Genomic DNA, 72,089 nt, shown 5'->3' with positions numbered 1-72,089 from the left:
ACCGAGCCGAGGTGTTCTGCAAAGTGGTCCCCAAGACTCTGCTTGGTTTCCCCAGTGTAGAGGAAGCCACACTGGGAACAGCGGATGCAGTATGCCACATTGATGGATGTGCAGGTGAACATCTGCTTGATGTGGAAAGTCAACTTGGGGCCTGGGATGGGGGTGAGGGAGGAGGTGTGGGGGCAGGTGTAGCACTTCCGGCGGTTGCAGGGGAAAGTGCCGGTTATGGTCGGGTTGGAGGGGAGTCTGGAGTGGACAAGGGAGTCGTGGAGAGAGTGGTCTCTCCGGAAGACAGACAAGGGTGGAGTTGGAAAAATGTCTTTAGTGGTGGGATCGGATTGTAGAAGGCAGAAGTATTGGAGGATGATGCGTTGTATCCGGAGGTTGGTGGGGTGGTATGTGAGGACTAGGGGGATTCTCTTTTGGTGATTATTGCGGGGGCGGGGTGTGAGGGATGAGGTGTGGGAAATGAGGGCATTCTTGACCACTGCAGGGGGGAAGTTGTGGTCCTTGAAGAACGAAGACATCTGGGATGTACAGGAGTAGAATGCCTCATCCTGGGAGCAGATGCGGTGGAGGCGAAGGAATTGGGAATAGGGGATGGAATTTTTGCAGGAAGGTGGATGGGAGGAGGTGTATTCCAGGTAGCTGTGGGAGTCAGTGGGCTTGAAATGGACATTGGTTTGTAGGTGGTTGCCTGAGATGGAGACAGAAAGGTCAAGAAAGGTGAGGGATGTGTTGGAGATGGTCCAGGTGAACTCAAGGTTGGGGTGGAAGGTGTTGGTGAAATGGATGAACTGTTCGAGTTCCTCTTGGGAGCATGAGGCGGCGCCAATATAGTCATCAATGTAACAGAGGAAGAGGTGGGGTTTAGGGCCAGTGTAGGTACAAAACAGGGACTGTTCTACATAACCTACAAAGAGGCAGGCATACCTTGGGCCCATTCGGGTACCCATGTCCACCATGGTGGCGCAGGTAATAAACAAAGAAATAACCGATTCATGGAAAAATGGTATTGCGTGGGGCATTTTAAGCTACATATTAATTGGTCAAACCAAGTTGGTCAAGGCAGCCTTGAGGAGAAGTTCATAGAATGTATCCATGATAATTTATGGAACAGTGCGTAATGGAACCTATGACGGAGCAAGCCATCCTAGATCTGGTCCCGGTATAATGAGAGACAAATAATTAACGATTTCATAGTTAGGGGTCCCTTCAGAAGGAACGATCACAGGATGGTTGAATTCAAAAGACAGATGGTGGGTGTGAAGGTAAAATCCAACACCAGTTAGTTGTGTTACACAAAGGCAACTACAATGGGATGAGGGAGGAGTTGGCTAAAGTAGACTGGAAGCAGAGGCTTTATGGGATGACAATTGACAAACAGAGGAGGACTTTCAAAGCAACTTTTCACCATGCTGAGCTAAAGTATATGTCAGTGAAAAGGAAGAGCTGTAGGAAAAGGGATAATCAGCCGTGGATATCTAAGAAGATAAGCTTTCAAATTGAAAGCTAATGCATACAAAGTGGCAAAGAATAGTGGGAAACTAGAGGATTGGAAAATTTTTGAAGGTCAACAGAAAGCCATGAAGAAACTATAAAGAAAGTTAGGATAGATTATGATCGTAAACTAGTTTAGAATAAAAACAGATAGCAAGAGTTTCCATAAATACATAAGATTAAAAAGAGTGGCAAGGGTAAATATTGGTCCTTTAGAGGATGAGAATGGAGGTTTAATAATGGGAAATAAAAGCATGGCTGAGGCATTGAACAAGTGTTTTCTGTCATTCTTCACAGAGGAAGACACAAATAATATGCTAATAATTGCTGATAAGGAGGCTATGGCAAGTGAGGACGGAGAAACAATCATTATCACTAAAGAGAAAAAAACAAAATAACTGCAGATACTGTAAATCAGGAATAAAATCAAAGTTGCTGGAAAAGCTCAGCAGGTCTAGCAGCATCTGTGAAGGTAAAAAAACAGAGTTAACATTTTGGGTCCAGTGACCCTTCCTCAGAACTGTTCTGAGGAAGGGTCACTGGACCCAAAACGTTAACTCTGTTTTTTACCTTCACAGATGCTGCTAGACCTGCTGAGCTTTTCCAGCAGCTTTGTTTTTGTTCATTATCACTAAAGAGGTAGTGTTGGGCAAGCTAAAAGGGCTACAGGTAGACAAGTCTTCTGGCCCAGATGGAATGCATTCCAGGGCACAAAAAGGGGTGGCAGGGCAAATAGCAAATGTGTTTGTGGTTATTTATCAAAATTCACTGGACTCTTGGTTAGTTCTAACAGATTAGAAAATAGCAAATGTGATGTCACTGTTTAAAAAAAGAGGTAGATAAAATGCAGGGAACTCTGGGCCCCTTAGCTTAACTTCTGAGGTGGGGAAAATGCTCGAATCTATCATCAAGAAAGAAATGGCAAGACATATAGGGAGAAATTGGCCCATCCACAAGATGCAGCATGTGTTCGTGAAAGGCAGGCCATGTTTAACTAATTTCCTGGGATCCTTTGAAGACATTGTGAGCACAATAATGGACAACAGGGACCCAGTGGATGTGGTGAATCTGGATTTCCAGAAGGCATTTGACAAGGTGCCAAACAAAAACCTGCTGCTAAGATAAATACACACCATTTCATGTAATGTGTTAGCTTGCATAGAGGATTAGGTAACTAACAAACAGCAAAGCCTGAGGATAAATGGGTATTTTTCAAGTTGGCTATCAATGTCTAGTGATGTGCCTTAGAAATCAGTGTTGGGACAACAATTGTTTCCAATTTACATAGATGAATTAGAGTTGGTGAACAAGTGTAATTTTTCGAAGTTCACAAATGACACGAAAATGAGTGGTAGATCAAAGCGTGGGGAGGATACTGAAAGTCTGCAGAGATACATAGATATGTTAAGTGGAGGAACAAGAGTCTGGCAGATTGATTACAATGTTGGTAAATGTGATGTCATCAATTTTGTTAGGAATAACAGCAAAATGCACAATTAATTAAATGGTGAAAAACTGCAGCATGATGCTATGCAGAGTGACCTGGGTGTTCCTGTGCATGTATCACACGAAATTGGTTTGCTGATGCAGCAGGTAATTAAAAAGGCAAATGGAATATTGTCTTTTATTGCTAGAGGGATGGAGTTTAAAACAGGGAGGTTATGCTGCAGATGTATAGGGTGCTGGTAGGGTCACACCTTAAGTACTGTGCACAGTTTTGCTCTTCTTGCTTGAGAAGGGATGTGTTGGTAATGGAGAGGGTGGAGAGAATGTTCTTGATGTTGATTCCGGAGTTGAGAGGGTTGGCTCATGAGGAGAGATTGAGTACACTGGGATTATTAGAATTTTGAAGAATGAAGAGGGATGTTATAGAAACTTAAAAAATTATGAAGGGAATAGATAAAGTAGAAGCAGGGAGTTTGTTTCCACTGGCAGGTGAAACTAGAACTGGGGTTCATAGCCTCAAAATAAGGGACAGCAGATTTAGGACTGTCCTAGAGGAGGACATTCTTTACCAAAATGGTTGTGAATCTCTGGAATTCCTTGACCAGTGAAGCAGTTGAGGCTACCTTGTTGAATATTTTTAAGACAAAGATAGATTTTGGAACAGTAAAGGAGTTAAGGGCTATGTTGGTAGACAAACAGGAGGTTGAAAGAACACAGCAAGCAAATCAGCATCTGGAGGAAAGGAGCAGTCAATGCTTTGGAGCGGGTGGATTAGTGGAGCTGAGTCCACAAAAAGATCATCCATGATCTTATTGAATGGTGGAGCATGCTCGAGGGAGAAGATGGCCTATTCCTGCTCCTATTTCTTATTTTCTTTTGTAGAACAGATGTTGGTATGATCATGGAGTCTGATCACAGTTCTGTACAACTGAAGCATCATTTCTTTACTTTGGAATTACAACCCTTTTAAGATAGACCATTAACATTTTGATCACAATTTGCACTGGCTTATAATTATTTGTGCATATAAATAACCCAAAACCATTTGCAGCACAGCTCCTAGCCTCTCTCAATAAATTATTTTTAATTCTGGGATCTTAATTTGATCCAGTTGATCCAAACTCTAGTGATCCAAGCTGATAATTCCGGCATTCAAGTGATACAGTTTTGTCCACTCAGTCAGTATATCTTCATTGCTTTAAAATTCTCTTGTCTTGTTTAGAGAACTTATTGCACAACCTAATTTGGATTCCTTGTAAAACTTTGATTTACAATTCTATTCCTTCAGCCACGTTGATAATAGATATGGTTTCAAGCTGGGACCAAGACAAATGGGGAGGTGGTAGGATATTACTAATATCACTGCACTAGTTAACCTGGGGCCCAGGCTAATACCATGGGTTTTCTGAGGAAGAGATACTCGACCCAAAACATTAACTCTGATTTCTGCTGAGCTTTTCCAGCAATTTCTGTTTCTGTTTCTAATGCCATGAGACATGAATTCAAACCCTACCAAGGCAGCTGGTGGACTTTAAATTCAATTAATAATTGAAAACTAGATTCAGTGATTGTGGCAGTGAAACTATCATTGATGTCAATAGAATCCAGGTGATCACTAGTGTCCTTTCAGGAAGGAAACATGCTGTCCTCAGTTGGTTTATCTACATGAAACTCCAGACATAGATTAACGTGGGTGACTCTTAACTGCCCTCTGAAATGGCCAAGTGAGACATTTAATTCAAGAGTAATTAAGTATATTTAAAACTTCAATGAAAACAGAAGAAGAAAAAATGTTTTATAGAATCAAATGTTAATATTGCCAAAAAGTCAGAGTTTGTCCTAGCTGCAATGAATTTTAAGGCAATGCTTGCATTCAATATCAGGGACATCTACAGGTTTGTGAAATAGATTGAAACTGAAAATTCCCCTTTTTAAGAAATGTTTCCCAATTGTATTGGAAATAAAGCAGACCAATAAAAGGAACTCAGATGATTAGTAGGCAACTATTGCTTTCATGGATGAATTATTGTAATGTCATTGAAAAACCAAACCAGAAAGTACAATACCAGCAACACCTCATTTAATTTTACATCATATATTGCCTTCTTTATTACTGCCCTCTACACTGATGTATCAATACTTTGTCAATCTAATTATAACTTTACCTGCTTTACCAATTCCTGAATGCTATTCTCAAATTCAATTAAATTTATGATGTGTAATTTGCAGACTGTGTTTTTCTAATGTAAGGTATTAAAATATTAAATTCAGAAGGTATGGATGGCAATTTTCACTTTTTTTCAATTTACATGACTGTACAGGAGTTATTACTAGTTTTTAATAGACTGAAAATTTGTACAGATTAACCTGAGAATTTGAGGGACCTGGAAGCTCCAGTAGAGAATAATTATGTAGTCCAGTTAATCTCAGAAACTTCATATCATTACAGTATATGTGACCATTCTCATGTTTGTCTCTCAGTTGAAGATTTTTCATTGAATCAGAGAATTCCAAGACTGCAGAAGTCGGTCATTTGGCCAATCAAACCAGCACAAGTTCTCCGAAGAACATCTCATCCAAATTCACCCCCTCTACCCTATCCCTGTAGCCCCACATTTATCATGGTTAACACACCTAGTCTGCACATCCCTGGAAACGACAGGGAAATGTAATATGGTCAATCCAGCTAAACTGCAGATCTCTTGTCTGTGGGAGGAAATTTGAGCATCCAGCCAAAACCCACACCGATACAGGGAGAATGTGCGAACTCCATACAGACAGTTGTCCAAGGCTAGAAATAAACCCAGCTCTCTGATGCTGTGAGACAGCAACCACTACGCCATTGTACCACCCATAATAATAGTAGTTTTATTACTGTAATAATACATCCTTTGATTTCTCTTCCATTGCTTAGTTCAAAACTTACTTACATTTCTCTGACACAGAAATGAAGCTTAGTTTCTCCCTCAGTCCTTTAAAAACACCTGAAGGACTCTAAAAGCTTTTTGAACTATCCATCCTTGATATTTGTTCTGCTCAGAAGATTCTCCCATTTTTAAATGATGGTGAGGAGTGACCATGTAGAGGTTTATAAAATTATGAGGGACACAGATAAGAAGAATAGTCAAGGTCTTTTCCCCAAGGATAAGGAGTCCAAAACTGGAGAGCATGGGTTTAAGGTAAGATAGGAAAGATTTGGAAGGTACCTGAGGGACAACTTTTTCACAATGAGGATGGTGCATAAATGGAAGAGCTGCCAGAGGAAGTGGTAGACATGGGAACAATTACAACATTTAAAAGACATTTGGACTTATACATGAATAGGAGAGTTTAAAAGGGATATGGGCCAAACGCAGGCAAATGGGATTAGCTCAGTTTAGGAATCCTGGTCAACATGAATGAGTAGGGCCAGAGGGCCTGTTTCTGTGCTATATGCCTCCATGACTCTAAAACATTGTACAAATTTGTGTGTGTGTGTTTTTCATGTTATGCACTACTATTTTTCTCAGAATAAAGTTCTCTTTCTTTCTCTCAAAGAGGCCTTGTAATTGGCTCCTTAATTTTGACCAGGGCAAACATTTTATTTGAACTTGTAGATAATGGCATTCTGATGTATCTGCCAACTTTACCATTATCATCGATTATGAGGTCAACCCTGGTTGACAGAGGGTGCAGGAAGGCATTCCAGCAGCAGCACCAGACATACCGAAAAATGACATGCCAATCTGGTGAAACTACAACACAGGGTTACTTGTATTCCAACAGCATAAGCAATAAGTGATGGACTGAGCTAAGTGATTCTATGATGAATGAATAGGATCTTATCTCTGCTATCTTGCTATATCCAGTCACGAATGGTGGTGGACAATTAAACAACTCATTGGAAGAGGCTGCACAACCATCTCCATCCCCATCCTCAATAATGGAAGAGCCTAGCATATGAAAGTAAAAAATAAGGTTGACACATTTCCAACAAACTTTAAACATAAAAGCTGAGTGGATGATCAACCTTGGCCTCCTCCAGAGATGTCCAGCCAATTCGATTCACTCCAGTGAAAGTGTAGTACAAGAGAGATTTAGAAAGAGAGAGATGAGAACGAGAGAGAGAGAGAGAGAGGGAGGAGAACCAGAGAGAGAGGAAGAGAGAGGAGAAAGAGGGAGGGAGAGAGAGGAGCAAGAGGGAGGGGGAGAGAGGAGAAAGAGGGAGGGAGAGGACAGAGAGGGAGGGAAAGGAGAAAGAGAGAGGGAGTGGAGAAAGAGGGAGGGAGGGAGAGAGGAGAAAGAGGAGGGAGTGGAGAAAGAGGGAAGGAGGGAGAGGAGAAAGAGGGAGGGAGAAAGAAGGAGGGAGGGAGAATGAGCGAGAGAGAGAGAGAAGAAAGACGGTGTGAGAGAGAGGAGAAAGAGGGAGGGAGGGAGAGGAAAAAGAGGGAGGGAGGGAGAAAGAAGGAGGGAGAGGAGAAAGAGGGAGGCAGGGATGGAGAAAGAGGGAGAGAGAGGTGAAAGAGGGACGGAGGGAGAGGGGTAGGAGGTAGGGGAGGAGAAAGAGGGAGGGAGAGGAGACCGAGCAAGGGAGGGAGGGAGGGAGAGGAGAAAGAGGGAGAAACAGGGGTTGGGGGAAATATGTCAGGCCATGAGGTTGCAGATTGTATCAGAGTATTATTTTGTTACTGCTGATGGCCCACAGTGTCTTATGAACACCAAGTCTTGAATTGTTAGATACATTTGAAGCCTAACCATTTAGCATGGCGATAGCACCGCACAACGCAATGTAAGGTATATGCAATATGAAGGCCGGACTTTGTCTCCATAATGATACTGTAGTGGTCACTCTTACTGAAACTATTATGTACATGTTACGCATCTAAAGCAGGCAGATTGGTGAGGATAATAAAATGTGAGGCTGGATGAACACAGCAGGCCAAGCAGCATCTCAGGAGCACAAAAGCTGATGTTTCGGGCCGAGACCCTTGGTGAGGATGATATCCGGTATGATTTTCCCCCTTGTTGTTTCTCTCACTGCCTGCTGCAGACCTGGTCTAATAGCAACATCCTTTAGATCTTGACTCGTTCGATCAGTAGTACTGCTACTGAACCATTCTTGGTGGTAAACATTGAAATCCCCACATTATCTCCCATTGACACCCTTAGGATTTCCTCCAACTGATGTTCACCATGAAGGAGTACTGATTCATCAGCCAAGGAAGGACAGTAATCAGCAGAAGGTTTCTTTGTCCATGTTTGACCTGATGACATGAGATTTCATGGCATTCAGAGTCAACATAGAGGACGTCAGGGCAGCTCCCACCCAACTGTATACCTATATGCTGAGTCTGTCATACCAATAGAACAAACCCAGTGATAGTGATGGTGGTGTCTGGGGCATTGGCTGTGAGATATGGTTCCATGAGTATGACTATGTCAGGCTGTGGCTTGACTTCTCTATGAGACAGCCCTCCTATTTTGCATTTCTGCAACAGTTTGGATGTTAGTAAGGAGGACTTTGCAGGGTCGTCAGAGCTATGTTTGCCAGTGACAAGGTGCATCTGGTTTCAAATCTTCTTTGAAACTTTCTAGCATTGGATACAACTGAGTGGTTTGCTCAGCCATTTCAGAGGGTAGCTAAAGTCACATACAGGCCAGGTCAGGTAAGATAAAAATTTCCTACTCCAAACAGATGTCAAAGTTTTCCTGACAATTAACAATAGCTTCACAGTTATCATTAGTTTTTAATTTCAGATTTTTATTGAATTCAAATTCCACCATCTTCTGTGGTGGTATTTAATAATGGGTCCCCAGAACAATATCTGGCTTTCTGGATTATTAGTCCACTGGTCATGTCATCTCTTCCCCAGGAATTAATCGATACAGTGTGGAACTGGAGGAGCAGAGCAGGTCAGGCAGCACCAGAGGAGCAGGAAAGTCAATAGATGAAGGGTCCCAACCCTGTTGTATTCCTCCAGCTCCACACTGTATTGACTCTGACTTCCAGCATCTGCAGTTCTTGCTATCTCCACCTCCTCAGGTATACCTTTTAATGAGGTGGGAAACCTAGTGTAGCTACAAGACAATATTATCTGTATGGCATACAGTGGATGTGGAGGTGCTGGTGTTGGACTTTGGTGGACAAGATCAGAAATCACATGACACCAGATTATAGTCTAACAGGCTTATTTGAACTCTCTCAAGCTTTCCGAGTGCAGGGGCTGCACTCTGAAAGGTTGTGAGTTCAAAAAATTCTGTCGGACTATAACCTGGTATCATGTGACTTGTGGCCATACAGTGGAAGGTGCACGTCATAGACAGGGCTAAGTGATGTCACAACTAAGGGAACAATTCTAAGCTCTGCAAACATGTCACATCCAGCCATGATTCTTTGTATCTTCTTTGGCTACAGGTAAGGTCCCAGAGGACTGCAGAATAGCCAATGTTGTCCCACTGTTTAAGAAGAGTAACAGGGATAATACTGGAAATTACAGGCCTGTGAGTCTCACATTGGTGGTGGGTAAATTATTGGAAATGATTCTTAGGATCAAGATCTATGTGCTTTGAGAAACATATGGACTTATTAGCGATAGTGAGCATGGTTTTGTGCAGGGGTGGTCATGCCTCACTGATAGATTGAGTTTTTTGGGGAGGTGATGCGGATGATTGATGGGGGCGGAAATCAGTCAATGTTGTCTACAGTAAAGCGTTTGTCAAGGTCCCTCATGGCAGACTAATACACAAGGTGTCATGTGACTTCTGATCTTGTCCACCAAAGTCCAACACCAGCACCAAGTTACATGGTATCAGGGTGAGTTGGCAAGATGGATACAGAACTGGCTTAGTTCTAGGAGATAGAGGGAAACAATGGAAGGATGCTTTTCAGAATGGATGTCTGTGACTAGTTGTGTTCTACAGGGATCAGTGCTATTCACAATCTACATAAATGATTTGGAGGAAAACGTAGGTGGTCTAACTGGTGACTTTGCAGATGATAGAAAGACTGGTGGAGTTGTGGACAGTGAGGAGGATTGTCAGGATATAGATCAGTCATAAGCAAAATGGCAAATGGAGTTTAATCCGGACAAATATGAGGTGATGCATTTTGGAAGGTGAAGCACAGGTAGAAATTATACGGCAAATGGCAGAACCCTTAGAAGTATTGATATGCAGAGGGATCTGGGTGTGCAGGTCCAGGAATCACTGAAGGTAGCAGCATAGGTAGTAAAAAAGGCTTATGGCATGCTTGCCTTCATTGGAAGGAGCATTGAGTAAAAGAATAGATATGTTATGCTGTAGTTCTATAGAACTTTAGTTGGTCCACACTTGGAGTATTGCATACAGTTCCAGTCACCACACTACCAGAACGATGTAAATAATTTGAGGGTACAGAAAAGGTTTACTAGGATATTGCCAGCCATGTAGAAAGGTTAAATAGACTGGATTTGTTTTCACTGCAATGCAGGAGGTTGAGCGGCAATCTAATAGAAGTTTATAAGATTGTAAATGGTATGGATAGAGTGGAAAGTATGAGGCATTTTCCTGGGATGGATGGGTCAGTTACTAGGGGATACATGTTCTAGGTGTAAAGAGGGAAGTTTAAGAGATGTGTGAGGCACATTTTTACAAAAAAGGTGGAGTGCCTGGAACATGCTGCCAGAGGAAATGGTGGAAGCAGGCACAATAGCAGCAAGAAGTACCTGGATGAATACATGAATAGGAAGGGAATAAAGGGATATAAATCCTTTAAGACAGTTTCAGTGTGAAAGGGCAAAATATGGTGATACAGGATTGGAGGGCTGAAGGGCTTGTTCCTGGCCCGTATTGTTCTTTGTTCTTTGAATCGTGGTTGACAATTAAACATCAACAGTAGGAGAGGCTGGACAAATATCCTATCCTCGAGTACAAGGAAGTATAGTTCATCAGTGCAAAAGAAACAGTTGAAGGCATGGAATACTGCAAAATCTATGCACGCCTTCAACATTATTGGAATAGTATGGAAGACTTTTGTTCCAGTCCTAGACATTCCCCTAGCCAAGCTGTTCCCATATAGCCACATGGCAATGTAGAAAACTGTTCAGGTAAGCCCTGACCACAGAAGGCGAGACAAATTTAACCTGGCCAGTTACTGCTTAATCCTCCACTCATGGACCTCAGCAAAGTGATTGAAGGAGTCATCATCATATTCAAGGAGGTACTTGCAAAGGAATAACCTGATGTTCAGATCACGTTCCACCAGGGCCAGTCAAATCGTGACCTCATTACAGCCTTGAGCAAAAATGAACAAAAGAGCTGAACTCCAGAGGTGAGATAAAAGTGAATGCCCTTGACATCATTTGAGAAAGAATGGCATCAAAAAGCCATAACAAAACTGGAGTCATTGAGAATCCTGGGGAATCTCTTAGGTGATTCGAGTAATCGCTAGCATAAAGAAAGATACTTGTGATTAATGGAGACCAATCATGTCAGAGCTCCTAAGAGTCATGTTTGAGGCCCTAACCATCAGCCGATACTTCAGCAACCATCCCTCCATCATTAGATTAAAAATGGGGATGTTCATTGGTGAATTGACAATGCTCAGCACTTATTGCAACTCGTCAGATACTGAAGCAATCAATCTGCACTGAGCACAATCTTCACCTGAGAAAACAGAATAGACTGGTTTTCACAGGGAATAGCTCAGTAAAAGCCTTAAAAACACAGGTCAAGTTACATACAGCTGTTCTGAGGAAGGGTCACCGGACAAGAAATATTAACTCTGTTTTTTTCCTTCACAGATGCTGCCAGACCTGCTGAGCTTTTCCAGCAACTTTGTTTTTGTTCCTGATATACAGCATTTGCAGTTCTTTTGGTTTTTACATACAGCTCAAATTTTGTATTATAACTGTAGCCCAAAACAAATGTTAATAATTACAGGAATGGACATGAGTGTGCGATCTCCTTTTAAAAATGTAAATTCCTCTACATATGCATTTGGAGTCTGTTCATTTATGCTCAGAATTTTTGATGAAAATGCTGGAAGCTTGAAGAGAGGGATGGACAGTCGGAGAGATAGAGGGAAGTGCAGTTTGAAGAGATGGAATTTGAAGAAAGGGATGGATGAAGCATGGGATAGAGGGAAGTAGCGCTTGAAGAGATGTATGGACAGATAGAACGATGGAGAAAAGTACACTTTGAAGAGAAGAATAGACAGGGAAATAGACGGAGGGAAGTGAAGTTTGAAGAAATGAAAGGACAGAGAGATATGGAGGGATATGAAGTTGGAAGAGACTGATGGACAGATAGAAGAATGGAATGATAGATGTGAAGTTTGAAGAAAAGGATAGACAGTGAGAGGGATAGAGGGAAATGCTGTTTGTAGAGGGATGGGCAGAGAGATGGATGGACAAATATAGGCGCAGAGGGAAGTACGGTTTGATGAGAGCAATGGACAGCGACAGTGTTGGAGGGAAGTAAAGTTTTAAGTAAGGGATGGATAGAGACAGATGGAGGAAAGTACAGTTTGAAGAGAGAGAGAGAGAGAGAGACAGATGGAGAGAAGTGTAGTTGGAAGAGAGGGACGGACCGAGCGAGGGATGGAACAAGCACGCAGTATGGGGAGAGAGGGGGATGGACAGGAGTGAAGTTTTAAGGGAGATAAGGACAGACAGAGTGAGATGGGAAAGTGGAGTTTGAAGAGAAGAATGGAAGTAGAGAGAGAGATAGAGGAGAGTGCAGTCAGAGGAAAAGAGTGGACAGAAGGAAAGGATTAGGGAGGGATGTGCAATTTTGAAGAAAGCATTGGAACGAGAGATAGATGCAGAGAAGTGATGGTAGGAGCTGCTGATGGTAGAGTATGAGTTAACAAGGTGTAGAGCTGGATGAAGACAGCAGGCCAGGCAGCATCAGAGGAGCAGGAGAAGGAAATTTTAAAATAAAAAGAGATGGACAGAGAGAAGTATGGAGGGCAGTGCAGCTTTAGGAGAGGAACGGACAGACAGAGGTACAGAGGTGTGCAGTCTGCAGAAAAAGATGGATAGAAGGACGGATGGAGGGAAGTGCAGTTTGAAGAGTGGGATGGACAGAGAGTGAAGAATGGAGGAAAGTAGTCTGTAGTGAAGGGTGGATAGAGGGAGGAATGGATGGGAATGCAGTTTGAACAGAGGGAGGGATAGAGAGAAGTGCAGTTTGAACAGAGGGATGGAGAAAGAGAGCGATGGAGGGAAGTGCAGTTTGAACAGAAGGATGGATAGAGAGAGGGCTGGAGGAAAGCGCAGTTTGAACAGAGGGAGGGATAGATAGAGAGAAGCGCAGTTTGAACGGATGGGGGGATGGGGGGGATGGGGGGATGGGGGGATGGGGGGATGGGGGGAGTGCAGTTTGAACAGGGGGGGGATGGGGGGGAGTGCAGTTTGAACGGGGGGGGGATGGAGGGGAGTGCAGTTTGAACGGGGGGGATGGGGGGGGAGTGCAGTTTGAACGGGGGGGATGGGGGGGGAGTGCAGTTTGAACGGGGGGGGATGGGGGGGAGTGCAGTTTGAACGGGGGGGGATGGGGGGGAGTGCAGTTTGAACGGGGGGGGATGGGGGGGAGTGCAGTTTGAACGGGGGGGGGATGGAGGGGAGTGCAGTTTGAACGGGGGGGGGATGGAGGGGAGTGCAGTTTGAACGGGGGGGGGATGGAGGGGAGTGCAGTTTGAACGGGGGGGGATGGAGGGGAGTGCAGTTTGAACGGGGGGGGGATGGAGGGGAGTGCAGTTTGAACGGGGGGGATGGAGGGGAGTGCAGTTTGAACGGGGGGGATGGAGGGGAGTGCAGTTTGAACAGGGGGGGGATGGAGGGGAGTGCAGTTTGAACGGGGGGGGATGGAGGGGAGTGCAGTTTGAACAGAGGCGGGGGGGATGGAGGGGAGTGCAGTTTGAACGGGGGGGTGGATGGAGGGGAGTGCAGTTTGAACAGGGGGGGTGGATGGAGGGGAGTGCAGTTTGAACAGGGGGGGTGGAGGGGAGTGCAGTTTGAACGGGGGGGGGATGGAGGGGAGTGCAGTTTGAACGGGGGGGGGGATGGAGGGGAGTGCAGTTTGAACAGAGGGGAGGATAGAAGTGCAGTTTGAACAGAGGGAGGGATGGAAATGCAGTTCGAGCAGTGATGGACAGAGACGGTGGGAGAGCGCCTGCGCCTGACGTCAGGGGAGCCTGTGTACGGCTGCCGACGGAATCGGGAGCGGAGGCGGCTTCAGAGTGACCGCCGGCCGCAGTATCGCAGCGAGAGATAGCGACAGCGATCCCTCTCTCCGCCAGGTGAGTGAGAACACGGCGATGCGGTAGCGGCCGATGGCGGAAAAGCCCGGTTTAAGAGTCCGGGGCCTGTGATGAGGTGGGACGGGGAATGATTGAGGTGACCGAGGGTGGGTGGGTAGGTTGGTTGTGAGAGACTGAGGTCGGGGATGGGCCCTGGCCGGGCGGAGCGGGGCAGGGCGTCGGCCCGGAGTTTGCGGACGAGGATAGACGGTCCAGGAGACGAGCTGCGGCCGCTGCCTATAAGATGGCGGAGCGCTTTCTGCTCGAGGCGGCGGCGACGGCTCCTCTCCCGGTGCTTGTGCCGCCGGACATCCCTTTTGCTGGGCCCCGATCTGCGGAGGATGGAGAGAGAGGACTGAGATCGACCGGCGTCCATCAACCCTGTGACCGTCCCTCCTGGGGCCACGACCACCGTCTACCCCCGGGGCCGGGGCCACGACCACTGCCCCCCTCTCGGGGCCAAGGCCGAGACCCACCCCCACCCCCGGGACTGTATTGAAGTTCGATAGCGGAAATGAAAACTTGTGGTTCATTAATTCATTGAGATGTTCCGGACTCTTCGGAGAAACCGGCTTTTTATTCAAAATTAATGTTTCCCTTCTACTATTCGGTTCCATTCCCCCTCCGGATATTGTTTATTAGATACTGTTGTTGACTCTAATTGATAGTGTATATTGTTGAAGTTAAAGTAAAACAGGAGCCCCACCTTAGTGGGAAAGTATCCCCTGAGGCAGGCAGGGCGGATGCTGCTGGTTCACAGGCGTTCTGCACTGTTTCATGCAAGTATTCACCGAAATGTTCAGTCGCGTCCCAACTCGAATGCTGAAATATTAATTATTTAGCACTATTTTAGCTCCTCGGTCCTTTTGAAATAGGCTGCACTCGTAATCGGATACTTCTGCAACAAACTTGAACCCCCCCCAAAAAAGGAAGTTCTTTGCCGAAAGCTTGTTATTTTTAAGCGTGCCTATATTTGCGTGCGTGTGTTGGGGTGGAACTGAGTGTTTAGTGTTGAGGTTTTTTTTTGTTGTACACGAATACTCAAATGTATTGGAAAGGTTTGGAAAACTTTGCATAGGTGTCCTTTTATTTTGTTAGAGCTTACCGAGTTAGTTAATCAAAATGTAGCGCTCTTCTTCTGACCGGAGAACGAAAGGAAGTTTTGCCAAACTTACTATGTATGTTGAAAATGGCAGGAAGCGATCTCTCAAATATTTAAGTCAGGAGATGAAAGCATGACAAGTTGTATACTTCCTGTGTGAATAATATGACAGCCAAGAGGGATCAACAGTTTTAAGTTTAGACTTTATTTACGCTGACCACCTTGGAAAGCGCTGGAACACGTACTTAGATAACAAGGTATAGAACTGGATGGACACAGCAGGCCAAGCAGCATCAGAAGAGCAGGAAAGCTGACGTTTCGGGTCTGGACCTTCTTCCAGCATCAGCAGTACCTACAATCTCTGAAACACTGCTTAGTTTCTTTGAGGACTGTAACATCTCAACATTGGGGTAATAGCAAACAAAAATTCTTGAATTTGTGGGGAGTTTGTGAATTTGGTAGCTGACGTAACTATCAGTAATGGTCTAATTAAAATTGAAAATGCTGGGATTTAGAAACATTGGAGCAGATTGTACGGTTTTCACATTAGAAAAGCAGCGGGTTATGAACACGCTCGGATTTGAAAACAAGCTGAGAATTTTAAAATTGAGGCATTGCTTGACCAGGAGCTAATGTAAGTAACTGAGGGGAAAAAAAATTCAGAATAGGCAATACATGTTAATTTTTCCCATAACAAGCATCACATCCTGTAAGAGTTTTAAGAAGATAAATATAAATTTATGTAAATTAGGACAGTAATGAATAGTCTCGATTATGGAAGATAGGCTAAGCTGGGTGATGTCTTGGAGGTGGAAATAGGCTTTTGGGATGGTGGCAATCTATAGTTGGGACTTATCTCTGTCAAATGTGACATAAAAATGGAGAACAATCTGCTCAGCCTCAGTAACTAGGGTGAGCGACAGAATTTGGCTGCGTATTTTTTTATTCATTCATGGGAAGTGGCATTGCTGGCTGAACAGTATTTATTGCCCATCTTTAGTTGCCCATAAGAATGTAGTGGTGAGCCTGATAGGTCTACAATACCATTAGGGAAGGAATTCCAGGATTTTGACCCACTTTTGGTGTCTGTCTCCTCACACTTAATAGAACAAAATTCATAGTAATGTGAGATAAGGTGTAGAGCTGGATGAACGCAGCAGGCCAGGCAGCATCAGAGAAGCAGGAAGGCTGATGTTTCAGGTCAGGACCCGTGCCAATTATTGTACATTTGCAAAAGTTGGCTCTAAGATTATTCTTAAATGGAACAATAAGAAGCAAGGTGTGAAGGATTACTCCATTGGAAAAATCGGAAGTTGAGAAATATGCAAAGACTCAACAAAGGGATATAGATTAAGCAAGTGTGCAAAAAATTTAGTTGATGAAGTATAATGTGGAAAATGTGAGCTTGTCCATTTTGGCAGGAAGGATGGGGGGTGAAATAAAGACTGTTCAAACGGAAGAATGCTCTGGTACAGAAAAAATTGTATGGCTCAATGGATGAATCACCAAAAAAAATTGCAGATACAGAAATTAGGAAGCAAAATTGAATGTTGGCCTTTGATTGCAAGATGGATTGAGTTTAAAAAATAGGGAAATCTTGCTACAGTTGCACTGGGCGTTGGTGAGAGTACATCTAGACTTTCAACAGTTTCATTCTCCTTTATAGAGTAGCATTGGAAGTAGGTCAGAGAAGTTTTAATTCTTAGAATGAAGGGATTGTTTTATGAGGCAAGATTGAGCAAGTTTGGTCTTACTCATTGGAATTTCAAGGTATGAGAAATGATCTTTTTGAAACATTGATTTGTGTGGTGTGGAAGAGTGGGAAAGATTGACAGGGTGGATGCTGAGAATGTTTCTGTTGTTGGGAGAATCTAGCACCAGGGATTACAATTTAAAATAAGGGTCTCCCTTTTAATAGAGACAAAAAAATTGTTTCTTCAGAAGTCTCTTTCCTCGAATGCCTATTGAATGTATGCAACTGTGTTAGATTTCTGATGACAAGGGAATCTTGGGAAATCAGCAATGTGGGTTGAGGCCTCTGCAGTCAGATCAGACATGATTTTATCGAATGTCCGAACAGAGTTAAGGGACCAAGTAGCCTACTTTCCTGTGTCTTATTATTTTATAATCTTCAAGATGTCAGATTTAGAATGATTGTAGCAAATGCATGAATCATTTGTATTAAGGCAAAGTGTTGATATTCTGGGTGAATAGTAATTTGTGCAATCGTAGTTAATGTTCTGCCTTTTTGCAAAGTATGATATGCTGAAATAAATTTGTGTGCAAATTCGAATAGTGCGAATGCCAAAAATGTCAAATTATACATTTGGCTTATGCTTGCCCTTAATTACGATCAGATTTCACCCACTTTCAGGATATAAACTTTTGAATAAAGCACTGTGAACGTTTTTGAAATGTGTTGTTTACCTTTAAGTTGGTTCAGTTCAATTTTCTACAATATTTGTTTATTGGAAATATGATTCCTTGGCGATTCTTAACCTCAAATCTTAAAATAATAGACTGTAAGATATTTTTAGATCAGCAATTTTGATTTTTGTTTGTGGTTCTGTTCAAAATTTCCCAGTAGGTAAGAGTGTTTAACAGATTGTTTAAAATCATGGCATTCACTTTTGGAATGTATGAAGACCGTGGAGTTCAAGTGGGCTAGAACAATACCATTTAACCCATAGGTCCTTGATTTTAATACATCTCAAAATAATATAGTGGATAGAAATCACTTAGGCATAGGGGATGCTAGTTAACTAAATTAGTTCAACACTTTTAGCTCATTTCCTAAGGGCAATGAGTGCACGGCACATAAGTGTCTCTAATTTAAATCTAACTCGGCCTCACTTGAGAGAATTCAAAATAACACGGTTTAAAAAATGCAAGTTTTGCAATTGGCTATACCTTCTTGAAGTTGTAATAAAAGCACATTGTGTTTTGACATGTTAATGAAGCACTACCTTACTTTCAGCTTTAGCAATTTTATCAAAGGCAGTTTTCAAACAAAAGCATGTTCTAAGCAGCAAGTAAATCATTGTTTTTAGCTGTGCCAAACTGGTTTTAATAGATCTAAATCCGTAAAATTAAGTTCCAACATGAATGCTATATTAATGAATTGGCAGGATCCTGTTTGATCACTGTACTGCTAGACAATATACTTGAATTGTTTGAGTCAAACTTCTACAACATTACCTCCTTTGTTCATTTTTGCCAATTTTATGTATTCTGCCCATTAATATTTACTTCAGCTATAGTTCTATATCATCCTCCCTCAGCTTAATGGTAAGGTCTTGGGGAGTGTTGCTGAACAAGGAGACCTTGGAGTGTAAGTTCATGGTTTCTTGAAATTGGGGTCACAGGTAAAAGTGAAGAGTAGGCATTTGGTATACTTGGTCAGTGCATTGAGTATAGGAGTTGGGAGGTTATGTTGCAACTGTACAGGATGTTGATTAGGTCACTTTTGGAATTCTGCATGCAGTTTTGTTCTCCCTGCCATAGGAACAACATTGTGAAACTTGAAGTGGATAGAAAAGATTTACAAGGATGTTGCCAGGGTTGGAGGGTTCAGCTATAGGAAGAACCTGAATAGGCTGGGACTATTTTCCCTAGAGCATGAGAGGCTGAGGAGTGACCTTACAGAGGTGTATAAAATCATGAGAGGCATGGAGAGGGTGAATAGCCAAGATGTTTCCCTAGAGGTGGAGAGTCCAAAACTGGAGGGCATAGGTTTAAGATGAGAGGGGAAAGATTCAAAAGAGACCTAAGAGGTAACTTATTCCTGCAGAGGGTGGTGCATGTACAAAATGAGTTGCTAGAGATGGTGGTGGAGACCGGTTCAATTACAGCATTTAAAAGGCTTCTAGAGGGAATGGGAACTGTAGATGCTGGAGAATTCAAGGTAACAAAGTGTGGAGCTGGATGAAGACAGCAGGCCAAGCAGCATCTTAGGAGCACAAAAGCTATGTTTCGGGCCTAGACCCTTCATCTTTTTTCTGATGAAGGGTCTAGGCCCAAACTGTCAGCTTTTGTGATCCTAAGATGCTGCTTGGCCTGCTGTCTTCATCCAGCTCCACACTTTGTAATCTTTAAAAGGCTCCTAGATGGATTTATGAATAAGAAGTGTTCAAAGGGACATGGGCCAAATGCTGGCAAATGGACTAGATCAATTTAGGATATCTTGTTGGCATAGACAGGTTGGACTGAAGGGTCTCTGGCGATCCTGTACGGCTCTGTGACTTGATGAATGTGATTTAAAAGTGGCACTAATCGGGTATTATGGGCACTCCTTGGCAACTAGCTCATTTGCAGCTGCAACATCTTCATTTGCTGACTGGACTTTGTCCAATCCTTGCAGGCCATAGTATCCAAAGAGAGACGGGAGATATAGTATGGCATGATGGAAAATTGTAATCTGCTATTTTGTTTCCTTTGCTTCTACATTAAAGCCAAAAACTATAGGATTGTGTTGTTAATTGTAAACTTTTTCAAACAGTTCACTTTGTCGCACTACATTTGAGAATGTGACTCGTCCTTCACACATTCAAATATATTAGATTCATATTATGTAAATGTCACAGCTTCATATTAGCATAAAAATTTCTATTTTCTTTTCAGCAAACTTTCATCTCTATCTGGAGAATTTAGTGGTATAAAGTTTCTTCTGGGGCGCAGTTTGTTGGATAGAGTGCTGGTCGTGTAAATGTGAAGTTTGCAGGCAAGCTCATTTTCATAAACCCAAACAGAGAATTATCCATCACTGATTTGCAATGTGAGATTAGCACGGGGCAGTCTCAACCATCTGAGAGTTGGGATCACTGGATATTTATCTTCATCAACTGGCTTTAGTATTCTTAATTGTTAATTGGCATCAGTTGATTGATCAGATCTGCCCTTGATGAGACCTATGAGATGATTTCTAATCAACTTGTTCGGAGATGTTATCTCACACTTGTGGAGCAAGTGGGCCTTGAACTCAGGCCCTCTAGTACAGAGGTAGAAACATTACCACTGTGCCACAAGAACCCAGAGACCTGGGACTTTTTGTTTTGTCTCATGAGCCTGTTCAGAGATAATATTGCACAGCTCTGGAGCAGTTGGGATTTGAACCCAGGCCTCCTGGTCAGGGGTAGGGATGATGTGACTAATAGTTCATTAAACCAACACCAGTGTGTTTTGCTCTGCTGTAATTGACTGAATTCAGACTAATGTAAAACAGAATTTGAAGCAATTGTGACATTCAGGATAAACACAACAGAATTGAGCTTCAGAGATAATGGGAACTGCAGATGCTGGAGAATTCCAAGATAATAAAATGAGAGGCTGGATGAACACAGCAGGCGAAGCAGCATCTCAGGAGCACAAAAGCTGACGTTTCGGGCCTAGACCCTTCATCAGAGAGGGGGATGGGGAGAGGGAACTGGAATAAATAGGGAGAGAGGGGGAGGCGGACCAAAGATGGAGAGTAAAGAAGATAGGTAGGGAGGGGATAGGTCAGTCCAGGGAAGACGGACAGGTCAAGGAGGTGAGATGAGGTTAGTAGGTAGATAGGGGTGCGGCTTGGGGTGGGAGGAAGGGATGGGTGAGAGGAAGAACAGGTTAGGGAGGCAGAGACAGGTTGGACTGGTTTTGGGATGCAGTGGGTGGGGGGGGGGAAGAGCTGGGCTGGTTGTGTGGTGCAGTGGGGGGAGGGGACGAACTGGGCTGGTTTAGGGATGCAGTGGGGGAAGGGGAGATTTTGAAACTGGTGAAGTCCACATTGATACCATTAGGCTGCAGGGTTCCCAGGCGGAATATGAGTTGCTGTTCCTGCAACCTTCGGGTGGCATCATTGTGGCAGTGCAGGAGGCCCATGATGGACATGTCATCTAGAGAATGGGAGGGGGAGTGGAAATGGTTTGCAACTGGGAGGTGCAGTTGTTTGTTGCGAACTGAGCGGAGGTGTTCTGCAAAGCGGTCTCCAAGCCTCCGCTTGGTTTCCCCAATGTAGAGGAATCCTCACCGGGTACAGTGGATGCAGTATACCACATTGGCAGATGTGCAGGTGAACATCTGCTTCATGTGGAATGTCATCTTGGGGCCTGGGATAGGGGTGAGGGAGGAGGTGTGGGGCCAAGTGTAGCATTTCCTGTGGTTGCATTGCACCACACAACCAGCCCAGCTCCCCCCCCCCCCCCCCCCCCCCTCCCCCCCACTGCATCCCAAAACCAGTCCAGCCTGTCTCTGCCTCCCTAACCGGTTCTTCCTCTCACCCATCCCTTCCTCCCACCCCAAGCCGCACCCCCATCTACCTACTAACCTCATCCCACCTCCTTGACCTGTCCGTCTTCCCTGGACTGACCTATCCCCTCCCTACCTCCCCACCTACACTCTCTCCACCTATCTTCTTTACTCTCCATCTTCGGTCCGCCTCCCCCTCTCTCCCTATTTATTCCAGAACCCTCACCCCATCCCCCTCTCTGATGAAGGGTCTAGGCCCGAAACGTCAGCTTTTGTGCTCCTGAGATGCTGCTTCGCCTGCTGTGTTCATCCAGCCTCACATTTTAGAATTGGGCTTCAGTTGACCAGTCACTGCAAGTACAGGCAATTAACACTGCAGTCATGTGTTTATGCATCCTAGTATGTGGCACAATATGATGAACACCTACACTCCCACCAAAAAAGGCGATGCCTGTACCCATCAGACTCCACTTACCAACCATGGCGAGGAATCACTGAAACAACTACATAGCAATTTATCAACAAGTTTCATTCCACCATTAGACTTACTCTGGACTTACTCTTCAGAATCGGTCTCATTCTAGGCAACATGCATCTCCATCAAGCCCCTGGACTACTTCACAATGCTGCACTTCTCTAGCTTCCACCCTAAATATATTAAACAGGCCATCCCCTACAGACAAGTTCTCCACATGCACAGGATCTGCTCAGACGAGGAGGACCACGATGGATACCTGAAGGTTTTGAAAAATGCCGTCATAAGAACAGGATATGATGCTCAACTCTGCCAGTTCTAACATGCCACAGCAAAAAACCAGAATGACCTCCTCAGAAGACAGGCACAGGATATGTCTGATAGAATATCCTTCGTTGTCCAATACTTACCTGGAACAGAGAACTTACACCATGTTCTTCACAGCCTTCAATGCGTCATCAATGTCAATGAACGCCTCAACCAAGATCTTCCCTGTGCCTTCCTTTCTCACCTTTAACCAACTGCCAAACCTTAAACAGATCATTGTTTTCAGCAAGCTACCCACCTTCAGGATAACATCAACCACAACACCACACAACCCTGCCATGGCAACCTCAGCAAGACACACCAGATAATTGAAATGGATACTACCATCACACCTGGGAACATCACCCACCGTGTACATGGCTGATACTCCTGTGATTCGGCCAATGTTGTCTATCCCATATGCTGCAGGCACAGATGCCCTGAAGCATGGTATTTTGGCAAAATCATGCAGACGCTCTGACAATGGATGAATAAACACTGCACAACAATCACCAGACAGGAATGTTCCCTCCCAGTGGGAGGGCACTTCAGTGGTCAAGGGCATTTGGCCTCTGATCTTTGGGTAAGTGTCCTCCAAGGTAGTCTCCGAGATTCACAACAAAGCAGAATTGCCGAGCACAGACTGATAGCCAAGTTCAGTACCCATAATGATAGCTTCAGCCGTGGTCTTGGGTTCATATCGCACAATGGGTGACCCCATTTCACTGCCATGTAACTGTAAAATCTTCCTATTTTGACAGCATCACTTTAGGTTACGTTTGCTCCACTCATACAGTTTTGAATTACTGCTTATCCTTTCTTGCTTATGCTCACACGTCCACGGGCTCACTCAAGAATGAGTGTGCACATGTATAAATCTATGGGGTGAATCATTTCATCCAAGATGTTTGTTTATTTGCAAATACATTCTGTTTTGTTCAAAATGCACAACCTGACATTCACTGTGGCATCTTATAAATTCCCGCTTTTTGGAATAAAACCAGCTTTATTCAGAGTTAAAACTCTCAGACATATTCTGAATAAGGCCTCACACCTAAAATTCCGTATCTGACCTGAAATATTACCTTTTGTATATTCTTTATTGCTCTGCCTGATTGTAATGACAGCACAGCACAGCGCTGATGTTAACTTTACAAACACTTTACACACCGTTTCACACTCATGGTCACTGCAGTGTCTTATTATCTGACTGTCCACTCTCACCAATTGTATGATCTTTTGATCTCTCCCCCTATAAACCCTGTATTTGTGTGCTGTCATCTCTCATTGCACCTGATGAAGGAGCTGTGCTCTAAAAGCTTGTGTGATTTCAGATGAACTTGTTGGGCGATAACCAGGTGTTGCCTGACTTCTGACTTTGTTTTTTCACCAAAGTTCCAGTTGAAAATGGCTTTCCAGAATGCAAACAATTTTTTTTTCCTGACCTTTTCAACATAATACTAAAGACTTGCATTTACATAGCCTAAGATCATAAGAGAAAGGAGCAGAATTAGGTTATTTAGCCGAGCAAGCCGCTGTCATTTAAATCATAGCTGATATGTTTCTCAACCTCATTCTCCTATCTTCTCCCTGTAATCTTTGACCCCCTTACTGATAAGAAACCATCTATCTCTGTCACAAATACACTGTGACGTGGCCTCCACAGCTGTAGCTCCACAACTTTTCACATTGCATTCCATCTGCCACTTTGCTTACTCTTCTAGACTGCCTTTTCCTTCTACAGCCTCCTGCCTCCTCATCTTTAAACCTATCTTTGTGTCATCTGTAAACTTTGCAACAATTCCCTCGATTCCTTTGTTCTGATTCTTAATGTATAACATGAATAGTAACGGCCCCAACACTGACTCCTATGAAATGTCACTTGTCACTTGTCACTGGCTACCATCCTGAAAAAGGCCCCTTTATCCCCTGTCTGCCTTCTGACACTTAGCCAATCCTGTATCCATGCTTGTAACCTGCTCCCAGGACCATGGGCTCTTATCTTATTTAGCAAACTCTAGTATGCCACCTTATCAAAGGCTTTCTGGGAATACAGATACTGTAGTTCATATCTGTTGGCACTCCTTTGTTTAACTTGCTCATTACCTCCTCAGAGAACTATAACGGATTTGTCAGGGATGTTCAGCTTGATGAAGCTATGCTGCCTTAGGCCTATTCTACCACACACTACCAAGTACTCATGAATGCTTCAGAGATAGTAGGAACTGCAGATGCTGGAGAATCTGAGATAACAAGGTGTAGAGCTGGATGAACACAGCAGGCCAAGCAGCATCAGAGGAGCAAGGAGGCTGATGTTTCGGGCCTATACCCTCCTCCTTAAGAAATGGGGGAGGGGAAGGGGGTTCTGAAATAAATAGGGGGAGAGGTGGAGGCAGATAGAAGATGGATAGAGGAGAACATAGGTGGCGAGGAGACAGACAGACCGAAGAGGCGGGGATAGAGCCAGTAAAGGTGAGTGTAGGTGGGGAGATAGGTCAGTCCAGAGAGGACAGACAGGTCAAGGGGGCAGGATGAGGTTAGTAGGTAGGAGGTGGGGGTGGGGCTTGAGGTGGGAGGACGGGATAGATGGGAGGAAGGACAGGTTGGGGAGGTGGGTGAGCTCGGCTGGTTTTGGGATGCGCTTGGGGGAGGGGAGATTTTGAAGCTTGTGAATTCCACAGTGATACCATTGCGCTGCAGGGTTCCCAAGTAGAATATGAGTTGCTGTTCCTGCACCCTTTGGTTAGCATCATTGTGGCACTGCAGGAGGCTCAGGATAGACATGTCATCAGGAATGGGAGGGAGAGTTGAAATGGTTCGTGACTGGGAGGTGCAGTAATTTAGTGTGAACCGAGCATAGGTGTTCAGCCTTCCTGCTGCTTCGCCTGCTGTGTTCATCCAGCTCTACATCTTGTTAACTAATGAATTCAACCTCTCCCTTTGCCTGAGGCATGGAGACCCTCAGGTTAGATAACCACTAGTCACTGTGCACCCTCTGTCATTCACCCTACCAAGAGAACAACCCTATGGCCTGGTAAGATGATGGTGACTAACCTTTAGTTGTTAAAACTAATCCCCTTACAACCAGCTGGTACGCACACATACAAACAGATACTGACAAAATAATGTGTGGAGGGGAAAATGAGGAAGGTAGTTCCTGTCCACCGTGTTCTTTGAAATGATCCTTTCAGCTTGCTAGGACTTGCTGCTCCCTGATCTCTTCTCTAGGTACTCACTCCTGTTTGCAGGAGGCAATGAACATTTGATTCACAACTTATGAAGTTTTGTATTTATTAAAAGCAAAAGCTGATATCAACTAAATATAGAAACGCAGCAGCTAAAATCAAGTGATGAGGTAATAAAACTGATTTTTCTTCAGTTTTTTTTGCTGCAGACAATGACACAGCTTTACTATGGATGTGGCAAGTGCTACCTCACAAGTCTTCAGGACAATTGCTTTTATCTACCAGGGTGCATAGCCATTCCAGTATCCAATGCCTCCGTTATTTCTTGATAGCACATGGAGTGAATCACATTGGCTGAAAATTGGTATTATTGAGATTCCCGGATAAGACTGATGTGAATCAACTAGGAAATAGCATCATGGGGCTTTTTTTTCAACCTAGTGAAGAATTCGAGGCTTAGTTTTTGTCCTCAGAACCAGGAGTAAGACTTGAACTGAGAACCTTGAGGCTCAAAGGCAAAATTTCACCAGCTTAGCCATAGCTGGCACATATCCAGAAAGGAAGTTAGACAAGTTAGTGAGAAAAAGTGAAGGAAAGATATCTATTTTGATCAATCTGCTTGGACATGTTGGCCCACACCTTGGGCAGATGAAACCCTAATCTAGACCTCTACTTCAGAGGTGGGTATGCCACTACTGTGCCACAAGACCCTTGGGATAGATATGTTTGAAAGGTTGAAATAAGCCTCTTTTGGTGCATAATTTGGTGTATACAATAGTTAAGCGAAATGATCTGTTTCATGCTGTATATTCTGTGTTTTCCTACTATATCTACATTGATGCCACTAACTACTCAAACTGTCCACTAGTCATGCTTAAAAGACTTTTATACTGGTAAACATTCTTCATGGTGTGGGTTTCCCCAAAGTACTTTGTAAGGAATGTAAATTTGAAGTGTGGTCGCTAATGTACCTAATCAACTATACTACCATTTGCATAACATCTACTGTCCAAATTTGTTTTCGGTCTTGAACCCTCCCAACATGTTAAACTAAATTTTAACCAGTTTTCCTTAAGGTTTATGGGCATGTTTTAGCTGCTGCTTGCTTTTTAGGATCACACATGCTGCATGTCGTGTAGCATTCAATTTAATGGACTTCCTGTTCTGCTAACTGTGGCTTCCTATCTAGCTCCACAGGTGTTGCCTGGCTTCTGGTTTAGTTTAATGTCATCAGGGACAGTCAGGTGAAGTAATGTCTTCACCACACCGACTTCTATTTAAACCCCTATGCTGGAAATTCCTTACGTCCAAGGGGACAGCAATGATGATAGCAAAGTTCCTGTTAACATCCGATATAAGTAATTAAAACAAGATGGGTTCCTGTATTTTGGAATGCAAGAGAAGTTGACTATACTAGCTTTATCAGCATGTAGACCATTTCATACTCAATTAAATGCATAAATAAGAACCAAGAAAATTACAGCACAGGAACAGGCCCTTCAGCCCTTCAAGGCTGCGCCAATTGAGATCCTCTGTCTAAACCTGTCATCTATTTACTAAGGGTCTGTATCCCTTTGCTCCCTGTCCAGATACATCTTAAAAGACACCATCGTGTCTGCGTCTACCACATGCACTGGCAACGTGTTCCAGGCACCCACCACCCTCTGCGTAAAGAACTTTCTACGCATCTCTCCTATAAACTTTCCTCCTCTCACTTTGACCTCATGACCCCTAGTAATTGAGTCCCCCACTCTGGGGAAAAGCTTCTTGCTATCCACCTTGTCTATACCCCTTATGATTTTGTAGACATCAATCAGGTCCCCTCTCAATCTCCGTCTTTCTAATGGAAATAATCTTAATATACTCAACCTTTCTTGGTAGCTAGTACCCTCCATACCAGGGAGTATCCTGGAGAACCTCCTCTGCACCCTCTCCGAAGCATCCGCATCCTTTTGGTAACGTGGCGACCAGAACTCTACGCAGTGCTCTAAATGTGGCCAAACCAAAGTCTTATACAGCTGTAACATGACCTGCCAACTCTTATACGCAATACCCTGTCCTGCCATATGCCTCCTTGACCACACTGACCTGTATTGCCACCTACAGGGAACAATGGACCTGAACACCCAGAGCTCTCTGTACATCAGTTTTCCCCAGGATTTTTCCACTTACTGCATAGTTTGCTCGTGAATTAGATCTTCCAAAATGCATTACCTTGCATTTTCCCAGATTGAACTCCATCTGCCATTTATCTGCCCAACTCTCCAATCCGTCTATATTCTACTGTATTCTCTGACAGTCCCTTTCACTATCTGCTACTCCACCAATCTTTGTGTCATCTGCAAACTTGCTAATCAGACCACCTATACCTTCCTCCAGATCACTTATATATATCACAAACAACAGTGGTCCCAGCACAGATCCCTGTGGAACACCACTGGTCACAGGTCTCCAATTTGAGAAACCTCCTTCCACTACTACTGTCTGTCTCCTGTTGCCTAGCCGGTTTTTTTATCCATCTAGCTAGCACACCCTGGACCCCATGCGACTTCACTTTCTCCGTCAGCCTGCCATGGGGAACCTTATCAAACACCTTACTGAAGTCCATGAATGTGACATCTAAAGCCTTTCTGTCATCAATCAACTTTGTCACGTCCTCAAAGAATTCTATTATGTCCGTAAGACATGACCTTCCCTGCACAAAACCACGTTGTCTATTATTGATAAGCCTATTTTCTTCCAAATGGGAATAGATCCTATCCCTCAGTATCTTCTCCAGCAACTTCCCTGCCACTGACGTCAGGCTCACCGGTTGATAATTACCTGGATTATCCCTGCTACCCTTCTTAAACAAGGGGACAACCTTAGCAATTCTCCAGGACCTCACCCGTATTTAAGGATGCTGCAAAGATATCTGTTAAGGCCCCAGCTGTTTCTTCTCTCGCTTCCCTCAATAACCTGGGATAGATCCCATCTGGACCTGGGGACTTGTCCGCCTTAATGCCTTTTAGGATACCCAATACTTCCTCCCTCCATATGCCGACTTAACCTAGAGTAATCAAACATCTATCCCTAACCTCAATATCCATCATGTCCGTCTCCTTGGTGAATACCGATGCAATGTACATGTTAAGAATGTCACCCATTTTCTCTGACTCAATGCATAACTTGCCTTCTTTGTCCTTAAGTGGGCCGTCCTTTCTTTAGTTATCCTCTTGCTCTTTATATATGAATAAAAGGCTTTGGGATTTTCCTTAATCATTTTTGCTAAAGTTATCTCATGTCCCTTTTTAGCCCTCTTAAGTCCTAGTTTCATATTCGCCCAACATTCCATATATTGATCCAAAGGTTCGTCTGTCTTCAGTCGCCTAGACCTTATATATGCTTCCATTTTCCTCTAAGCTAATCTCACAATTTCACCTGTCATCCATAGTTCCCTAATCTTGCCATTTCTATCCCTCATTTTCACGAGAACATATCTCTCCTGCATACAATCAACCCCTCTTTGAAAACCTCCCACATATCAAATGTGGATTTACCTTCAAACAGATTCTCCCTATTTACGTTCCCCAGATCCTGCCAAAGTTTGGCATAGTTGGCCTTCCCCCAGTTTAGAACTCTTCCTTTAGGACCACTCTCATCTTTGTCCTTGAGTATTGTAAAACTTACAGAATTGTGGTCAATATTTCCAGAGTAGTCCCCTACTGTAATTTCAACCACCTGGCCGGGCTCATTCCCAACATCAGGCCCAAGAAGAGCGGAGGGGTTATCCCCTGTGTCTGGCACAATTTTTAGCGCTCAAAGTTACAGAAACAGCTTACCTGCTAATTTTCACTTGTTAACAGCTTGGCAAAAAAATTTGTTTGACATATTACAACAATCACTGTACTTCAGAATTATTTCATCAGCTGCAAAGTGCTTTGAGATGTTGAGTGTTTCTGAAAGGTATTATATGAATGCATATCTTATGTACCTGATGGGATACAAGCTAGGATATTAAAGGAAGTACCTACAGAGATAGTAGATGCCCTGGTAATGAAGTCCCAGAGAATTGGAAAACTGCCAATGTAACATAGTTAGTCAAAAAGGGAAGGCGACAAAAACTAAGTAATAATAAAACAGTTGCCGTAATGTCTGTTCTTAGGAAAATGTTAGAGGCTGCAGGCAGTCCCTGTGTTGCAAATGAGTTCTGTTCTGGAGTCCATTCACGAGTCGATTTATGCGCAAATTGGAATACATCGCAGCATAATATAAACGAGCTGTTTATAAATGCAGGAATTGTCAGTAAGTCATATCTTTAAAATTACACCCCTGCATGAGATCACATAGCAATCAGATGTGCATAAATCAAGGACCCTCTATTATATAGGATATAATAGAGGAGTGTTTAGAAATACATAATATGATCAAGCAGAGTCAGCATGGCTTCACGAAGGAGAAACCATGCCTGACAAATTTACTGAATTCTTTGAGAAAGTACAATCAGTAACTTGATTGAGTTTTTTGAGGATGTGGCAAAGAAGACTGATGAAGGCAGAGAGGTAGATATTGTTGATATGCACTTCAAGGCAGTCAACAAGATTCCACATGGTCGACTGGTTAGCGAGGTTATATCACATAGAATCTGGAGGAAGATAGTCAATTGAATGCAAAGGTAGGAGACACGGTTGTGGAGGTTAATTTTTTGGATTGGAGATCTGTAACCTGTGATGTGGCACAAGGATCAGTGCTGGGTCCACTGCTTTTTGTCATTTGTACAAATAATTTGGATGTGAATATAAGAGGTATGGTTTGTAAGTTTGCAGATGACAACAAAATTGGTGGTGTAGTTGACAGAGAAGATTATCTCAGAGTACATGAGGATCTTGATCAGATGGGCCGGTGAGCCGAGGAGTGGCAGTGGAGTTTAATTTAGATAAATGTGAGGTGTTGCATTTTGGTAAGGCAAATCAGGACAGGATTATACAATTAATGATAGGGCTCTGGAGAGTGTTGCCAGTCAAAGGGACCTAGGGGTTCCGATACACGGCTCCTTGAAAGTGGAGTCAAAGTAGACAGGTGGTGAGGAAGGCTTTTGGCATACTTGTACTCTTTGGTCAGTGAAATGAATGCAGCAGTTAAGGTGTCATGTTGCGGCTGCACAGGATATTAGTTAGGCTGCTTTCAAAATTCCCGTTTGATTCTGGTTTCCCTTATTTAGGAAAGATGATGTTAAATTTGAAAGGGTTCAGAAAAGATTTACAAGGATGTTTACAGGATTGGAGGGTTTGAGCTATAGTAAGAAATTGAATAGTCTGAGACTTGTTTCCCTGGAGCATCAGAGGGTGAGGGTTGACCTTTATAGAGTTTTGTAAAATCATGAGGGGCATGGATACGATGAATAGCCTAGGTTATTTCTGCAGTGTAGAGAAGTCCAAAACTGGAGGACTAAAGTTTAAGGTGGGAGGGGAAAGATTTAAAAGGGGCTTGAGGGACAATGTTTAAATGCAGAGGATGGTGTGTGTATTAAATAAGCTTCCAGAGGAAGTTGTGGAGGCAGGTACAATTACAACATTTAAAAGGCATATGGACGAGTACATGAATAGGAAGAATTTAGAAGGATATGGGCCAAATGCTGGCAAATGTGACAAGATTAATTTAGGATATCCGGTCAGCACCGATGAGTTGAGATGAAGTGTCTATTTCAGTGTTGTGTAATTATGATTAAGTACAAGTGGGATTAAAAAAAGGGGAGACAGTGGATGTAATATGTTTGAATATTCAAAAGACACCTCACAATAGGCTTTTTAATAAAATACAAGCCCTTGGTGTTGGAGGCATTATATTATATGATTAGAGGATTGAATAACTGATAGATGGGATAAGGGCAGCATTTTCAGGCTCATAACCTGTAACTAGTGATGTGCCGCAGGGCTCTTTGGACTCGTTAATTATTTACAATATGTATTAATAACTTGGATGAGGAAAGTGAATGTACTGTCATCAAGTTTGTGATTGACACGAAAATAGGTGGAAAGGCAAGTGGTGAGGATGTCAGTCTTAAAGGGATGGAGACAAAGTAAGTAGGCATTATGTGGCAGGTGGAAAATAGTGCAAGGGGGAAACAGTGTTTCAGCTTCTGTTTTTCCAGGTGCAGTGAAGGTGATTCAGCTTGTTTTTTTTTGGCGCATACTGTGTTGTGTGATGTTATGTAACGTTGACCCTTTCTAACCTGAAAGAAATTGCTTGCCTAAAGTTTTTTTGTAAAATAGTTTGATTTCTGCAGGGATTTTGAAGGGTGTTGTGGTTGCTGTCTTCCATGCTAAATTGTAAGCTACTGTTGCTGCAAAGTATTTTAATTATAGGTTTTTCCCATTCGTTTCCATGTTTTTGACACCCATCCTAACAGTTTTTAAGGCACATCTTCCTTTTGGGTGGTTTTTTGTAGAACCACAACTGGCACAACACAAGCTTTGTTTCCTGAATTTCTGTTGGCGTCAAGAGCATTACAAATTTGCTAAAATGAGTGTTTCAAGTTTGCTGTCAGATCAAAATGATTATTCCTGCAAGGTTAACGCAGAGCTAAGCAAGGCATGTATCTTAATTAACAAGTGGCATAGCGCATACGCTGAAACGAATATGAACTTTGGACTTTGTGAGTGATGGTGACATGCAGGCACTTCTAAATCAAAGACAAAAAGGCTGTTGTAAAAGGGAAAGAAAATGTAAGAAAAATTAGGTGCCGCAAATTGATTTCATACATCCTTATACAAAAAGTTTTTTTTATTTTATTTGCTGCCCTCATTCTTTGTTTCACCATCTTTGCATCAGATTGGGGAAAGAAATCCGATTAGAAATAGAAAGGCACGAGTGTCTGTAATTGCTGCTGGTGTATCCTAAACACATCTTCCTCCTTTTAGAATGTCAGAGCAGTAATGTTAGGTCTGAATTTCTCATAAATGTTATAATTTGGGCAAATTTAGGATAACCTCATAGAGAAGATGTGCACTGTTGTCTCCTGTAAGATCTTAATGCAGCTCATGTTTAAAATTCTGATTTCTAAAATGTAAGTTTGACTAGTTAGAACTACTTTGACTGCATAATTACCAGTTGCTTTTACCCTTCATTTCTAAATTAAACAAAAGGTGAATATTTTATCTTAAAACTGACTTTCAGTTATAATTGTTGCAACTTTGAAATTCAAAGCAGCAGTCCAAAATAATGGATTAACATCTTTTTTGGAAAACTTTCCCTAAAAGGTTTGATTCTTGCAGCTGTATTGATACTGCTTGGAAACATGACTCTGAGTTATTTGATTTACTGCATTATGTATATAAAATCTCTGTCTGCCATCTGACCATAAACGTTGCAAGTCTTGGTACTTCATCTGTAGGAGCGTATGTATTAGTCTAAGAGAATTACTGTTACCACAGGAACCTGTTCTGGAATTTTGCAGTTGCACTTCCTCACAAATGCTGTGTCTTTCTATTTCATGTTCTTAAATCTGTTTATACTGGGTATTAAGAAAGAAGCTGTCACCAGTCTTGTGGGAAAGCGCATTCTTTGACAAGGCTGGTTTGCTGTTGCGAAAATGTCAGCGTTGTTTTATTATTCTAACTGGTGAATAAATTTTCAAGCTTTGACATTATGCATCTCATTACTCCCATGTTAAATCTATAATTTTGTAGGTGGAAGGGCTAGAAGTCCGAGTCCAGATTGTGCATCGTTAAATCTACTGCATTGAAGAACAGGGCCTGAGACTTGTAAGTTGCCAAACCATGTGATAAAATAAGTGACTATCTTCTAAATATGAACTGCTGTATCTCCATACGCAAAATCAAATTATACTTATGAACATCTGCATTAAACCATGCTAATTCACACTTTGTTTATAGAGATATATTGAACTGTTGTCTGGATAAAGTTTTTAGAAGACCATTTGAACCACCTCCCAGGCAAAATAAGTTATTGGTACTGAGGAATGTAAATGAAAATATTGTTATCATGCAGGTCTTTGCTCTAAAACAAAATTTTCCTGACAAACCCAGACTCACTGGCCATTGAGACATCTATGAAAGGCAACGTAGACAATGATTTTGGAAGCTGATCAACTGCAGTTTGAAATATTGAGCTGTCATAGAAGGTGTCAAAATTTTACTTTTGGAATTTAAAATTTAGGCGCGATTGTCTTTCTGGGACCATTCGTTGCTAATAGAACAGTAGTGTTTAGCCCATGTTGTCTTGCATTTCAAGGGGCTCATGGGTAAATTCATTGGTTTTTCAGATAGAATGTTAGCTGAACAGCTTTCTTTTTGGTCAGTACGATATATTGTAATATGCCAGAACTGTGTTTGATTTTGCAGATGCCAGTTACTGACTTGAGCTGCAGGGATAGCTAGATATCAAATTAAATGGGCAGCAATAGCACAGTGGTAAGGTTGCAAGACAAATGATCCAGAACCCCAAGCTAATGTTTTTGAATCCCAGCATGGCAAACGATATTTGAATTCACTAAAAATTGAGAATAAAAAATGTTAGCCTCATGACAGCCTTGTAACCACTGTTGACTGTTGTAAAAAATAAATGCACACCGGGTTCACTAATCTCCTTTTGGACAAGGAAATCTGCCATTGTTGCCTGGTCTGCCCCACATGGGACTCCAGACATAAAGCAAGGTGGTTTACTCTTGACTGACTTCTCTGTAGTTAGGGATGGGCAGTAGGTGCTAGCTTGAACAGTGACACCTACATCCCATGAACAAATGAAACAAAAACTGATATCAGTATCTGAAAAGGGAGTTTGATTTACAGCCTGAAATGTTTCACCAGAGGTACTTGACCTTTCTTTTCCCCCCTCCTCCAATCCTGCTATGCGTTTTCAAAATCTGTTCCTACTTATTCAAGATTTGCATTTATGGTACAGCTAGAATAGCGTTGTCTGCCTCCTTTTGTATTGTCCAGTCAGAATAGTACTACTTCTCATGCAACATAGCAATTTAATATTCATTTGTGGGGTGTGGATGTCACTGGCAAGGCCAGTATTTATTTGCCATCTCTAATTATTTTGTGAATGTGGTGTAAGTTACCTTCTTGAACTACTGCAGTTCAGGATGAAAATGTTTCCACAGTGCTGTACGTGTGGGCGTTCCAAGATTTTGATCCAGCAACAGTGACAGGAGTGATACCACAAAACATAATTATTGTAACCTTAAAGGGCATGAATTCTAATTTCCTCTTTTGGTTGGTCGAGGTTTGAGATTGTGAACTACTGTTGAAGAATCCTAGATGAAATGCTTTTGTGAAGCATTTTGACACCAGTAGTGAAGGGAGTGAATGATTTAAAATGATGGATTCACTGTCACTTCTGCAGGCTGTTTTGTTCTGGGTTTTCTTTTAAACTTCTGTACTGTGTTTGGAGCTGTAGTCAAGCGCTAAATATTCCATCACTGTGGCTTATTCCTTGTAGATGATGGAAAGCTTTAGGGAGGCAGATGATGAGTCACTTGCTGCAGATTTTAGTCTGCCAAATGTTTCTGTAGAAGTCAATAAAACTGAGTTTCAGGTGGAGTGAACAACAGGTCACTGATATGATACCGCCTCCATCTATTGCCTCCCATTTCCGTTTCACCGTTGTAGACTTTAGTACATCTGATATTGTAATTTGATAGTGATGATTCAAAACCCAGTTTCTGTATGTTTCTTTCACCCATGTACTAGATTAAACAAATCTGACCCCTCAAGCTCAATTTCCACACGGCTGACTACTGTAATGGAACACTGCCACCGGTGAATTTGAACTGTTTCTAGACTTTTGTATGTGTAAAGTGCCAGTGGTAAATTATTGAGAACATTTTCCCTTCTACCATATTTTACTAAAACATCCTTCACTCTTCCCAAAGTGGAGTGGAAGGGTGTATGGGTGAGGGTTAGGCAGAGGAAAAGTTTTCTGTCTCTCCTTTTTACAATCAGCCAACACCACCCTCCCCACCAAAACAAAATAAATTAGAGGATCTTTCCACATGGGAGTTGAGGAGCACTTTGTTTGCCCACTGATGATATATGCTAAGAATTACTGTTGAGTACTTAGAAGTTTAAACTCTGTATGTTGCATGTAATGAAGTACAAAATGTACCGAGATAGTAGGAACTGCCGATGCTGGAGAATGTGAGATAACAAGGTGTAGAGCTGGATGAACACAGCAGGCTAAGCAGCGTTAGAGGAGCAAGAAACCTGACGTTTCGGGTCGAGACCCTTTAGATTTTCTGAAGAAGGGTCTCGACCTGAAATGTCAGCTTTCCTGCTCCTCTGACGTTGCTTGGCCTACAAAATGTACAGTTTGGTTTTTAGCGTCCAATAGAGCAAATTAGGAATTGAATTAGGAGAAATTTTTTCGTACCTTTGGACTGGTAGATCAATTTTGTTTCACTATGATCTTTACCACTTATTTTTGATCCTACATAACTCATGAGGGGAAAGGAAGTTGCTGCATTTGAAATGTAGCAATATGTAAGAACAGAGATAGTGGGAACTGCAGATGCTGGAGAATCCAAGATAATAAAATGTGAGGCTGGATGAACACAGCAGGCCAAGCAGCATCTCAGGAGCACAAAAGCTGACGTTTTGGGCCTAGACCCTTCATCAGAACAACTTGGGAGGCAGTAAGGACTGCAGATTCTGGAAGCCAGAGTCAATAAACATGGCGCTGGAGAAACACAGCGGCTCACACAGTAAAAGAGGAGCAGGAAAGTCAATGTTGCAGGCTGAAACAGGAGGGGGAGAAGAGCCCAGAAATAAATAGAGGGAGGGGTGTGGGACTGGGGAAAGGGGAAGTGGGATGGTGATAGGTGGCTGCAGGTAAGGGGTTATAATGATTGGTCAGTGGGAAGTGTGAAGCGGATAGGTGAGTAGAAAGATGGACAGGTTTGGGAGGTGGGACGTAGGATGAGGCTGGGGTGGAGTGATTTTAAAAGCTGGTGAAGTCAATGTTCAGGCGTTTGGGCTGTAAGCTCCCAAAGCGAAATATCAGGTGTTGTTCGGCCTCTGTCTGACAGTGGAGGAGGACAAGGATAGACGTGTCGCTGTGGAAGTGGAGGGGTCGGGGGGAGTTAAAATAGATGGCAGCCAGAAGGTTGGGTTGGTTGGTGCGTGCAGAGCACAGACATTCTATGAATCAGTGTCCTAATCAGTGTTTGGTCTCCCCACTCTAGAGGAGACTACATCAGGTGCAACGGATGCAATAAATTGGGTTGGATGAGTTGCAGGTGAATCCCTGCTGGATCTGGATGGATTGTTTGAGTCCTTGGATGGAGGTGTGGGGGCAGGTGTTGCACCTCTTATGGTTGCAAGGAAAGGTGGTGGAGAGGTGGGGACTGTAGAGCTGATGAGAGCATTGCAGAGTGAATAATCCCTTTCACACCTCATCCTGACAGAGTTTTGGCCTGAAACATTGACTTGCCTGCTCCTTTGCTCTCTGACCTGCTGTGTTTGTCCACCTCCATGTTTCTTGACTGTGAGAACTACTTGGATACTTACCAACAAAAGTTTTTTAATGCAGTAAAATGCTGGAGCATATTCCAGTACCCTTCTATCGATTGTGAAGGCACTTTTCTGTTGTGCATAGCACGGCTTTCAAAAGTCATAGAATCCCTACAGTGCCGACAGAGGCCATTTGGCATTGAGTCTGTACTAATCCCCCAAAGAACATCCCGGCCTATCCCCATAATCCCGCATTTACCATTGTTAACTCACCCACCTTGCACACCATGGGGTAATTTAGCATGGCCAATCCACCTAACCCGCACAGCTTTGGACTCTGGGTGGAAACCAGACGAAACCCACACAGTCACAGGGAGAACTTGCAAACCCCACACAGTTGCCCAAGGCTGGAATCAAACCAAGTCCTTGGTGCTGAGGCAGCAGTGCTAACCAAAATGCCATTATACTGCCCCTATTTTTGGACCCAAAACGTTTATAACACAAGCATTGTAACAGTGCAGAACTTTGCTTAGAATCTTAAAAGACAAGGAGTAAAGTATAAAGATCCAAAATTTGACGACTTCTATTAGATTTATTTTAAGGCCAATTATTTTGGATGACTTTCTCATTGAAGTTAATGTTAATTGCTGCTTCAGCTATTTGCAAATTGATCAGGGTTTTAAAGCCAAACTCAAATCATTAGATGAACATTGTACATTTTCAGCAACTTAAGGCACGTTGTTAGATTTGGATGCTCAGAAGCCAAGTTGCCCTGTTTAAAATTCTGTGTATCTTAATTTTTATTGTTGGCAACTTGGATGGCTAAAAGTTTCAAAGGGTGTTTGGGCAAACGTAGTCATCATCAGCTTTTCAGACTCTGGAACATAAGGGATACGTCTTAGTTGAAATTCCTCAAGTGTCCAACAATTTTATATCTGCTTCAATTTCTTCAAATTTTACTAAATTCCCCTGTTGTTTAGCAGCCATATGGCAATAGCCGTTTGAGTCGTAACTCCCCCCGCCCCTTGCCCCAAGCTTGCAGTGATACACTTGCAGCAATGCATGGGAACACCACCTGCAAGTTTGTCTGTAAGCCATTCCTCCTTACTTGGAAACATATCACCCATTCCGTCAGAGTCAATGGGTCAAAATCCTGGAATTGCGCCCCTAAAGGTATCGAGAGTCTACTTATGGCACATGGACTGCAGTGGTTCAAGAAGGCAGCTGGATACCTTCATAAGAGCAGCTAGGGACAGGCAATAAATGCTGCCCAACCAGTGATGCATGCCTCACAAGTGAATTTTTAAAATTCATTGCACCCAAGAAACTTAAACTTGATATAGAATTCCATCCTGACTTCTTAGAGTGAATCCTTTTGAAACTAAGCGCACTTACTAGTGACCTTGAAAAGCTTGATAACTCCACTGATAGCTGAACTTAGCATTGCTATTCTTTAGAAGATGGACAAGATCCACTTTCGTTAAAGCAGAAGTTTACAAGGTAGCTATCCATGATTATTAACTCGATATTGTGTCTGAGCTAAATGTATTTGACTGTGACAATTTTCTTGAGTTATGGCATGATCGTTTTTTTGATACATCTGGGGCTAACTTTATAGAAGTTGGGTTTTTTATACAGTTATGATAAAATTTCATACAATCATAGAATCACTACTGTGTGGATAGAGGTCATTTGTCCATCGAGTACCTATTGATTGTCCAAAAAGAGTATCCAATCCAGACTTATCCTGCACACCCTTGAACACTACAGGACAATTTAGCATGGCTGATTCACCTAACCGGTCTATCTTTTGCACTGAATTGTTCTGAGTTTTATTTTAAATTGCCTTTGTTTTAAGGCTTTCAAAGTGTTCTGTTGTCACAATATAAAAATGCTTAACTGTTTCATGTTAAGATTCTATAATTCTGATTTTTTGAGATAAAATCCTGTTTCTACCAGATATTATTGATGGCTTCCTAAGTGACGCTGTAGGCTCATGCTAATTCATCTGATCAAAGCATATTTTTACACTTGGGGCTAAAATACAGATGCATATGTTTTTGCACGAGCTGATGTCATCGCTAGCCTATCCTACTCTGACATTGTCAAATGTGCACACCACGATGAACTTAATTTTTATAAGCGGTTGGAACAATCTTGCTTAAACAATTTGGTCACGTCCATCTATGGTTACAGTTTGTTCTCCTAATGAAAATCGGAGAACTGAAATGTGAGAAATTATTCATTTGTTCACAATTGGGACCATAAGATGGTGCAGCATTTTAAAAATTTATAACTGTAATAACGTAACACGAGTTTTGTGAGCAAAACGTAGCTTTCAAAAGCAGGCCTAATTACCAGTATAACATTCTGCACATAGTGACTTAACGTGCACATTTGACTGGGGAAATGGTGATAATGTTACAGGACCAATGATCCACAGGTTCTGTCCAGATCTTACCATGGCAGCTGTTGGAATTTAAATTCAGTTTATAATTTTAACATTGCAAACTAATTTTAGTACTGATGACAGAATGCTATTATTGAATGCCACTGTTGATAAACTGTCAGCTGCATCTATGTCCTATAAGGAAGGAAATCACTGGTTCTTAGTCTTTCTGCCCTACATTTGACTTCAGGCCCACTGCAATGTGGTTGACACTCAAAAGCTCTCTGAAACGGTCTGGCAAGCCATTCAGTTCAACAGTGATTACTGGTGAACAAGAAATGCTGTCCTTTCCAGAGACATCCACACCTACTGAAATAATTAAGTTTTTTTTAAAAATGAACATGATCAGTTGATATTTCCACAAAGTTTATTTTTCACTATTAGTGTTGAGTAAAATTGCTGCAGAGATGTGCAGATCTGTTAATATCCAATAGGACGGAAAATGGTTCTTAGTGGGTTTTTTGTGTGATGTGAGATCAGATGGATAGAGCAATTTAAATCTATACTGCTGTCTGTATTATTCCTGTCTGGGTCCAAATATCCTCCAGCCATTGATCTCACTTGATGATGTAGTCTCTGTTGTCTAAGTACAGTGCCAGTTCAATCAATTAGTATGGTCTGTGTATTTAATATCATTTCTACAAGGTGAATTTGAAAACAATTAATGTAGCTTTACTGTAATATATTGTACAGTCCAGTCAGTGCAAGGTAAAAACATTAAATTCCCTGGAAATGTCATCAATCTTCTATACAGCATTGTGTTGTATGATTTAGTTCAATAAGCATGCTGTTGGGTGCAATAAGTGCATTAGATGACTGCTGCTAATACTACTAAAAGCAAAATAATTCTGCTTGAGCAGTGATTTGTATGTTTGTCTACAATGAAAAGTGCCAACTACAGCAAAGCTACATGGATTCACGCTGTGATGCATGATAGCTTAGGTGATCTTGGATTTGGTCAAGCTCAGCACTCAGCTACACGGCAGTGCTTGTTCCCCAGCTGATGATTCTTACTGAGGTTTGCTAACATGAGAAATTTAATATCGGACTACTGAAGTTGTTAAAAAAAATCACTTTACATTGATGTGCCTATATATTTGCATTGTGTCTGTGCGCCTGCACGATCGCCTGCTTCTCTTACTGATACTGCACCCTTTCGTCTGGTGTCCCTCAAGCTTCTTCCCTTGACTCACTTCGGCTTTTCAACCATGTGCCCATCTTGACAGCAATTAGAAATATCATTAATTTTCACAACTTACATTGATGTCATCAAGTTCTATCTTATTGTTTCCTCTTTGCACTCGATCATTAAACTGTTGGACTGCTGATCCAGACTTGAGTAGGCATCTTTTGAAGTGTCATCCAATGCACAGTGCATACCTTAAACTCTCAAGTATTTTGTCTACAAAACCAGTATTGATCCCTTTCGCACAGTTATAAGTTACTGATGAGTAAAGCACATATTAATGGGTGAAAACTCGGGCTGTCAGCTAATTTGAGTGTAGCGTGCAATACAGTGGTTGAATGAAACACTAGATGTCTGCGATAACTTGATTCTTCGGACCAGAAAAATAGGGTGGAAACATAGTCTTGTGCTGAGTTGACTAGCACAGTGCAGCTTATGGAAGTTTAATTTGTTCATTTAACATACTTAGTGTGCAGTATGTTAGCTCACCCTAGGTTTGGGAAAACAAAAACCACAGAGCAAAAGGTATTATCTGGCTTGACTGCTAATTATCTACCTTTGAGAATAAAGTTTAGACATTCTATTTTAAGCATTATGCTCTATTAAATTTAACTATCTTCAACATTAAAGGAATCTAATTTATAATTTTTCACATTAGGTTTGTATTTTTAAACTACGTGTCTTAAGTCAAAATATTCACCCATGTCTGCAAATTTTCTAACTGAGCAATAAAATAAACTTCATTCTTGAAGGGTTACCAGATGAATAACTCTATTTTGGCGTCTGTTGTTTTTTAGTGGTCAAAAATAAGTCTGTATCTAAATTGTTTTTTGTCCCATATTAATTTCAGAAACTTTTAACAGTTTGCTGTTATACATTAAGTCACTTGAATTCTATAAATATTTCATTTCTAGAAATGAAACTGTGCTAGATACTGCTTCTGTTAATTTATTTAGAAGATTCTTTGATAAGTTGTAATTAGTTTCATTTTAACAATGGAAAACATACTCAGTAGTTAAAGTATAAGGATATTAATGCATTAACAGTGGGCTTTCTTAACAGTGCAGTTAATCTTTACATTTTAATACATTTTTTACAGCATGCACTACTTGTTTAATATAAGTCTCAAATTAGATAAATAAAAATTCATTCTATGGATGCAGCTAACATTTCTCAAAAGGAGTTTTTTGGTGGAATGAAATTTGCTTAAATTTGCTCTTCAAAGCAAGAACTTGTGCTATTTTATCCATATTTGTTCATCCAAGAAACATGAAATGTTTCTACGATGATCTCTCTTTTTTTTCCCCCTGCTTTTAACCTATTTCCAAATCTCAACCACTTCCTCGTTTTTCTTTCCACTCGAATTTATTTTTCCTTGACCCACTGCAAGTGTAGTATGAGTAATTTTACAATTTTGAGCTCACTATCAAAATGCAAATTGTGGTTGCCATAAGAGTTGAAAGCTGTTGGAACATGAGGTTATATATTGGAGGTGTATTGCTATTTGCAGACTGGAAAAGTCTCAAAAGAACAGTAAGATAAGCTTGTTCCACTGCCAACCACAAATAGTATTGTAAGGGATGACTCCAGAGCATTTGTCATATGGAATCTAAATGTGTTCCTTTATTAAAAAGAAAAATGGCAGTTTTTAATTTATACGACCAAAGTCCAAATGTATTCTGCCACCACCAGTTTTGATTTAAGAAAATTTGAGGAAAATTAGAAAAACTTCAGTTTGCTTGGGAGAGGCAACATGTCACTAGAGAGACCTGTATGAAATGATGGCCCCTTCCTGGGGCTGAGGTTTTGCAACATCAGTTCTTATGTTACATTGACATCAAGACAGCATTTGACTTAGAATAGTATTAAGGAATCCTAGCAGAACTGAGGTAAGTCAGAATTACCTGTCCAAGCTCTGCACTAATTGGAATTATACCTAGCAAAAAGGAAGTTGGCTGTGGCCATTGGTGATGAATCACCTGAGTGCCAGAACATGACTGAAGGAGTTACTCGGGGTCGTGTCATCTGGTCAACCATAATTCACCTACTACATCACAGAACTTGCTTCCATCGTTAAGGTCTCAGGTCAAATTTTTAATAATTGCACAGCAAGACCTAGGTAACATTCGGGCTTGGAATGGTCTGTGGCACAAATGTTATTTCCCATTTAAGTGCCAGGCTACGACCATCTCCAGCAAAAAGAATCTAGCCATTTCTCTACTATAGTCAATAACATTTATTGATACTGAACCGCCACTGCTGACATTTTGCAGATTACCATTAACCAGAAACTGAGCCATAAATACTGTCGTCATAACAGCAAGTCGGAGGCTGGGAGTTCTGCAGTAAATAACTTGCTTTCTAACTCCCCAAAGCCTGTCCATCAACTACAGGGTATCAGTCAGGAGTGTCGTGGAGTACTCTCCATTTTCCTGGTGAGTGTAGCTCCAACAATACTTGAAGCTTGACACCACCCAGAACAAATCCTGCTTGATTGATTTCCTCTCCACCAGCAATGCAGATAGCAGCATTCAGTATCATCTACAAGATGCATTGCAGCAACTCACTAAATCACCTTCCAAACCTGTGACCTCTACCATCTCACAGGAGAGGGCAGCATATGCATTGGAACACAACTACTTACAAATCCCCCTCCAAGCCACACCATCCTGAATTGTTGATGTATCACCATTCCTTCACTATCACTGACTTTTTTATTTGACCTCCCTTCTTGAAAGCATTGTGGTTTTACCTAAACCCCATGGACTGAAAACATTCTTGAAGGCAGTTTAGAACCATCTTCTCTAGGGTATTGGGAATGGGGAATAAATGCTGGTCTAGCCAGCAAAATGCACATTCACTGCATGGATGAGAATAAACTTAATAAAAGCTTAGACCCATCATCCTTTGTGGTTACTGAATGAATTTCTTCATTAAAAACACCCTAAGGGATTGCTGCAAGATAAAAGATTCTGGTGAAGTACTGCTTAGACACAGGAGGGAAGCCCTGTTTAGAACTGACAAAGGAAGAGCCCAATGTGATAAAGAAGATAAAATTTTCAGACTTACTGGGGTGTGTTATTTCTTAACTGCCAAACAGCCTTTTGATGTACACGACGAAAATAGAAGTTGCCAGGATCACCTGTGAAGAAAAAAAGTCAGAGTTAAGGTTTTGGGTCCGGTGACCCTTCCTCAGAACAGGCCTTTGAAATGGTCAACCATTGTCTAATATAATTCCAGTTCTCCAGCTCAGTGAAAATACCTTTATTTGCTCCCACTCTTAGTCCAATCGGTTGTAGCCAGTCATGGCTTCTCTTCCTGCCTATCACCTCTGGAACCTAGCAAGGATCTCTCCTTGATCTCCACAATGACGATCATTGTCAAAAGCATCTGTACACACTGGATCAGGTGCAACACATATACTAATGTCTGGATTTCTTGACCCCTCTTCTGCCTTTGTCATTGAATTGCTAGAGCAGTTATCTGATAGTGGATGAGGTGCTATTTCCTCTAGTTCAATATCGGGACAAATGAAACTTTTCCTTCACTCCACCAGAAGACATGTATACCATCACCAAGTTCATCTCTCTCAAGCTATTGTCAATTTTAATCAGGCATTGGGACCTTGACGTGATATTTGATCTGAAGTTGAGCCTCTGGTCCTGTATGCCCTCTATCACTATAGAACATCTAATCTTCCTCTGTATCATTAGCTACCTTAAACCATCTTAAATTAAATTGAGCTGCTACTCAAAGTGAATTTATCAAGATTGCTCAAAAAAGTGTAAGCTGAGCTGGTTTAATGGCAATTGCAATGGATTGAATAAAGACTCATGACATCTGAACAAAGTCCAAACAGACGCCAGTTACAGGAAAATAGTCGTGAATGATCATTAGAAATATTCTGTATAAACACGTTAACGGGCAATTTTAAAGGTTTACAAAGTGATTTCTTGAAGATGATGTCTGATTTTTTTTTGTTTGAGGTGCTCTGTAGGTTGTTGTATAAAGGTAGTTGACCAACATTTGTATATTTGGATTGTCAAAAACTTTTCTTAAAAGGTAATAAATCCTATAAGACATTCAGATGAAAGTTCTTTCTTGGAATGATTACAATGTGAAACTTTCAACCACAGAGTTGAAATGATAGTATTATGTATGGAGGAAAAAAATAGATTAATTAAATTCAAAATACTGTGGATGTGAAAATCTGAAACAAAATGCAAAACATATAACAATATGTTTCATTATATAAGATATTGTTTGTATTCTGGCAAGTAAGTGTTGTCTAATAGAAACTAGCTAATAGCCAGAGTTTTAACTATGACAACTTAATTTTGGCAATCATATGTTAAATATTAGCCTTTTCTTAAGTATAACCTGCATATCGTGTCTATACATGTAGCATTCTACACTTGTAATTTGAATATGTTTGCCTTTTTCTGCCTCAAAATTTACCACAGCATACGGTTTAGAGATTCATAGAAACCAAAATGTGATTTAGTCAGTGCAGGTGTAATTGCACATAAAGGGTTCTGGAGGATACAGACAGGCAAATCACTAAAAATGGTAAAGGTTAAAAATGCCATAAACCAAAATATTGTACTCCTACTCAAAATTAATAGAAGGGATAAGCAAAACTAAATTTTTATAAAAACTTGGATATACCATGCTGTGTAATATTGAGTAGTTTTGGTCACCATGTTATGTGACAAAGAAATAGAAGCACAAGCAAAAATGTGAACAACATGTAAAAGGATGATATAAGGAATGAAACATTCGTAATTAGGAAAGACTGAACTTTCAAATTGAATTCTAAAGGAAAGACTGTTTGTTTGTGATCTGATCAAAACCTTGAAGATTATGAAAGCATTCAATGCAGCAACCTTGGAGAAGCAGCTTCATTTGTGGAAGAGGCCAAAATTGCAAGCTTTTTTTTAAATAGTAGTAAATCCTGTAAGTCATTCAGGTGAAGCTTCTTTCTTGGAATGATTACAATGTGAAACTTTCAACCACAGAGTTGAAATGATAATATTATGCATGGAGGAAAAAAATAGATTAATTAAAATCAAAATACTGTGGATGTAAAAATCTGAAACAGAAACAGTGCTGGAGAAAATCAGGTCTGGCAGCTTCTGTGAAAAGAGAAACAGAATTAACATTCCAGTTCAATATGAATCTTCACTGTATTCCACGTGTTAATACTGTTTCTCTCTCCACATATGCTGCCATCCAGCTTGAGTCTCTGGCACTTTCTGTAGAAATAGATTATACTGCTCTGGATGGGTGTTTTTGTGAAGGTTTGTGTAGCACTTGTACAGATCCCTTAGCCTGATTGGTATGTTTCTCTGCTGCAGTTCAATGCAATCCTTTGTAATGTACTGTAGCAAGTTTTACTTTATTCTGAAATTAGCATGTAATCTATCTTGACCAGTAACATTTTAGCTAACAATTATGAATCTTGTTTTAATGCAGCTGATAACTGTATTTACAGGAAACGCTACACAATGCGTGAGTACAAGTTGGTGGTCCTCGGGTCAGGAGGAGTTGGGAAGTCAGCTTTGGTGAGTCCTAAAATATTGAAGTGAAGCAATAATTCCTACCTCCAATTAGCTTTTAGCCATTGTTATATGGGTCCACGGTGACTGGCAGTCCTTTGTATTTAACTGCAGAGGCTATCTGTAAATCAAACACTAATTGGGTAATTCTGACATTTTTTTCTTCAGAAAAAGATAGTGATAATTATAGTTATATTGATAATTTTCAGGAGAATATAGACATGCTTGAGAAATGGGCATATGGATGTCAGATGAAAATTGAAGCCAAGGATCAGCAGCAATTTACTTTGGTAGGAAAAATGAGGAGAGGATACAGTTCACTTGGGGTATATATATGTGTATACAAAAATTTGAAGGTGACAGGGCAGATTGAGGAAAGGGTTACAAGGCATCATGGGTCAAACACTTTTACAAGTTGATATAACATAGAGTACTAAAACAGGACACTATGGTGAATTTTGGTTTGGCCTCAGTTGGATTATTGTGTGCAATTTTGGTCCTTATGCTGTAGAAATGAACTAAAGTTTTAGATGGTACGGAAACGCTTTGAGAATAAAATTCCAAGTGTAAAACACGTTATGTGGAAAGATTGCTGAAGATGAGATTCTTCTCTTTGATGAAGAGAGAGTTGAGAGTAAATTTGATTAGTGTGTGAATTGTAAGGATCTTGACGGTAAACAAGAGAACTGTTCCTCTTGGCAGAAAGCTTGAGAACCAGAATAAGCCTTTTTTTTCCCTGATTAGCTTAAGAATAAGAGGCAACTGTAAAACTAATTGTATTTCAATTGACTAGGGTCAGGAATGCACTACCTATGAGGTAGTGCAGCCATATCCAATTGTGAGTTTCAAAAGGGAATGAGATGATTATTTGAAGAGTAAACTGCAGAGAAAAGATGGGAAGGTGAGAGTAGCTAAGTTGCTGTCACAGCGAGCCAACATGATCTTCAGAGGCTGCACGGTCTCTGACTAAATTTTTCATGATTACGTAACTTGACATAGCGTAAAGCTTGAACCCACTGCTATGTTTGGTCTGTAGCTCAGAGCAGCAGCATACTGTATGTTCTTCAGAAAACACTCTTCACATTTTGTTTCTCAAGTGCTGGAATTAAAGCAATAATCAAAGGTCTTCATTGTCTATTATAACTTGATATTAATCTGTGAGATGTAACTTCTGTATATTCATCTGTTTTTATAGTAATGTTGCGTCAATTGTACTGTTTTGCAGACTGTACAATTTGTTCAAGGAATATTTGTTGAAAAGTATGATCCAACAATAGAGGACTCCTATAGAAAGGTGAGTTTGTTATAAAGCCAAAATCTCCAAGCTAGAGCTGGGATAAATTACTTCCTTTGCTTAGATTGGGACAATTTTCTGAAGATTTTCTATACACGTGATAGTCTTCTGAGCTGCATGGAATAGCTATGTCACAAATAAAACTTCATTAGTGATAAATGGTATTTGTGTCAAGCTTAAGAGAATAGTTAACTATTTAACTGGACATAGTTAATACAAATAGGTCTGCTACTAATACTTATTTTTGTGGATCAGAGTTCAACAAATCATATCGTGCAGAATCCTTTATACCATAGCAAGTTTCAAACTTTAAATTTTATAAGGTTCAGTAAAATAGAAAATATAATACAGATTTGATCTTTAAGATAACAATGATTTGTTTGACAATTAATTCAACATTTTTTTCAGTCCAATTTAATCTAGAAAAAAATTCTGCTAACCAGGTACATGTCAGAAACAATTCAACTAATCCCTTTTAGTTTCAATAACTGTCTTCTTTTGGCAGCAAGTTGAAGTTGATGGACAACAATGCATGCTTGAAATCCTGGATACAGCTGGAACGGTGAGATCTAGTTACATATAATGTATGGAAAAGGGTGTTCCGTTTGGCCCAACTAGTCTGTGCTGATTTTGAAATCAGTCTCCTCCCATTCCATCTTTGACCATTTTGCTTTCCTTTTTCATGCTCTCATCTGGTTTCCTTTTGAAAGCCACTTCATTATTACTTTCAACCACTTCAAGTCATAGCAAATTTCACATTTTAACAACTCTAAATGAAGAAGTAGCCCCTTGTTTTGCTAATGGATTTATTAATAATTACTTCGTAATAATGGCTTCTGGAAGTTGGCTTTCTGCAACATATGGAAGCATTCTCACCAAAGTTCAGCTTGAAGTAACATATGCAATATCTTGTATATCATTGACCCTAAATAACTTGCATGGCTCAACATTCCAACAATTTTTATGATAGCTCAGGATTGGTTTTGTCAACTGCGCTTCATCCTAGACAAATTGAAATGCCACCTTTGCCACACTCCATGTTATATGTAGGCTCTACATTGGGTATAATGCTTTCGAAGATTTGTCAGTGTTTGTATTGATTTCTCTTATTTATTCATGGACTGTGGGCATCGCTGGCAAAGTCAGTATTTATTGCCTGATCTTAATTGACCTTGAAGGTGGTTGGGAGATTTTTTTGCTACAGAATTCTGCTGGGGTGGGTGGGGTGTTGTGAGCCATGAGCATCACCAGACCCCATGATTTCTGTCCCTGTCCCTGTCCCTGTCCCTGATGATTGTACTTTATCATTAAAATCAGACCTCTGGCCATCAGTTTTTTTTTCTTTGTTCTGGAGCTACAATACTTTTGGCCTCCTTTTTCTTTCAGGCTTCTGTTTCTTTTTGTTTTTCAGTCAGTTTCCTTCTTGCTGCCATCATTTTGGAACTTATTTATATTGTATTCTTTAAAGCATTTACAAGGACATTTGTCTTGAAATTTATTTCCCTGTTGACTTTAAATTTATTGCTTGATTATCCTTCAGTTAGATTATCTATCTGTTTAAGTTCATATATTTTAATGCCAAAGATTGTCTTCTGAACTAAATAAAGTTGTCATTTGGTAATGTTACTATGCTGCCCTGGTGTTTTTAATCTGTTCAATAATATTACGTTGACACAGGACATCATTTTTCAATTCTGAGCCCATTCGCTATTCTTATTGTGTTTTTTTTTCTGATGCTTTGTCTTGCTGATATTCAGGATAACTAACGTTTAATTTTTGACAAAATTGCTTCCAAAATCAAGTAATTTAAACCTCACCCTATCATTACAGGCTAAGAATATTTGCAAAGCTTGGAAAATATCACAGTTCAAATAGGCCACCATTGAAACTAGTAAAATGTCCTCATTTAAAGCATGCAAATACAATGATAGCATTCATTTCAAGAGGGCTAGAATGCAGCAGCAGAGTGGTACCGCTCAGGTTGTATAAGGCTCTGGTCAGCAGCATTTGGAATATTCTGAGCAGTTTTGGGCTCTGTATCTAAGGAAGGATGTGCTGACATTGGAGGGAGTCCAGAGAAGGTTTACATAATTGATTCCAGGGTTTAAGGGCTTGCCATGTGAGGAGCAGGTGAGGACTCTGGGTGTGTACACAATGAAGTTTAGAATGATATGGGGAGATCTCATTGTAACTTGCAGAATACTGAGCAACTTGGATAGAGTGGATGTGGAGATGATGTTCTCTCCTAGTCGGAGACACTAGAGTGCAAGGACACAGCCTCCGAGAAGGAATGACTTGCTAAACTGAGATGAGGAATTTCTTCAGCCAGAGGGTAGTGAATATGTGGAACTGATTGCTGGAGAAGGCCGTGGAGGCCAAGTCATTGAGTGTATTTAAGACAGAGGTAGATGGTTCTTGATTAGTAAGGGGATCAAGGATTACAAGGAGAAAGCAAGAGAATGGGGTTGAGAAACAGCAGCCTAATTCTGCTCCTATATCTCATAGTTGTTATTTAGGCTCTGGAGGTATGTAAGCACTAAAATTTGCAGCATTTTAAATTGATAAATCTGAATTATTCAAGTTAAATTTTAAAAAATTAAAACTGTAAATGTAACTGGGTATACTTTATTTACAGGAACAATTTACAGCAATGAGAGATTTATACATGAAGAATGGTCAAGGTTTTGCATTAGTGTACTCTATAACAGCACAGTCGACATTTAACGACTTGCAGGATCTAAGAGAGCAGATTCTTCGAGTCAAAGACACTGATGATGTAAGTATATGCAATTAACTCTTTCCTGGAAAACCTGATACAAAGTTTTCTGGGTTGACTTTTGTTTCAATACAGTCAGTAATGAAATTGCTCAATATGAAAAAGCAGAAAATTAGAAAGATCCAAAATTCACTCCCAGTTTGTATTTCAAGTTAATTTAAAACCGAAAACCTTTGAGTTCATGCAGTACATATAAAATTGTTGCACGATGCCACATGGGGCATTGTTCATGCTTAGATCTCCAAACTTGCTCTGGAGTTGCCAAAGTGGAAACAAGGTTTTATCCCACTCAGAGAGGGGATGAGATTGGTAAGGGAGTGTAACCAGGTCACTTCATATGTTATTAGTACCATTTTAGAAGTGAGATTATGATGTGGGAGAAGCCACCAACAGCTCCTCCAAGCAAATCCTCATTGGAGCTGGTCATTGTATGGTTTGAAGAGTGCGTGTAAGGGAAAATAAATGTTTTGCCAACACCAACACCTAACCCCTTCCCCCACCCCCATACCTGCGCACGTGCGGTTGTATGTCATAATATTAATGCACTGGATTTTGTCAGACAGTCGTTTTCCTGTTCAAGACCTAGCAAGTCAATGATATCAATACCTCGGCTGTTTTGGGGAGCCCCTGCTGGATTTTATGCCCATCTTGAAGCTAAAGAGCAGAATTTGGGTCTTCAATCTCTTTGGAGTACTTACTGTTGTGATGACATGTCACCACAATGCTTCCCTGCCAGTTTCCTGTTCCTGCAGGAACAGGTAAAATTCAGCCCATTGTTTTACCACCCACACTCCAAAACTAACACAGTAAAAGCGTCAAGTTCCAAATCTATACAGTTTGAATAAGAGGCTCATAGTCTTGTGTATAAGCGTTCAGATAGTCTCTCTTGATTGTCTAGCTTTCAGAATGGATCTTGATTGTGACATTCTACCGTAATGTTGGAGGAAATTCTTTTGTCTTTATACATAAGGAACACGATGTTAAGTACCTCCATTTTAAATTGTTTCAGCACCCAGTGCTCTCAGTACTTATATTGTACAAATATCTTGATTCAGTTGAGTACTGTTACCTAAAAAAACAATTTCCTGAATGTTGTTTTCATTAAAAATAAAGTACAGAAAGCTTTTCATGGGATTATCTTCAAATTATTTTGGAATGAACTTTGTTCTATATAAAGGATGCTGTTTGTACCAACAATTTTTGAAGCTGGGGCGGTATAAGCCTTGACTTATTGTTAATGGACCTCAGCAGAACAGAGTCTGTTATTTTAGTGAAAGCAAAGTTTTGCAGGAAATCCAAAATAAAGGCAGAAGTTCTGGAGAGTCTCTTTGGGTCTGCAGTGTTAACTCCACTTGTTTCTCCACAGATGTTGCTGGACCAGCTGACTACTTCAAGCACTTTGTTTCCATTTGTTTTGAACCTGTTTACTATGGCTTTGAGAGTGTGGGATATATAAATCCTCTGGCTGAACTTTGTACCTTTTATAGATGTGAGCATATAACCAAGGCCTCCATTTTTCACATTGCACACCTGGAAGGAATTTTTTTTCAATGCCTTAAGTTGCAGCCAGTTCTATCCAACCAAACTACAAAGGTGTCATATTTGTTTTATTTCCCGTGACTGCCTGTTTATGGAAGATGTTGCTGACTTCTTATTCTTTGAGCCTGATGTATAGTTGCATATTTGTCTTCCTGCATCATCAAAATAATGGTAGCCTGATTTTGTTGCCGTCCATATTAGTCTCTCTGTATCTGTCGCTGTCCCTCCCCACATTCCTGTCTTTCTCTCCCCCACCATCAACCCTTCCAGATTGAAAATGTCATTGACAAATTAGTTTAGATACGTAATGATTGTAAAGGAAAACAAAAGTGGACAAAAATTTTTTTGACGTGCCCTCCCAGGGATTGTTGCTGAACAAAGTGAACTTAGAGTGCAGTTTCATAGTTCCTTGAAAGTGGAGTCACGGGTAGATAGGATAGTGAAGGCAGTGTTTGATATGCTTACCTTTATTGGTCAGTGCATTGAGTATAGGAGTTGGGAGGCCATGTTGTGGCTGTACCAGACATTAGTTAGGCCGAGTTTGGAATACTGCATGCAATTCTCGTCTCCCTGCTATGGGAAGGATGTTGTGAAACTTGCAAGAGTTCAGAAAAGATTTACAAGTATGTTGCCAGGGTTGGAGGGTTTAGCTATAGGAAGAGGCTGAATGGTATTTTCCCTCAAGCATCAGAAGCTGGGGGGTGACCTTTATAGAGGCTTAAAAAATGATGAGGGACATGGACAGGCAGAATAACCAAGGTTTTTCCCTAGGGTGAGCGAGTCCAAAAGTAAGGTCATAAGTTTAAGGTGAGGGTGGAAAGACTTGTAAGGAACCTAAGGGGAAACTTTTTTCTTGCAGAGGGTGGTGTTTTTTGTGTGTGTGCGTGCTGCCAGAGGATGGTGGCGGGTTCAATTATAACAGTGAAAGGCGTCTAGATGGGTATATGAATAGGAAGGGATTAGAGGAATATGTGCCAAATGCTGACAAATGGGACTAGATTCATCTAGGATAACTGGTCGGCTTGGGTATGAGTTGGACCAAAGGGTCTGTTTCGAAGTTGCACATCTCTATGACTCTATGGCATGTTTAAGTGTAACTTTGAAACAAAGACTTAATAGGAAAAGAATTTTGCTCTGAGGGACACATTATGATTTATTATGTTTATTATGTAACCTTTTCTTCCCTACCTTCGTCTCAACTTGTGACGTTAAGTAGGTTTCCCATGCCTTTACTTTAAACACCGCCCTACCCTGTCTATTTTGGGTTTCAGAGGGGAGTTTTCTTTACTGCAGTCTATTCATTAGCTAATGAATAGTTTTATGTTTGTCAAAATCTGCAGATTAACAGTACCAAGTCAACCTTAAAAGAACTGCTTCTTCTCGGGTATTATGATTAACCCTAAAGCATAGTCAGCAGCTGCCCCACAGTGTAGTGGCAGCTGGATCAGTGGCCTGTACTCATCTCCGTGCACAAGAAAGGGTTCTAAGTTCCACAGTGGACCAAAAATGTTAACTCTGATTTCTCTCCACAAATGCTGCCAGACCTGCTGAGTTTTACCAGCAATTTCTAGTTTTGCTTGAGAAAGGCTTTCTTGTCTCACTTTGAATGAAGCTGCCCACTATCTTCCAGAATCCTCTCCCCCATCCCCAACTCAAGCAATCATCAAAATTATAGTGATAGCAATGTATTTAAGTGTAATAAATGTGAGAAATTAGTTGACAGCTGTAATAATCAGTGACTGTTTTATGGCAGCCAAAATGCCTGACAGAAAATGGAATTTGTGCGAGGAAATTAAATCTAATTATGGTTTACTGCATTTGCTTAAATCTTTAAAAACTAAACAGAAGTGAGGCTTTTCGAAACATGTTAAATGACAGGTACATCTGCCAATTTGGCTGAACAAGAGAAAATTGACAAAATAATGATATATGCCACTTAATATAAATGAATGTGAGATATTCCGAAGGGGAGATGATAATGAAATTTAAACAAGGATGTCCTGGGGGTCTTTGTAAATGAAGGGATTTAGGATTCTAGTTAAAAGGATGCAATGGTGAGAAGCTGCTACACTTTGATCACGAGAAAAAGAAGATGTAAGTGCAAGGAATTACTGTGTTTATACAGAATGCAAGTCACATCTCACTGAATAACCTGAGAGCCAAAGTGCATCTGGGGAAAAACAGTTTGTGAGAAGGATGTTGAAAATTTGAACTGAACTGCTCAAAATACAAATGTTCAATCAACTGATTTTTTTTTTTCTCTTTTGTGAACGAAATGAATGCTGACTTGGGAATTCTGAAGTGTTTGTGGATTTGGAAAATGGCAAAGCAATGAACTCACGAACCATCACAACAAACCTAACCAGTTGGTAAAGCAAAATCTGTATATTAAACTTAAAAACAAATGTGCTGGAGAAACTCAGTAGGATCTGGCAGCATCAGTGGAGAGACAAGTAGAATAAATCTGTCAAGTCTGATATGACTTCAAAATTGCCGAATGGCTTGCTGCTATTCTTATGAGCTTGTAATGTGTATAGAACTTAGCTGTAGCTTTTAAATCCCAAGTAGCTTGTTTAAATTTATTTTCCAAGCGAGTTGTAAAAATATTGCTCAATTTTCTTTGTTTAGGCAGGTATATTTTGAAGAATTATTTCTCATAAATATGCTATGCCTCATGTCCACTCATGCATTTAAAATTACTTAAATGTGGTGGATGAAAGAAATACAGACTAAGTAACATTTGAAGTATTGCATACAGATTTCAGAACACACAAATTTTGGAATGAAATAGGCCACCTGACCCATCACAATTAATCTGTACACCCAGGAAAAAAAAACCTTATACTTTTAAATACTATACGTTGCTCTTGCTGGTTCTGAAGTAACTCAAGGTTTCATTTTCTTACTGCTATGAAGTCAGTTCCAAGTGTTGATTTATCTGTACGCTGAGAAGATCGATCTTATCCATTGTAAAGTTATGTTTTGAATCCATAGCCACTTGTACTATTTCACAGTTTTATTTGGCATATATCAGGTTAACCTTTTTCTCCTTCACTTTAAATACCCTAAAATGACCTCTCAACTGTCTATTTTACAGGCTGTAGAGTCCAATTTTGAATTTGCGTCCTTACACTCATTGCTTGACTGTTTCCTTTATTTCCTGGTGACCAGAATTGATCGTTACTCATTCAGATTACAGTCTAACCAGAATATAGTATAGATGGATTATAACTTCCCCAGAGTGATTTTCTACTACTCTGGCTTTCCCAACACTTGAGCATCCCATAATCAGTATTAACCTGTCCTGCCCTGATTTGCCTTCGCGAAATGCAACACCTCACAATTGCTCTAAATTGAACTCCCATCTTCCACTCCTCTGTCCATTGGACTAACTGATCCAGGTTTCATTGTGCTGTGAGATAATGTTCTTCACTGTCCATTACACTAATTTTGGTGTCATCTGCAAACCTACTAACCGTACTTACTGTATTCACATCCAAATTATTTACATAAGTGACGAAAAGAATGGACCCAGCTCCAATCTTTGCAGCATGCCACTGGTCATAGGTCAGTAGTCCAAAAAGCAACTGTCAACCACCACCCTTTGTCTCCTACCTTCAAGCAAATTCTGTATCCATTTGACTAGCTCCCCTGGATCCCATGTGATCTAACTTTGCTAACCAACCTACCGTGCAGAATCTCATTGAATGCCTTGCTGAAGTTTGTATAGACAACATCTACTGCTCTGCCTTCATTGATCATCTTTGTCACTTCTTCAAAAAGCTCAATCAAGTTAGTGAGATATGATACAGAGGGAGAGGGTAGAAGAGAGGGAAAAAAAATCGAAGGATCCATTTTCTGATATTGTTAAAGGGCTTCAACTTGGAATACTCACATCCAGGACTTCTTGTAGCCAGATCAAGCCTTGTACTGGCAGCAGCACCCACCACAAAGTTGAGGCTGCTGCTGTATTTTTGATCTTTACTGCAGCAGTGTCAAGGCTCAGAATAAATACATACATTTAAAGACTGTAGTATCTCAATTTTATTTCTCTTCCTGCATGTCACTCATTGTTAACTTATCCCTTGCTTATTAGATATCAGTCTAACCTACTGCCTTGGGTGGAAAAAGACAGCTTTGCTCTTTTTTCCTCTTCTTGGAGAAGGAGATAACTTTGTGCTCATATCACTCTTCTGCTCTATTTTCTTTGTGTTATCATTAGAATCCATAGTGAGATTATTGTGGCTTTTTTTTTTCAAGAGTACTTGAACTCCTGTCTCAACATATTCTTTGGATAGTGCACATAACTGATGATTCAATTGTAAAAACTGAGTTGAATAGATAACTTTTTGTCTCTGATGAATAGTTTCAATTGGCATAAGAACCGAAAATGCTGACATTTTTCAGATCAGGCAGCATCTGTAAAGAGAGAAATGATTCAGCAAATGTCTGACCAACTTGTTATTTCCAGGAATTTCTGTTTTTATTTCTGATTTTTAGCATCTTCAGTATTTTTCTTTGCTATGTTTCCTACTTCTAGCTCAGAACTTTTCAGAATTTGATTTTGGTCCGTGTGCATATGCAGCAAGATCTGGACAATATCCAGGCTTGGGCTGACAAGTAGCGAGTAACATTCACGCCACACAATTGCCAGCCTATGACCATCACCCACAGGAGACAACCTAGCTACTGCCCCTGGACATTCAATGGTGTTACCATCACTGAATGCCCCACTATCAAGATTCAGGGATGAGGTCAGAAATCACGTGATAGCAAGTTACAGTCCAACACGTTTATTTCAAAACACAAGCTTTCAGAGCCTCAGTCCTCCTTCAGGTGTTAGTGAGGGAGGTAGTATCAGACACAGATTTTAGAAGTAAAAGATCAAAGGGTCACAGCATAGATAAGGATGTACTAAACAAACATAAGGTGCTGTTAAATCTTTAATCAGTTATATTGATTATTATGCACATGTAAAACATTCTCATCAATGGTGTGAACCTTTTGATCTTTTCTGTATCTGATACTATTTCTCTCATTAACACCTGAAGATGGGGTGAGGCTCCGAAAGCTTGTGTTTTCAAATAAATCTGTTGGACTATATCCTGGTGTCATGTGATTTCTGACCTTGTCCACTCCAAACCAACACCAGCACCTCCGCAACATCCTGGGAGTTATCATTGATCAGAAGCTCAAGTAGACTCGCCACAAACGCAGTGGTCACAAGGGCAGGTCAGAGGCTAAGAATACTGTGGTGAGTAACTCACCACCTGACTCCTCAAAACTTGTCATCCATCTATAAGGCACAAGTCAGGAGTGTTTTGGAATACTCCCCACTTGTTAGGGCTACACTCAAGCTTGACACCATCCAGACAAAGCAGCCCACTTGATTGGCACTGTTTCTACAGGCATTCATTCACTCAACCACCGATGCTCAGTAGCAGCAGTGTGTGCAATCTACAAGGTGCACTGCAGAAATTCACAAAATATCCTTAAACAGCACCTTCCAAACCCATGACCACTTCCATCTGGAAGGACAAGGGTAGCAGACACATGGGAACATCACCACCTTTAAGTTCCCCTCCAAGCCATTCACCATATATCCCCTTTCCTTCATTTGTCACTGCATCCAAATCTTGGAATTCCCTCCCTAATGGCATTGAGAGTTAACCCACAGCAGATGGACTGCAGCAGTTCAAGGCAGGACCTCACCTCCACCTTCTGAAGGGCAGCTAGCAATGTGCAAAAAGTGCTGGCCAGCCAGTGATGCCCACATCCCACAAAAATGAATATAAGAAAAGAAATTCAAGTAGTAAATTATTACTTGTTCCATTTGGTCTTGGCAATCCCTGCCAGACCCTGCTAGAGGATAATTAATAATATATGCTCAATAACAGTGAAGAACAAAAAAAAATGACAACATACAATACTTTGTCTTCAGTGCACATCAGAGTTCCAAAAGACAAAAGATACCCCATAGAAAGCATCCTATTTGGATGCGCTACAAGAAACTATTGAGGCTCGGAACACAGTTCACTCAATCATGTAAACCAGCATTTTGATTCAGTCTGTACTTGCTGCTGCCTTGGGAAAGCAATCAACATAATCAAAGACAAGACCCCTCCTGCCCTAGTTATATTCTATTCCATTCTCTTCCATCAGGCTGAAAATAAAAGTTTGAATATACTTATGAACAGCTTCTTTCCCACTGTTATCAGATCTTCGAAGGGACCTTTCAAATGTTAATGCAGCCCTCTGTCTGCCTGTCTGTCCCTCCCCCTCCCCTCCCCCTCCACACTGTATTCTACACATTGTTCTGCTGCCCTGATACATGTTGTGTGGTACGATCTGCTTGTATAGCGCAACAACATTCCACTGTATGTGACAAAAATAAATCAAACAAACAACGTGGTTCACTAATGTCCTTTTAGAGAAGGGACTGTCCTTACCTGGTTTGGCCTACATGTGCCTCCAGATCCAGAACAATGTGGCTGACACTTAACTGTCCTCTGGACAATTAGGGATGGGCAATAAATGCTGGTCTAGCCAGTGATGCCCACATACCATGAATGAATAAAGACAAGTTCATGGTGGTGATGGTACTTTGATTTAAACATGGATTCATCACACTCTCTGCATTTCAGAGGTTCATTTTTTCATCTTGAGTCCCAATTTCCCTTACCCCTCAATTGTTGAAAGCGTGTCAGTTCTTGGTGCTCTTAGTTAAAATACTTCTTTCTTGCAGTTGCTTGCAATAAGTATCTAAATAGTCTGTCCAGACCATTACTGTTGTATCTTTCATTTTCTGTTGTGTGGCCACTTGCCTGATTTTTGCTATGATGGTTCCCAGAAAGGAATAGTATCCAAGCATTTTTTAATGCTTCTGATATTTGTCTATCAGTGTGTATTTGCAAGTTTACCTTGTGTCAAAACTAGATGTATGTCTAAATTCTGTATTTTATTAGAAATAATAACTTAAATGTCAGCACATTTGGAGAATTTCCAAATACAATTTCTGAAATCTTACATGCAGTGTATTGAATTTCATTACGTATTCTTCTCTGAAACTACCCCTGCCCTCCCTTAATTAAAATCTGATCACTTTTCAAAACAGTAAATCATCTTTTTGATAAATGTTATCCATGAAAGTTGATGCTTTGTTTAATTCATTCATTTTCACTTCTGAAAGGAAATTTCCTTCCTATCCATTTTTTTTAAGTGGCAGAAGTGCTAAAGCCAGACCTTGTTTGCTCTTTAATAAAGAAGAAATGCTGGCCCATGTGGTTACTTTGTACTTACACTGTTCATAAGCTTTGCATTGAGAAAATAAATAGGTAGGCATACTTGATGCTCAGAAAAAGTAAGAACTGCAGGTGCTGGAGTCAGAGATAACACAGTGGGGAGCTGGAGGAATTCAGCAGGCCAGGCAGCATCAAAAGACCAGGAAAGTTGACATTTTGGGTCCGGATGCTTCTTCAGAAATGGTTTGACAGGGAGCTCAGAAATAGCGAGAGGAGGGGTGGGGCTGGGAAAGATTGGTGAGATGGTGATAGACAAGTGCACATAGGAAATTGTGGGGATTGGTCAGTGAGGTGGAAGGAGTGGATAGGTGGGAGAGAAGATGGGCAGGTTGTCAGGTCAAGGAGGTGGGATGAGAGGGAGGGCTAGTCATGGGATGAGGTGGAGAAATTGTGAAGCTGGTAAAATCCACATTTAGGCCATTGGGTTGTTGGTCCTGAGGCAGAATATGACTTGCTGTTCCTCCAGTTTCCAGGTGGTGTCATTGTGACACCGGAGGCAGCCTAGGATTGATATGTCACCCAGTGAGTGGGAGGGGATGTTGAAATAGTTCATGACCAGAAGGTGTTGTCATTTGTTGCGAACACCATCTCCCCACCACCTGGCCTCACCCCATGACCAGGCCTCCTCCTCATCCCTAGCTCCTTGACCTGACACAACCTGTCCATCATCTGTGCCACCTAACCGTTCCTCCCACCTCACTGACCAATCCCCACCACTGCCTTCCTGCGCTCACCTATCACCAACCCACCTACCTTCCCTAGCCCCACCCTTGCTCTCTCTATTTATTTCTGAGCTCCCCTCCCCACCGCCCATTTCTGAAGAAGGGTCCCAATCTGAAATGGCAACTTTCCTGCTCTGCTGCCTGGCCATAGTTGGGCACTTGAGCTTTTGGTTCAAACACCTCCTGAGGTGTACTCCAGATGACACTTTGGGTAGAATAATACTTAGCTTTAATTTTTGATTTACCAACAGCTAACTACCCGCTACTACTACTGTTCATCACAAAAGTTGATCAGACAATGTCAGACAAACGTTTCCAGTCAGATTTCTATTTCAACTTTCACATCAGAATAATCTCTCTATTTCTGAGTTCCCTTGTGCCTCCCCCCCCCCCCCCACCCCGCCAACCCTGCTCCATCTCCCATTAGAGAATTAGTTTATACATCCAATTCACACCCAGTTATCCCTTAATTACTTTCTAACCCTCAACTGTTCCTTTATTCAATTAGGTCTTAGGTACCTGTGCCAAATCTTAATTGATAATACAGGGGGCCAAGAGTGGAGAAACATGGGAGTTACAGATACCCAGTCAATGACTAGACTCAAAACTGAGATTAATATATTTTTGAGCATCAAGAGCAACAAAAGGATATAGGAATGGGAAAGAAAGTGGAGTTGATGCGGAGGTCCCCCGGCCAGGTGGGAAGTGGCGTCATTTTAAATAACTTCTGTGGAGTTACCCACTGTTGCATACCATACCATATTTATCTTTCTTAAGTCAGTCTTTGCCATGAGTATACTTTTATGGTATTAATATACTCTTAGTGAAGAAGGCAACAGTTTATGCGAAAGATTTTTCAAGCAGCATTATGTATCTCTTTGGAACTCCTCAGATGTGCCAAACTCTTTGCAACTAAATGATTAGTTTTTTGACCTCTACGGCACCATCTAGCAATTGGAAAACCAATCATCACAACAATTATTTTGCCATGTGTACAAGAAATCTCATGGCAGTGGTCACCATTGATTCTGTGTGAGTGAAAGGTGTTGGTATATATCCGTAAATTGATCTCCAGTTGCTTACTGCAAGCAGTTTTCAGGTGACAAAATCATTCTTTTTGTTGCAAATATGAAGGTCATCCTTAAAGTCATAGGTCAGTGAGCTGCAGAATGATTCATATGGCCTGCAGTAGTATTGCTCTTATACTTGTTCCGTATGGTTTTGACTTTTTTTAGTCTATTTTTGTACATCTCAACTTCATTAGTTCAGAGGCAACTTGATAAAAGCTTATAAAATAATGAGAGGTAATGATAAAGTTATTAGTGGTAGTAATTACACTAAATATGCCTAGTTACAAAACATTTTTCCTTGTTTCATTCTGTTGTCACAGCTGTAAATGTAATTAATTTGTCAATTATTTTATTAATATAGGCGAATACTAAAAGTGATTTTTTTTAACAAATAGTTTTGTATTTGCACAAACGTTTTCCACTTCAAACAGTATTTCACCTTCTAACTTTTAATACAGGTGCCAATGATTTTGGTTGGTAATAAGTGTGATTTAGAGGAAGAACGTGTGGTTGGAAAAGAACAAGGACAGAATCTAGCAAGACAGTGGTGTAACTGTGCCTTTCTAGAATCATCTGCAAAGTCAAAGATTAATGTTAACGAGGTGAGACTAAAGTGCAGAAACATTGATTATTAATGCTCTTTGTACTCTAATCATTTCTTAATGAGGAAACCTTACTACTTAATGTTTGTGATAACGAGGTGTAGAGCTGGATGGAGGCCAAGCAGCATCAGAGGAGCAGGAACGCTGATGCCTCAACCCTAGAGCCTTCTTCAGAAATGGCAGGGTGGGGAAGGGGGTTCAGAAATAAATAGGGAGAGAAGGGGAGGCGGATAGAAGATGGATAGGGGAGAATATAGGTGGAGAGGAGACAGACATGTCAAAGAGGCAGGGGTGGAGCCAGTAAAGGTGAGTGTAGGTGGGGAGGTAGGGAGGAGATAGATCAGTCCACGGAGGATGGACAGGTCAAGAGGGTGGGATGAGGCTAGGAGTTAGGAGGTGGGAGGAAGGACAGGTTAGGGACGTGGGGACAAGCTGGGCTGGTTTTGGGATATGGTAGAGGGAGGGGAGATTTTGAAGCTTGTAAAGTCCACATTGATACCATTGAGCTGCAGGGTTCCCAAGCGGAATAGGAGTTGCTGTTACTGCAACATTCAGGTAGCATCGTTGTGGCACTGCAGGAGGCCCAAGATGGGCATGTCGTCTGAGCAATGGGAGGGGGAGTTGAAATGGTTTGCGACTAGGAGGTGTGAACCAATCGTAGGTGTTCTGCAAAGCGGTCCCAAGCCTCCACTTGGTTTTCCTGATGTAGAGGAGGTCGCAGCAGATGCAGTATACCACATTAGCAGATGTGCAGCTTGATGTGGAAAGTCAATGAGTACATTCTCGACAGTGTCTCCCACATTTCCTGCAACTCATCGGTCACACCCCCTCCCCGCAATAACAACCAAAACAGACCCCCCTCGTCCTCACATACCACCCCACCAACCTCCAGATCCAATGCATCATCCTCCGACACTTCCGCCATCTGCAATCCAACCCCATCACCAAAGACTTTTTTCTCGACCCTACCCTTATCTGCTTCCAGGAGGGACCACACTCTCTGGGACTCCCTTGTCTGCTCCACACTCCCCTCCACACTCCCCTCCAGCCCCACCACACCTGGCACTTTTCCCTTCAACCGCAGGAAGTGCTATATCTGCCTCTACACCACCCCCCTCACCCCCATCCTAGGCCCCAAGAAGACTTTCCACATCAAGCAGGTGTTCACCTGCACATCTGCTAATGTAGTATACTGCATCCGCTGTTCCCGATGTGGCCTCCTCTACATTGTGGAAACCAAGCAGAGGCTTGGGGATCATCCTGGGCCTCCTGCCAGTGCCACAACAATGCTACCCGAAGGTAGGCTCCTCCGATGCTGCTTGGCCTGCTGTTTTCATCCAGCTCTATACCTTGTTATCTCAGATTATTCAGCATCTACAGTTCGTACTATCTGACCTTAATATTTGTATTATTTTTATATACAGGTACTGAAAAATCCACATTTTTGTCTGTTACATTTTTGGAAACATCCATTCTGGATCTCTCATTATTTTAGTTTTCCAATCTTTTATCCATCTTTTTGCTGGTTCTCAGTTCTTCAAGCATTGTCAAAATATTTTGCTGATCTCTGTGGAATGAATTCTTTTTGACATTGCCAGTATTTGTTTCTTGTCCCAGCTGGCCCTGAGAAGGAGATAGTGAGTTGCTGCCTTGAACATGCTGCAGTCCATCTGGCATACAATACAGTTAGGAAAGGATTTTGAGGCTTTCTTAAAATAATTCATTCATGGGATGAGGGCCTTGCTAGCTAGGCAGCACTTATTGTTGATCCCTAATTGCCCAGAGGGCAGTTAAGAGTCAACCACATTGCTGTGAGTCTGGAGTCACATTTAGTCCAGACCAGGTAAGGTTTCCTCCTCAAAGGACATTAGTGAACCAGATGTGCTTTTCCTGACAGTCAGCACTGGATACATGATCATCATTAGACTCTTAATTCCAGATATTTATTGAATTCAAATTCCATCATCTGCCGTGATGGGATTCACCCCCAGGTCTCCAGGGAGCCTCTGGGTTGACAGTCCAGTGACAATGCCAGTAGGCTATTGCCTCCCCAAATACAATGCCAGTGAAGCAGTGGTAATTTACTCCCAGCTACACACTGTGCTGAATTGGGAGTAAATTTATAAATAGTCCTGCAAACTGTACTTGGGTGTTGTGTTCTAAATTAAGTGTGCATGCTTCATGCAAAGTATGATCCCTGTACAGAATACATGCCAGAAAGGTAGTTGAGGTGAAAGCCCTGGAACCTTTTCGGATGCAGTTGGAAATTGGGTAGTAAAATATTGAGTATCCAGGCTGAATTAAGGAATGCTGATTAGCCTCTCATTTCTGGTTATCTTGTGAGATATTTTTAATGTCTGAGAATTGTGATGTGGCATCAATTTAATTTAGAAGGACTTGTTCGTTCACTTGATTTGGGACATTTATTGCTTTTTGAACTTGATCTTCATCTTTCAGTCTAACATGTCTCTTCAAGCAACCCAATTAGTCCCACAGCCACTTCTCCCCCTAGTAAAGTTCCGTAACAAGTATTGTTTTCTTTGAAATTTATTGAACCTGGTTCCTCCATCCTCCTTCAGTCTGTTTTATATTGAAAAACCTATATGTTTGTGTGCGTGAAAGAGAGCTAGAAATTGATTTTCACTATGCCTTGGCATATTTTTAAAATTAATTATCCCATGATTTCTGGTTACTGATTCTATGCTAATGGAAGATTTCTTTCCAACTGCACTCAAAATGCTAATAATTTTGAATGCTTTTAATATTAAAGACCCCCTTAATCTTCTGTGCACCAGGGATTACAACACCATCGATTTTAGTGTGTCCAGAATCAGAGAGCCATTATTCAAGTATTTTTGTGGTAAATCTCTCCTACACACTCACTAAGGCTTTGACAACATCCCCATAAAGTGTGATCACCAGAATTGAGCACACTACTTTAGTTGAGACCTAACTAGTGACTCATTGTATCTTTTTGGAAGTTGTTCACCTCAACTCAACTTAATATAAGTAATTTATTAATGTTGCACATGAATATGAAGTTAACTAAGTCATAGATTATGTAAGGTTTGGATTGATTGTCCTTTGAAGTATCCCATTATTAAAGTGGCCATTATGCAGTACTAGGACATTGTGGAAGATTTTAGTTTATTTAAAGTAGAAAATAAGATTATTACAACCCAATATTAAAGTTCTGCACTACTTCCATGACTTCTGGGTTTGAATGGCATTGGATGTACTATCCATCAGGTGTCATAATTCGGTCATTGTGAGCATAATTCGGTAATTGTGAACATAATTTGGTAATTATGTGGCCAAATTAAGATTAAAAACATCAACTGGATGAGTACAGTAAATACAATAAATATATAGCCAAACTATCATGTAATTGGCAGAAAGTTTTATTTACAGAAATTTTGCTGAGTATAAGTTATTTTTCATAACTTGAATACTTGAAAATGAAGCATTTGTGTTTTACAGGGACATTAAGAAAGTTATGGATCTTGTTTAAAAGCCTGTTGAAATTGTTGTATATTGCAGATTTTCTATGATCTGGTCCGACAAATCAACAGAAAATCTCCAGTTTATGGAAGGCCTCAAAAAACCTCAAAATGCCAGCTGCTTTAATACTGATCTATTCTAACTTCGCACCAGGTGATTCAAAAAGGATTGCATGCAACTATTATACTTGTTTTGGTGAAGGAGGAGAGGGAAAAAGACAGGGTACATTGTTGACTATGGTACTAGCTGCACATATTTAAAGATGAATTTCTCCTTGTGTAATAAATGTAAACTATTTTTTTGAAAATTGTGTACATACGTTTTGCCACAAGACGAAGAACTCAGTCCACTACTACGCTGAAGAATGCTCCTTAATTTTGATTAAATTTGATGTGTTTTATAGGTTGAACTGAATTAGAAAGCTAGGAACCTTCATTAGTATTAAATAGAAGATTTTCGAAAGTTACAAAAGAATATAACTAGGAGCAAGAGTAGGCAGTTCAGCCCCTTCTGTATGCTTTGTCATTTGATAGTTGTAACTGATGTCACCCCAACTTCAACTCCCCTTTTCTGCCTGCTTTCCATAACCCTTCAGCCCATTACTCATTAAAAATCTGTTTCCTCCATAAATTTATTCAGTGTCCCAGCATCAACCACACTCTGGAGTAGTGAATTCGACAGATTCACAAGACCACAAGACACAAACCCTTTCAGAAAAATAATTTCTTCTGATCTCTGTCTTAAATCTGCTACTCCTTATCCAAAAACGATGATCTCTTGTTCTAGACTTTGCCATATGAGGAAACACCCTCTCCGTATGTCTGCTTTATCAACCCTCTTTGGCGTTTGATATTCTCAATTAGATCTCATCTTATTATTCTAAATTCCAGAGAGAATAAAGCCTAAACTGCTCAATCGCTTTTATAAGACAAGCCCCTCATCTCTGGACTCAATCTAGTGAACTTCCTTTGAACTGCCTCTAATGCAAATACATCCCTCCTCATGTAAGATGACCCAATTTGTATGCAGTACCCCAGGTGCAGACTCACCAATGCCTTGTACAGTTGCAGCAACAGATAGCAACAGTATTCTATCCAAGCAGATATAAAATTTTATACTCTATCCTTTTGTAATAAATTCCAACATTCCATTTGCCTTTCTATATTATCTGCATACTAACCTTCTACAATTCATGCACACGGACACCCAGATCTCTCTGCAACGAAACACTTTGAAGTTTTTCTGCATTAGATAATCTGCTTTTCTATACCTCTGACCAAAATGGATAGCCTCACACTCAGTCATGCTACACTTCATCTGCTGAATTTTGGCCCATTTCATTTGAGTCTATATCCATTTGTAAATTTATTTCTTCATTTCAACTTACTTTCCCACCTCTTTCAGTGACTTCTGCAAATTTGCTGTAGTATTTCCTATCTCTGCATCAACATTGATAAAGTAGGTTATAAATAGTTGGATCCCAAAGACTGAACTCTAGGCACTGCACTAGTTGCATCTTCCCAATGAGAAAAAGACCATTTATCTTTGCTGTCCACTTTATGTTGGTTGGTCAGTCCTCTATCCAAGCAAATATAATTAAAGTAACCCATATGATCTTATCTTGTGTGTTACCCTTTTGTGCAGCTCCTTCTCAAATGTCTTCTGAAGTCCAGATATACCACATCAACCGGATTTTCATTTTCCATGTTGTTTGTTTCATCTTCAAAGAACTCTACCAAATTAGTCAAATATGATTTAATCATCCTGACCACGTGCAAGCATAAAGTAAATCTCATGCAATATTAAACACTAAAGGTTTGAAAATTTATAAAGTTACAGATATGTTAGCAGTAGTTCAGTTTTATTAGTCTTCCCTCTACTGTCACCATCACCGCCATCATCAACCTCAACTTTCTATTCCCTGTTAACAGAAGCATTGATATGTGTTGAGGAACAATTTCTTAGGTGAAATTGAAAATTAGGTGATAGCATGTTTGAGGAGTGGCCACATAGCAGTTTAGGACCATACAGGCAGAGGAGAAATGAGTGCTAGACAGACAATGTCTGAGTGTACACCTCTCACTAAACCATTTTGGATGCAGGTTAAGAGTGATGGTTCTTCAAGGGAGTGTAGAGTACAAAAGCCAAGTTCAAAGTAGCGTGGGTGCTTTACCTGCACAGATTGGGAGGAACGAAAGTACACGGGCAGTAGCAGTACGAGATTCATTGGTTTGATCAACCGTGATCCTATTGGATAGCAGAGCAGGCTTGAGAGGCCAAATAGCCTACCCCTTTTCCTACTCTTATGATCTGGTTCAGAAAGCTTTCAATGATGTTCCACGCAGGATAATAGTAAAAAACAATTAGAGAATTTGTGATGAGGGATGATATGCTGGCATGGTTCAAAGTTTAGCTAATTGAAAGAAATTCTCCAGCTAGGCGAAACAGCCATGGTAAATGCACAATGACAGGGATAGGAGAAGGAGATGTGTCTGGGTGGGATGCAGCTCAGAGGGTCAGTGTGTACTCAGTCGACCAAATGGCCTCTCTGCAATGTAAGGATTGCTTGGTAATAAATAACCCATTGTCAGGCTGTGATCATAGTTATGATGAATAATTTGGATGCAGGGACCAAATGTAATATTTCTAAGAATGCCAATGGCTGGGGAGGCAATGGTTTAATGGCAATGTCATTTGACTAGAATGCTAGCTTAATGCTTTGGGGAGATGGATTTGAATCTCTCTATGGCGAATGTGAAATTTGCATTCAATGCAAATATGGAATAAAAGGCTGGCTTTATAGTGACCCTGTAACCATTATTACCTGTCACACAAATCCATCTGGTTCACCAGTGTCCTTAAGGGAAGGAAATCTGGCCTACATTTTATTCCAGAACCGCAGCAATGTTGTTGGCTCTTAATTAGGGGTGGGTAATAAATCCTAGCCTTGCCAGTGTCACTTAACCCACAAACAAATTTGAAAAAGACCATAACGTACACACAACGAGTGTGTATTAAGAACATTTGAAGAGAATTCAAGATATGGACAGGCTGAATGTTAATGCCTGAGTAGGCTCAAAGGGCTGAATTGTTCCGCTGTTACTGTAGCAGAGACTGGTGGGCATACTTTTGAGCTTTGATAGTGATAGGCTGGTAGCAAGAAAAGACATACGGATCATTGCTCGATTGTACTGAAGAAGTGGTGCTGCTCTTGCAGCTCACTGTTTGGGCACTGAGACTAACTGCAATACTAGCCTTGATACTGTGCTGCCAAAAACTTCAACTTTAGTGCACAAACTACAGATTTACTATATCAACTCGGATCTGTCTTCTCCAAGGAAGACATCTAACTCTTTTTGACTGAAGCTCCTCGTCCTTGGAGTCATTCTCATGAATTATTTTTTGCACTTTTTTTCACAATAGCTTCAGATCATAAGGTGTGATGCCCAAACTTGGTACAGTACTCCAGCTGGAGCTTTACCTAGCATTTAATAGGAGTTCAATATAACCTTGTACTCTTTATTCTTATACCTAGGATATACTCTGTTCTACTTACTGTTCCATCAACCTGTCCTGCCACCTTCAATGACTTGCTTATGTTTCACAGAGGTTCCTCTGCTTTTGCACCCCTTTTTAAGTTGTTATTCCTAATACCACAAGGGATGTAATTATCTTGTCACTTGAAAGTTTTTTGGAAATTCTGAATTGCATACACATAAAGTATTTAATGTATAAATTTTAAATTTCTTTACGTTGGAAACACATACTTTAATTTTTTTTTGCAAAAAAAAATCCAGCTTGGAAAAGTGAAAATATTTTTTCTATTTGCTTATGGGATGTGGGCATTGCTGGCTGGCTGACGTTTCTTGCCCATCCCTAGTTGCCCTCGAGAAGGTGGAGGTGAGGTGCCGCCTTGAACTGCTGCCAGTCCATCTGCTGTGGGTTAACTGACAATGCCATTAGGGAGGGAATTCCAGGATTTGCATGCAGTGAAAAATGAAGGAAAGTGGGTATATTTCCACATCAGGATGGTGAGTGGCTTGGAGGGGAACTTAAAGGTTGTGGTGTTCCCACGTGTCTGCTACCCTAGTCCTTCCAGATGGAAGAGGTCGTGAGTTTGGAAGGTGGTGTCTAAGGATCTTTGGTGAATTTCTTCAATGCATCTTGTAGATGGTACACACTGCTGCTACTGAGTGTCAGTAGTTGAGGGAGTGGATGTTTGTGCATGTAGTGCCAATCAAGTGGGCAACTTTGTCCTGGATGGTGTCGAGCTTCTTTAGTGTTGTTAGGGCTGCACTCATCCAGGCAAATGGGAAGTATTCCATCACACTCCTGACTTGTGCCTTGTAGATGGTGGACAGGCTTTGAGGAGTCAGGAGTGAGTTACTCACCGCAGTATTCCCGTATTCCAATATTAATTACAAGTGAACAACATCAATGACTTTAACCTGATGGGTTTTTTGGAGAAAAGGGAGATTGAAGTAAATGCTGCAAAAATAATGAATTTTGGTTTCATCAACAATTTGGGGCTCAGTGTTCTTTGTGAAGTTGCTTTTAAACTGAGAGTAAAGATTACTTAGCCTATGCTTGGTTGCAATTTCAAGATGTCTCTGGACTAAAGATGGGAAAGTATGAGATTAACTAATTTTTTTTTAAATTGCAGACATGATGAACTATTTCCCATTTTGACAGTGCCAGCATTCCACTTTATTAAACCTATTGACATCTGAAAAATGGACTTTCCTGTGGTGGTACCCTTCAACAAATGGATGAACGCTCCCAAGTCATTTTGCACATAAAGTAATTATAATATTTTCAGCATTGCAAGAACAGAGAGTTTTTTTTAAACTTCTAAACATTCTAATAGTAGGCAACTGTTAAAACTAGGACCTACATTCAGTGTTACTGATGATCACATGGAGCAAGTACTCCATTCACCAATGTTGCATTAAACTAATAAATAAATATTGGTAATTCCCTTTTTTGTCAATTAAGTTATGTAATTTCCTGAAAGCACCACTATTTTAGCATAATAAAGATGGAAGTCCAAAGATATCTAGAATAGATGGTTTCTCACAGCTAACACTGCTTATTCAATATTTGTTGCTTTTAAAATGGAGATGCAAAATCATTGTTTTAGTGTATAGCTGCGCTCTGATAATTGCAACAGCTATTAAAAGTATTTTGAGTTTTTATTTTAGTAAACCCTGTGGAAACCGTGATTTCTGTGTATAAAAAGTATGTTTATGTTTTTGTTTTAGTCATATTTTGTCTTTGGTCTACACTGTTGCCTTCAAATAGCTGTTAACATTTTCAGAAAAATATGTCATGTCTTTCATTGTATGTTTCCTTTTCTGTTTACATGGATAATGTTTATAAAGGATTGTACAGTGCGGGTCAACAACAGGAATTATATATTTTAAAATACTTATTTTAAAACTTTACAAGTTAGCTTGGAGATCACTCCTGATCTGCTCCTACAGCTGTGTGTTCTCACTAATTCTGCTTGCTTATGCATATTTGTAATTATCAGTACCAAATATACATTAAATTAGACATTGCCTGTTAGTGGTTATGTTTCACGTGTAATGTTTTGTTGAAATGTTTCCTGGTGGAAGAGTACTGTGGGTATTGATGGTGAATGTGAGAAATAATTTTTATTAGAGTGTAATTGGTCTCACGGCCCAAGTTCCGCTGATTTATTTAACAATGCCTTCATGCTTTGTATGCATTAACTTTTGGGTAGAAGATTGTGTATGGAATTGAGCCACAGTATTTGAAATGACCAACTTAATGCTGCAAGTGCTTTAAGATGGCCGTGTAAACTTTAAAAGCCTTAATTTCCATAGAGTGGTGCAATTTTTTTGTATAACCTTGTGTCAGTTCATTATTATGGATTGCCATACAAGGGCTTGCATTATGATTATCTGCCACTTGAATGTTTTGTCATGTTTTAACTGCAAGTAAATAAAGTATTCGTTTAACTTTTGTAAATGTAATACATTTTGTGTACATTAAGTACCATGTTCTACTGTGTTTGTTTTTTTCGTTGGTAATTGTTCCACTTTTGAAGAATAGTTGGAGCAATCTAAAAGCAATAGATTTGTATCGGAGTAAAAGCTCCACATTTATTTTCAGTTCATATATCATGCATTACAAGCACACAAAACAAATTATTTATAAAGGATACTGGCTAGGGTAACTTGATTGTAAATCCTTGATTTCTATAAATATTTCATCCCAAGTAATTTTTTTTATTTTGAAGTATGTCTTTTGATTCTGTACTATTTAACAAATTCGCCAGTCCACCTAAGCCTAAAAATGTGGTATTTACCCCTTTTGCTGGGTTAGCATTTGTCTTTGCATCCCTTGTACTTAAGATGTAGAATGGTGTGACATGTCTTTAATTAAATTCACTCATTAAGCAAGTGATTATTTGTTGCAGAAACAGGCCATTGCTACAGTACCTACCTTGTTTTTAAAAGTTCAGTGGTCACTACATTTAAATTGCATTTTAGCTAGTAAGTAGAAACTATCACTACGATATCAAGATAATGAAATGTGAGGCTGGATGAACACAGCAGGCCCAGCAGCATCTCAGGAGCACAAAAACTGATGTTTCGGGCTTAGACCCTTCATCAGATCCTTCATCATCCATCTCCTCTCTGATGAAGGGTCTAGGCCTGAAACGTCAGCTTTTGTGCTCCTGAGATGCTGCTGGGCCTGCTGTGTTCATCCAGCCTCATATTTCATTATCTTGGATTCTCCAGCATCTGCAGTTCCCATTATCACACCACGGTATCAAGTTTGGTGCTTGTGGGAAACTGATGATCCACTAATTGGATATATTTGTTTTGGTTTTGTTGCTCAGACAGCCTTAAACAATTTCCCACATTCTCAGTAGATGTCAATGTCATGAATTAGTTAAGTGCCAATCGTCAGCATTGCAATCAAAATGATGACAGGAAACTGCATTTTCTGTGCCCAGCTCACTGAGCTGCTTAATATCACGTGTACTGAACTGTTTAGAAATTGCATTATGGTGCCAATTCTTATTCAGAAAGGGAGGGAGACAGAAAGTAGGAAACTCTGGGCCAGTTAGTTTAGTATATTGTTGGTTTCTAATGATTTTGCATTATTAA

At 40.9% G+C, this 72,089-nt stretch overlaps 1 protein-coding gene across 1 annotated transcript; it reads left to right on the top strand.

The window, feature by feature from the left end:
* Positions 1 to 14,073: 14,073 nt before the first annotated feature.
* LOC125460869 (ras-related protein Rap-1b) lies at positions 14,074 to 70,946 on the top strand. The gene is made up of 9 exons (XM_059652456.1): positions 14,074 to 14,206; positions 33,164 to 33,238; positions 46,079 to 46,148; positions 47,368 to 47,436; positions 47,942 to 47,998; positions 50,072 to 50,212; positions 61,303 to 61,446; positions 64,987 to 65,100; positions 69,611 to 70,946. The coding sequence occupies exons 3-8, from the start codon at positions 46,092 to 46,094 to the stop codon at positions 65,071 to 65,073; spliced, it is 555 nt and encodes a 184-aa protein (XP_059508439.1). The 5' UTR covers positions 14,074 to 14,206; positions 33,164 to 33,238; positions 46,079 to 46,091; the 3' UTR covers positions 65,074 to 65,100; positions 69,611 to 70,946.
* Positions 70,947 to 72,089: the final 1,143 nt, after the last annotated feature.

This window comes from Stegostoma tigrinum, chromosome 18, assembly GCF_030684315.1.
Source record: "Stegostoma tigrinum isolate sSteTig4 chromosome 18, sSteTig4.hap1, whole genome shotgun sequence".
NCBI lineage: Eukaryota > Metazoa > Chordata > Chondrichthyes > Orectolobiformes > Stegostomatidae > Stegostoma > Stegostoma tigrinum.
Note: the sequence above shows the minus strand (reverse complement) of the source record. Positions and strands in the feature narration are given on the sequence as shown.

Coding starts and splice junctions, on each gene's coding strand:
- LOC125460869 (XM_059652456.1), top strand. CDS start 46,092: ATGCGTGAGTACAAGTTGGTGGTCCTCGGGTCAGGAGGAGTTGGGAAG. Junction 46,149..47,367: donor GAGTTGGGAAGTCAGCTTTG/GTGAGTCCTAAA, acceptor ACTGTTTTGCAG/ACTGTACAATTTGTTCAAGG. Junction 50,213..61,302: donor GAGTCAAAGACACTGATGAT/GTAAGTATATGC, acceptor CTTTTAATACAG/GTGCCAATGATTTTGGTTGG.